At 35.4% G+C, this 52,444-nt stretch overlaps 6 protein-coding genes across 8 annotated transcripts; 2 read left to right on the top strand and 4 right to left on the bottom strand.

Annotated features, from left to right (window-relative positions):
- Window positions 1-3,708: 3,708 nt before the first annotated feature.
- LOC125211177 (dof zinc finger protein DOF2.4-like) lies at window positions 3,709-5,299 on the bottom strand. Of its 3 annotated transcripts, none has more exons than XM_048110883.2 (3): window positions 5,143-5,299; window positions 4,034-4,953; window positions 3,709-3,907 (listed from the first exon to the last, which is right to left on the bottom strand). In XM_048110883.2, the coding sequence occupies exons 1-2, from the start codon at window positions 5,191-5,193 to the stop codon at window positions 4,072-4,074; spliced, it is 933 nt and encodes a 310-aa protein (XP_047966840.1). In that variant the 5' UTR covers window positions 5,194-5,299; the 3' UTR covers window positions 3,709-3,907; window positions 4,034-4,071. The 3 variants fall into 3 exon arrangements, with proteins under 3 accessions (XP_047966840.1, XP_088923311.1, XP_047966838.1); XM_089067185.1 differs by having other exon boundaries at window positions 3,884-3,922; XM_048110881.2 differs by having other exon boundaries at window positions 3,884-4,953.
- Window positions 5,300-15,224: 9,925 nt separating this feature from the next.
- On the top strand, window positions 15,225-17,764 carry LOC125213681 (uncharacterized). The gene has a single exon (XM_048114351.2). It carries the CDS (start codon window positions 16,142-16,144, stop codon window positions 17,642-17,644), a length of 1,503 nt encoding a protein of 500 aa, XP_047970308.1. The 5' UTR covers window positions 15,225-16,141; the 3' UTR covers window positions 17,645-17,764.
- A 952-nt stretch (window positions 17,765-18,716) lies between these two features.
- LOC148930578 (heat shock cognate 70 kDa protein 2-like) lies at window positions 18,717-21,548 on the bottom strand. The gene is made up of 2 exons (XM_089067756.1): window positions 21,266-21,548; window positions 18,717-20,585 (listed from the first exon to the last, which is right to left on the bottom strand). The coding sequence occupies exons 1-2, from the start codon at window positions 21,477-21,479 to the stop codon at window positions 18,853-18,855; spliced, it is 1,947 nt and encodes a 648-aa protein (XP_088923882.1). The 5' UTR covers window positions 21,480-21,548; the 3' UTR covers window positions 18,717-18,852.
- Window positions 21,549-26,343: 4,795 nt separating this feature from the next.
- LOC125214275 (heat shock cognate 70 kDa protein 2-like) lies at window positions 26,344-29,300 on the bottom strand. Its single transcript, XM_048115218.2, has 2 exons — window positions 29,016-29,300; window positions 26,344-28,211 (listed from the first exon to the last, which is right to left on the bottom strand). The coding sequence occupies exons 1-2, from the start codon at window positions 29,227-29,229 to the stop codon at window positions 26,482-26,484; spliced, it is 1,944 nt and encodes a 647-aa protein (XP_047971175.2). The 5' UTR covers window positions 29,230-29,300; the 3' UTR covers window positions 26,344-26,481.
- An 8,352-nt stretch (window positions 29,301-37,652) lies between these two features.
- On the top strand, window positions 37,653-41,823 carry LOC125216685 (uncharacterized). The gene is made up of 3 exons (XM_048118445.2): window positions 37,653-38,302; window positions 39,933-40,100; window positions 40,188-41,823. Exons 1-3 carry the CDS (start codon window positions 37,748-37,750, stop codon window positions 41,709-41,711), a joined length of 2,247 nt encoding a protein of 748 aa, XP_047974402.1. The 5' UTR covers window positions 37,653-37,747; the 3' UTR covers window positions 41,712-41,823.
- A 244-nt stretch (window positions 41,824-42,067) lies between these two features.
- LOC125216686 (histone H4) lies at window positions 42,068-42,554 on the bottom strand. The gene has a single exon (XM_048118446.2). It carries the CDS (start codon window positions 42,506-42,508, stop codon window positions 42,197-42,199), a length of 312 nt encoding a protein of 103 aa, XP_047974403.1. The 5' UTR covers window positions 42,509-42,554; the 3' UTR covers window positions 42,068-42,196.
- Between the last annotated feature and the right edge of the window lie 9,890 nt (window positions 42,555-52,444).

Raw genomic sequence — 52,444 nt, 5'->3', positions numbered from 1 at the left:
ATTTATCCAATATTAAATCAATAATTATCACTTACTTATTTATTAAAATTAATAAAAAATAAAGTGTTTTATGGCCGGACATATAACAGCAGCCTAGCTTTAATCTAATCAATGTTAGTCATTCAATAATTATGACAGCTAACCGACAAATAATCAAATCTGCATGATTATCTCTGAATATATGCATGTGTGTCTGTATGTATATGCTGTGAGAGAGATAGAGAGCTTTATTTTGAGAATAGTGACTTTATTCGTTGTTGGTAGGCAGCTTTGATTCTTACAAAAAGTGAAATTCCAAAGATTCCTTGTCTCTATGGTAAAGAAATTTTATCTTAATTGTGTTAGATTGATGCATGATTTTGGATTTCATCATGAATTTGCTCTTTTAGATTTCATTATAGTATATATAATTTCTTAGTGTCTCGTGTCATGAATAGCATGTGTAATAATCTAGAAACAATAATATGATCATACAATAATTTCAAAAAGTAAAAACACTATTCAAAATAATTGTATGCTATCATTTTGCATTCAACAAATATTATCATTTGTGTGCAGTGGTGAACATAGAAACAAGAGATACAACTATATTCCGAAAACAAAACATAATAATATAAGAATAACAATATGATCAGTATGTATTCGAAACTCCAGGTTATCATGATTATTTATCGCGCCTAAATTTAAAATTCTGGATATGCCTATACACATCTCTTTCGCGGATGAAGTTGATGGTGAACGTTAGGATGTGTGTTGCCCTTTACGTCAATTTTTTTCTATTTTCTTTTGTTCGATTGATATTTTTTTTTGTGTAGTAATTTCGGATATAATTTTTTATATATATTTTACAGTGGTTTTGTCATCTTTTATTGTTGTTCGCAGATATTTTGTTCTTAGCAATTATTTTGTATCAAAAGATAAAGTTGATTTGAAAAGACTCAAACAAAAAATTTTCAAGTCACAAGTCAACCATGAATATATGCTTATAAAATGATAACTATATTTTCTAATAACAGAATATACATTGGAATAACGTAATTCTTCAGAAAAAGACTTTTCGAATGGAATTCACATTAAGCAAGTTCCTGTTTTCTCACTACTGTGGTTATAATTAAATAATATTGGGAGGAATAAATGCTTAGTCATATTTTCATACGACTTTTATTGTTAGAATATTGTATACTTACTACAATATTCCGATGAATTAGTTTGAATATTCAATAGTAGTAAGAAGAATTTTTTTCCCTTATTACTATGATGCTTAATTAAATTGCATAAAGTTTAATTAATTCAAAAGTTGCATCTTCCCACTATTCTGTCATTACAAAAATATACCCATCATATAGATAAGGGATAGTTTCAAGCAAGATATGCCACACACACTCAAGGAGTAAAAGCAAAAAAAACATTATCTACTAATGCTTCATCTCTTTTGGTAAATTTCACTTATCTAATTTGACATTTGGCGAACTTTTTCGTAAATAAAAAAGTTAAAATAAGATTAGGTAACAAAAGAAGCATATGATAGAACATATTTCTATTGTCAGAAGCATGACTCTATTATTCACAAAGGAAACTGACAGTGCCTTGCATTTTCAGTACCTAAGACCAAAACACACACTCACACATGATAGATACAGAGAGTGTTTCACGCGTACCAAAAAGTGTTTATGTGAAAATGAAAATAAATAAAGGGTAATCAAATTGTCGAAAAAACATAAGTTTGGTCAAATTCTAATCTATCCCACAACTTAGAAAATCAACCACCCAAATTTTCTATGTTAAAAATGAAAATAAACATAGGTTAAATTGCCGGAAAGGTCATGAATTTTGGTCAAATTCTGGTCTATCCCACAACTTTGAAAATCAACTAGAACTATATGTGAAGTTCGAATTTGTTATTAGTTATCCAATGGTAAAACTTTTTGGTGAAATCATATCGAAGAATTAAACAATGCCGTCTACAAAACAATGTTAACACTATATATATTACACATAGATGGTCATAATTTTTCAACATGTGATCATTGAAAACAAATCCGAACTTCCTAATTTTTCTGGCTGGTTTTCAAAGTAGCAGAGAATTTGACCAAACATTAAGGATTTCTTTTGTGAATTTTCCCATAAATAAGAAAAAATTTAACAAGAAATTCCTTCGACTTGTTGTCTTCATGATCTCTCACTCGACCATTCAACTCTTTATGTGACTCTCTCTCTCTTAAAGCTTTAGAAGCTTTTATGGGGTTTTGGGACATTGAATGCTTTTTTGGGGTTTTGGAAATGGAAGGAGAGAATGATATATGTGTGGAATTGAGTGCGCATGGTCTTTTAAGAATCTTGTCCGATTTTGTAGAAAAATACAAAACATCAAACACATTCTTGGCAAAATATTATTGGGAAATCATTGTAAAAATTTGATCACGTTATGCATAAATGTATGTATATGTAAGTATTGATTGTTAAAGCCAAAAGGGTCATAGTAATTATTTAAACAAAACATTATTTCGACATTATCTGAGTGAGAAGTTTCCTAGGGAGAGTGAGCACAACTAAATTCTAGGTAGATTTTCTGATGAGAAATTTCAGAAATTTGGTCAAAAGTGAATAGTTTGGATTTTTCTAGGTTTTTTAGGGTACGATGTAATCCTTAGGTAATAATTGGGTTTCAAGGCATTGAAGTTTGAGCTTTTGTTTTCAAGAAATATTATTAGATGTTGTTTAATGCTTTGTTGACTATGAAGTCTCAAAGGAAACTAAATATTAATCTTCGACTATGGTGAATTTATGGGCTGATGTTCAATTATATTTAATTTAATAAAAATATTATCTGAGCTAGAACTAGAGTTCATTATTTTTGCCTATATATATTTGTTTTACCTATCTTAGGTCCGAAAATTATATAGTGAAAATCTGTAGATTGTCATCGCCACCGGATTTATACACATTGTACCGAATTGAGTGAACAAGTCCTTATGTTTCGCCTTTTATATTCGTGATATATTTGCGTTTATTCTAATAATACACTAGTTCAAATTTGTTTAAAGATTAAATGAGGTAATTAAGTTACAATGTTTACTAACTAAATTATGGCAATAGTTAGATTCTACATAAATGTATACATACATTTTAATCTTCCTATACTAATCTTTAAAAAATCATTGGTTAATAGTGAGCACCAAAAAATCATAGTAATATATTTTTATTCTATTAAAACATGTTTGCTTCTCAAACAATGCCTTTTAGTTTTGTGACTTTCAAACCAATTAATCGTAGTATTCTTTTTTTAAGTTCTTTAGACTATAGTTTTGATAGAACAATGAACAATATTGCCACACAATATTGATGAATGAATTTGTTAACAATCCACATATGGAAGATATATTCAAAATACATATAAATAATACATTCTCCCCATAATCTCTACAAGCACTTAATCAATGAGCTCACTTAGAAAAAATAGCTTGATTGTCTTAATAAGTAATTAATTACATTATCATCCATCAAATATTTTTACATTTTTACACACATTTGTACTAATAGCTTGCCAATCTGGAAAGTGTGCACTCCATTAATGAAAAAAGGAACTCTATATCTGAAAATACTTCCTAAATTGTAATTTTACCCTACATTTCAATCAAATGTGATTTATAAAATCTAAATTAAAATAAAATCCTTTGTTGTACGCTATAAAGTTTGGAAACAAGAAGATAAGGGGGAAAAATTACTACCCCTAAAGTCACATCTTATAAAAATAGTAAAAACGTCTTTCAGTGACATCACTTATTCGATTATTCAGTAACCGAGTAAAGATGTTACAAAATTACATTTTGCTTGATCGATGAATGAGTGCGCGCGCGCGTGTTTTACTTCAGTCACCCATTAATTCAATGGAAAACCATCTCCATTTCTAAGAAAGAAAAAACTACAAGAAATCACACATTCATCTAAACATTAATCTCAGCAAGTACATATCAAGTAGAAATATTAAGCTAATTAATGCTCCAAAAAAACCCAAAAATAAAATAAAACCTACCAATTTCTAGGGCTTTTTTCCATGTTCGAGATCATTGATTACAATGGAGTGCTCGTTGAAGAAGAACTGAAATTGGAAAGCTCTGTCCAATTCGTGTTGGAATTCCATTGCTCATTTCCCCCAATTCCTCCCATCAATTGCCTCGACAGATTAGGGTTTTCCTCCATTTTCACCGACGCCAGCTGAGTCAGAAGCGAGCTCGAAAACTTCGGCCGGCTCGCTTCGTGACTCAGAAACCCGGCCTCGCTGCCGGGGAATTGGTAGTTCCCCGGCTGCGAGGCCTCCAAACCCCCGAAAAAGGGAAACTGCTGGACTTGCTGCATCCGCCACGGCTCGACGCTCGACAGCAGCGAAGCCATCACCCCGCCGCCGTGGAACCCCATCTCGTGGGTCCCGGGCGGCGGGTAAGTCAAGCCCATGTCGCCGCTGAAGTTGTCGGTGAGTTGACTCAGCGGCGACATGAACCGGAGAGGCTGGAACTGCGGCAGCATCCCGGCCGCGGCGCCGCCGGTCGAGACGGTGCTCGCGGAGGTCGACGTGGCGGCGGCCTGGCGGTCGCCGCTGGCGGCCGGGGAGGACTTGGACTTGGTCCGCTTGTTGCGGCGGCAGCCGCCCCCGACGGGGACGTTCCGCAGCGCGCCGCCGCGGGTCCAGTAGCGGCGGCACGTCTTGCAGAAGTGCCGCGGCTGCGAGAGGCTGTAGTTGTTGAAGTAGCAGAACTTGGTGTTGGTCGACTCGCAGCGCGGGCACTTCAGGGACGAATCCGGCATCGGCACATTCGCGATGCGCGCCCGCTCCGACATCGTGCCGGGCCGGATCGGCCCCTGCCCGGCAGCAGGAGGCTGCTGCGCACCAGCCTCCTGCCCTGGGAGCAGATGGTGGCTTCCACCGCTGCTCCCAATTATATGATGATTTTGTGGCTGCAAAAAAGAAAGGGAAAGATAATGAAAAACAAAATTAAAGATGTAACAAACAAGTTACGAAAAATTAAATTGAAAAAAATCAAGAAAAGGGGATGGGAATATTTATCTTTTGAAATTCCTGCTTTATTGCCTTATGATCTCATGGAAAATAATGAAATTAATAGTAACAAAGAAAGAAACCCTAACCTGATGCCAATTGTTAGGATCAAGATAAGGAGGAACTGAAGAAAAAACCATGGCTTCTTCTCTTTTGTAAGTGGAGAATCACATCAACTAGAAGCTTGCTTGAGAAAGAAAAGAGAGGAGAGAGAAATGAAGAATGAGAATATAGGAGCTAAAAATAAAGCAGGGAGCTTTATGCTTGTATATATATAGATAGATATAGAATAGATACAGTGATTTTCATGGAAATAAAGCTATGTTACTAAATTGTTTTCACTGTCGAGTTTGGTATTGTTGATTGCTTTTTAGGGTTTCGAGAGGTTGGTGTTTTATTTATTACTTAGTCTTTAAGCTTCTTTTTGTGGTTGCTGCATGGAGAAATCTGGTCTTATTTGCCACGTCATCCATGTTAGAAATTCCCACATTATTATATAGTAAAGAAAATTGGAGCATATGTAATGTTCCATTACTATGTTAATGTGTTTCAAATGGTTTGAGAACTTTTGGAACAGTGAATATGCACTTTTGATAGAAGAATTGTTTGAATAAGTAGCTAAAGTTGTAAATCAAGAGAGTGGATAATTTAGTCCTTAATTTACTCTTAGTTATTGCATTAAGTAATTTTTTTGCTTGAGGCAAGGACAAAACGGTAATTCGGGGTATTTTATTATGAAACAGTGAAATTGGATATTTATTTTGGGACAATATTCATTTTTTGACTATGGACACCTGAAACAAACAAATGTTATACATCAATGTAAAGTGATAATTGAAATTGCTACGTGACTCTCTTGGTTATCACCTTTAAGTGTTAACTGAAATTGCTAAATGAATCTCTTGGTTATTACCTTTGAGTTTTAAGATGAAAACCTACGAACTTCTATCATAGTATAAGAGTTGGTTTTCATTTTAAACTGAAACTTGACTAACACATCATCATATTCGAAAACAACAAAAATGACTAACACATTAGTATACTTAGGCTTCAAATTTGATCCAGTTTGATGAAAGACTAGTCCAACTGATCTAAAAAAAATAAAAAAATTACATTTTCGAGAATTGTAATGGAATTATGAACTAGATTTGTATGTGAATCTATTTGAATGTATATATTCTTTAGCTTATTCTTCTTTCTTAATATCATTCCTTGTTGTTCTCGATCCCTTGTCTGCTTTGTGTGCGGCTTTTATGATCCCATCGTTTATTTTCTTTATATACTTGTTATTAGACTCTGTTTGTTTTTTGTCGATGCTGATTCGCAACTGATGTAGCTGAGATTGGACTAATCACATATTGATAGTTTTTAGCATTTTTGTTCTCTTAGTAAAAAACTTCTTTGTTATGGATATTGGCAAGTCCATGTCATGTGGCTTAACACAAAAAGATACAAAACGTTTCATTTTGTCTTTAATATTACATATTTTATTTTTTAAAGAGGTGCTCTTATCTTTTACTTGAAATATGGTTCCATGCAATTATGTACAAAGGAACAAACACTGGTGTTGCTTTTCTCATGCAATAAATAAGTATATTTTCATAAACTAGTAGTAATAGTTTGTATAGAAAATTGAAATAGCACATAAAAAGGGGGGAAAAGGCCAATCTTGAGGAGAGTTGCTTTGGAGGAAATAAACAGTGTGTCCCAACCTTATGAAACTTTAATTTCTTCTGTCTACATTTTTATTGGCTACCCCACCTCCACTTTCATAAAATTGTCAATTATATTCTTTTTTTATAAGTATATTATTTCGTAATTTATTACATCATATAAAAGTATATGAGAAAGATCTAATTAATTTACTAGAACTATATAAGAAACTCATGAAAGTAATGTGTTTCATGATTTCAGTGTAACGTTAAAAGTAAAAGGGGTCCTATATATGAGAAAAATAGTTACTACAACTTTATGTTACTTTAATCAATTCAGTTATGAATAGAATCGAGATCATAGGATTATTTTTAATCATATAAAATTTTTGATTGTAGCATATAAATTGTGAAAATTTAACACTTCTTTTTATTTTCGGCATCCAATGGTTCTTCCTTTTTATGTAACTAAAAATCTAGAACTAAATTTCTTTGAAACTTTTCATTGGGCCCTAGCCCACCAAAATTTATTTGGCCCAATATAAGATCCATGTTAAATGTAGTAGTATTTGAGTTTTTATTATTTGGAATTTGCCTTTTCGTTTAAGGCTAAATTTTTATTTTGGTAAATTAAGATGTGCAGAAGGATGGAAAGAAAAAATATGATGCATCATGTTTTCAGAGAGAGATGTTAAAATTAGATCGAAACTCGAAACATGATAGTATTGTATTGAGTTCTTGCAATGAAGACTGAATTGTATCATCATCGACCTTGATTTTTCTCAATTTCTTACTCCATCTATTTCATAGTAATAGAGTCATTTTGTTATTTTTGTACGTTCCATAGTAATAAAGTCATTTCCCTTTTTAGTAAAAGTCAACACATTTTTTCACACCTACTTCACTTTCTCTTACTTTTTTTCTTTCTTCATCTCTCTACATTTTTCATTTTCCACTTTATTCTCCCTTTACTTAACTCACCAAACACAATTTTTCTTAATCTCCGTGCCGAAAAGAAACGCATCCATTACTATGGAACGGAGGGAGTACATTTGTTCCAATTCCCCAACTCATTTGGGTTAAGTTGATGCAATTGTTATCGATACTTGTCACAAAAAAATTAAAAACTTTCAGAGTTCACTGATTTGGTCGTTATTTGCTGATAGACCTTCAGATCAAACAAAGCATGTCAAAATCTATCTTCATTTGATAAGTTATATATTTGCCTCGACGTGTTTAGTACAATTATGTTAAAACGACTTAATTTGTTCCTCCTCGATCCACATATCTCTCTACTTCCAAAATTCAATGATGCCTCATATATAATTCCTTATTCAACTCGTCGTATAAGAAAGCGTTCATGATATCGAATTGGTGAATGGCTCATTCTTTATGTATTGGAACAGATATTAACTCCAGAACAATCACCTTTGCTACATGAGTAAAGTTTTCTAAAATAATCCTACCTCGCATATCCTTTTTACACCAATCGTAAATCTCTTATTTGATTCATCGAGCCTTCGTTTGACAGTAAATATCCGTCAACAGGAAATGACACTTTTACCCTTCATGGAAGTTTGACATTTTTCTCAACATTTTCATTTATGCTCTCATCGCATCCCTCCAATATTTCAACTTTAGAGCCTCTTCTATTGTCCGTGGAATTATTATTATTACAAAACATTATGATAAAATAGTACAAAAATCCACCAATCGCTTTCACAATGGTTCTTGCTCCACAAATAGGCTGTCGCCGCGTATGGGAGTCCCACCAAAATAAATAATTGGGCTTATCAACAATACATTATTTAAACAAGTGGACTCCAAAATTGCTTTTGTCACAATCACTATGGAACATGCACATTTTTATGTGGTCTCCAAATTTGTACGAATTATTCACCTATGTTGGCTAAAAGGGATAAAGAAAAAAGATAATTTTTTTTTCCAAATTGTCTTGTGTCTTGGTATATAAACGTATAAAAAATAAACATAATTTGGCTTTTTATAATTGTGTAATATGGCCCCGATGGCGACTTGTCACAAATTTGATACTTTTCACCCACAAAGATAAATTTTGTGTGGAAATATATTAAATATTTTATTTTTAGAAACAATTATCTGAAAATAATGGACTAAATTAATACAAATTGCAAAGATTAGCATATAGTTGAAAAATCTGTGATAGAATCAATACAACCACTAAATATTGAATATATAAATTGATAGTTTTTAAATTTTGAATTGAAATTGAAATTGATAAGCTAAATCATAAGATGACATGATAGATTCGAACAGCATTCCTGAAAATAATACTACAGTATTATTTTGAAATTTTGAGGGTAAAATATTGATTTTTGAGCCCATATAGTGATATCCCTTTATGGGCCGGCCGAAGGTGGGCCGAAACTAACACGCTCTTAACCGTTCTCATTTAGAATTTTTTTTTGTCCTCATACACAATTCTCATTTAATGTAATAAACATATCCTATTTCAAAATAAATAATGACTCGATTGACTTTTTAGCTTCATCAATTCATTGAAATTATTATATTCGGATAACACCAAAAACAAAATAATTGTAAAGACGACTATTATTAGTCCATCTATACCAAGGGTATATTTGTAAAGCGTCTGGCTGAATCCGAGCCACCGGGCCCCGAGAAGTTGATTCGGCTCAATGGATCAGGATGAAAATCCATACTTAGGCCGGCCCCGAGAAGTCGATTCGGCTCAATGGATCAGGATGAAAATCCATACTTAGGCCGGTAGCATGTGTACGTCGTCGACACCACGTTCAAGAGCTATACATTATTTATCGTGTGAAAAACTTATGTCAGATTATCTCATCATCTGACGGGTCAAATTTCAATCCAAACTCATACTCCCTCTGTCCCATTAGAAATGAAACATTTTCCTTTTTAGTTTGTCCCATTAAAAATGAAACGTTTTCTAAAATAAAAACATCTCTATCTCTACTTTTTCATCTCTTTTTCATTTCTCTCTCTTCATTAACTTACAAAATAACACTACATAAAAACCCATGCCGATTTCCAAATGTTGCATATTTAATGGGACGGAGGGAGTATTTCTCTTGTCCATATTGTTAACTTCATTAGTAAATAAAGTATATAGCACTTGGATTTGGATCTAGATCTTGATCAATCTCGTAACGAAACAATCTCAAACATGACTCCCCGTTCAATATAGTTATATCGACTAGTTGACCTAAATGAAAGTCATAGGAAAGTAGGAAACATGTTATGTGGAGAAAACACCTGAATCTGAAGAAGAGGTGATATCTGATTATCCTAAATTTTGGGAATCTAGTTGCAATTAGTTTAATCAACTTGATTAATAATTAATCATTAAAAATTAACAATAATTCCAGTGCGATCTTACAGCTTCAGATCATGTCTTTTCCACAAACTAAGCATGTGGAGAAATTAATTAATTAATGTATTATTAATGGGGCTGTCGCCAAATGACACGATTACAATCAAAGACTAACTATAGATAACTACTAAATGTAATTATCACCTCAAAATGACAAAAGGAATGAGTAATTAGCAACTAATTAAGTGTTAATCCTAATAAGACTGCACTTTTCAAACGTCCCATTGTGCTTTTCTGCTTTTTTTAATGAGAAATATAGTAATTTCACGTGAAATTAATGGCTATTTAATGGAAATTAATATGGTGCTTTTTGGTTTCATTGGTTAATGAATATTGGACTTTCGTAAGCAAGTACATCTTAATTACTATAATATAATACCAATAGATAATGGATATTTTATGTGTATTAAGTTGTCAGTGTGTGATTGTCAGCACATTTGTAAATTGTAATTATTGATCCATTTTATGTTACAAGTGTAACAATCTCAAATTAGTTGACGTCACATAAATCTTTTATCAGATATTTGTCACTATAGGGTAAATCTATTTATAGTGAAGAGTTGGGCACTTGGCTCCTTGGTGGAGTTAGATTAGTTTGCCCTTGCCCCTTCGTCTAAATTTTTTATTTTTGGCATATAAGATTTTATACTACATTATTTTATTATGTTAGGTGGATAATAAAGAGAATGGTATGTTTTTGTTTTTAAAAATGTATCATTTTGATTCGCGTGTTTATTCTAAAAATAAAAATATGTCACTTTGTATAAAAGAGTCTATATTACTTATTAATTAACACATTCAGTTTTAACCTTATAATGACTCTTTAATCGAGATATCCAAGGCAATAACGGATAAAAAAATGAAACCCTTGTGTTGGAACCTGAAACAGTAACAAAAGTCATTGTTAGGACCGGAATGTAGGGCAGTGTGGCAGTCATTGTTAACAATGGATGATGGACAAAGATTAAAAATGAACCTAACTCTTAATTAAAGATTGAGGCAGAATTGTCGCATTGTGGATCGGTGATATAGGTTCTCTAGATCAATCAATCCTTTCAGCCCCACCTAGATCGGCCAATGATCCACGTACATAGGTATTATATTATATTGCTCGACACACATATAAAAGTTCAGAAATTAAATAAATAGTATTATTACAATTTTTTTTAAGCTCAATGCTATGTCACACTTCTAAAACATTATATATGGATCGTGGTTTATTATTAAAGCCTAAGGTGTTACTGTACCAAGTTCTTTTAGCTGACAATTTAAATCTCTAACACTTGTAAAGCACTTGGACTATAGTATAGGAGGAATATCATTTTCTATGCTTGAAAGAAGAGAAATAAGCACAATATTGATAGATGAGATCAACTCCAAACATATATTCAATATACCTATAATCATAAAATTAATAATACTTCAATTTACCTTTTATTTTTAACTCTCTTCTATTTTATTAAATTTGCATTAAGACTTATGTTTTCTTTAAAATTTCTATTTTAATGGATGAATAGAATACGATAATATATATCTTGATAAAAGGGGATCCAAAAAAGGTAGACATTATTTTCCTTGTTATCTTACTTGTATATTATTAGTATCACCAATCAATAAGAGCCAAGCATTATAGAAAAGCCAATCCACTTTTCAAAAAGAGAGAAAAATCAAAAAGAGTCTTATCTACGGCAATGAGTATTAGAAACCATCAAATGTTGCCCATCAAGGTTCATTCATAGAGACGTGTACTGCTTGAATAACACTACTCACCTTAATTATTGCAACCTAATATATATTTATAATTTGTCTATTTAATAATGGGTTGGGTATCACGCACACGATTTTTTTGTCCAACTAATAATTTGATTTGTATATTTTATTCGTTTCATGTGACTTGTTTATAATTGGTTTGTATACTTTTTACTTTTTTATGTGTATTAGTGCAGTTTGCCGTCTGGTATATTTTATTATCTATTTCCCTACCTTTGGTTAAATAATTAAAGATTATGCTATTGAGAACGAGTGGCATAATCAAGTCCCTCAAATATTCTATTTATTATAGAGAGATGGCTTATATATGTAAAAGAAAATATTTAAACTATAAAAAAGTGGTGACCATGAATTTAGAAAGTACGTAGGCAAATATATGGTACAATAACATAAAAAAAAAAAAAATTTGTACTCCATTAATTGAGAACCAACAACAAAAGGGAAAAAAGAATGGCGTATAAGTCCTAAGCAAGTCGAAGATACTCCAATTCCGATTAAGAAAATACTTTTCGTCAGCAAACCAATTCAAAGGTAAGACCCTTACATTCATTCCTAAGCCAAAGGAAATAATAGTCAAGAAAAATTATGTTTTTTAAGGTGAACTCAAGTGAATCAATTTTATTTGAATTAGAATCATGGTCGAGTCACATTATGGTTGGATATCGTTACTCTTTTTCTACATTATATCAATATAATTGTATCGTATTCATGTGGTACGGTAAAAGTATCCACAATTCTTCAGCACATGTTGGTTTACCTTTTATTGTTTGGTCGGAATGTTGTGTTTTTTCATTTTTGATTTAGCGGGTTGGGTTTTTACCACTTGTCTTTAACCTTGCTCACCGCACGCCGGTTCGATCTTTTTTTTCTATTAATATAAAAACAACTCTGATGGATACTAGGTGCATTCATATCTCGACACGAAATATATATGTAATGATAAATTATGTGAAATGGCCAATTAGTATATGGACCATCATATGCGCCAAATAGGAAAAACAGTATGATGGGGATTGACATGTGAATTTTCAAACAATTAAACAGATGCATGAACGTTTACAATATTACATTTTCGGTTTTTTATTTTGGGAAAAACAAAATTAGTTGGTGTCGGTTTGACAACTAATTGTATTTATGGAGTATGGAATAAAATAAGATTACAATCCATAACATGTGATTAAGATGACTATTTATGGTTGTATTTGATTTATCAGATAAGAAAATAGAATGATGTTGTATTGAACAAATTAAGATGGGGTTTTAAAAAAAAATTAAATTACTATTGAATTTAATGTTATTGTTTGAAAAACTATTTGTCTAAGAATGAGAGACAAATAAAATATTTAATTAACATATATAAACATTAATTTTCATTCACTGAAGATATTTTCAGCCAAAATCAATCGACCTGAAAAGATAGCGGCCAAAATCAATCGACCTTAAGAGATAGATAAGAAATCATCAAGTTGAGGTGTAATGGATGATTAGCCAAAAACAAAGTAATCTTGGCACTGCAAATAAAGACAAACACATGCTGAATTTAAGTATCACATATCAATACTTCAGCAAGAAAAATAAACCAAACAATAAGCAAGTATAAACACGATCTCTAGTTAGACCATACATTAGAATCCATGAAAGCTACCAAACATGCTCGAAATATAATCTAAATACGAATGTAAACATCGTTTTAAGTTTCTTGATTCATATGACAATCTGATCTCATATAGTATTTCGTTCCATAAAAATACTAATTTCTTTTTTTCACTCTACAAATTTGGTCTACTTCGATTTTTAATTTTTTTTTTTAAAAACTTATAAAGTGTGACCATTATCTATTAGAGGGAACATCTTTTTTAGTCTATGAACTTTGCCAAAGTATCATTTTAAATCCGTGAACTTTGAAAATATCATTTCAGGTCCATCAACTATGGGTTATTATCATTTGAAGTACTTTTTTACTACTTCCAAGTTTTATAGGACGAAAATACCCTCGATAACTTAAAAGGTATATATTTTTAATAAACTTATCATATACTCATATTTTTTATAAATATCTTTACAATATATTTTTGATGAATTTTCTAAATATAATTTGACCTTCAATATTACTACTATCATTTAATTATGTGACATGCAAGTAAAATTGCTTTTCTTCAATTTTTTATAGGCAAAACACATTCTTAGGTCCTTATACTTTAGTCAAAATGTTAATTAGGTCCTTGTACAATTTTTTCGTTTTACTGGGTCCTTATACTTTTCACAATATTTTTATCAGGTCCTCGTACGATTTTTCGTTTTAGTAGGTCCTTATACTTTTATCATAAATTTCATTAGGTCCTTGTACAATCTTTTATTTTAGGGACTTTTTTACATTTATCTTGGATAATAATATATATTTAATTAAACTTAATGAACTTTTTAATATTCCATTATTTAACTTAGCATAGTCTATAAAGATAATATCATCTTGTTATCCAATAATCTCAATAAGTTGTAGAGAATAATAAAAAGATTAACCGTGATGATTGAAGATTAAAATCGAAGTGTTTTTTTAGTATAACTATCCGAATTTTCAATTGATTATTTATTTTATATTGAAAAATACGTTTCCCTGAATATTCATAATCATAAGATAAGTTAAATAATAAAATTAAAAGGTTCATTAAATTTAATTAATTAAATATAAATTATTATCTAAGATAAAAGTAAAAAATATCTTAAAATAAAAAATTGTATAAGGACCTAATAAAATTTATAATCAAAGTATAAGGACCTATTAAATCGAAAAAATTGTACGAGGACCTAATGAACAATTTGATTAAAGTATAAGGACCTAAGAATGTGTTTTGCCATTTTTTATATTAAAGAATTTTAAAATAGAATAAAGAACTTTTCTTCAATAATAAAAAAAATTGAATAAGGATCTTTTCTTGCATATCACAAAATTAAGTGATAATATTGAAGGTCAAATTATATTTAGAAAATTCATCAAAAATATATAGTAAAGATATTTATAAAAAAATATGAGTATAGGATAAGTTTATTAAAAATATATACTCTTTAAGGTATCAAGGGTATTTTTGTCTAAAAATACTTGGAAATAGTAAAAAAGTACTTCAAATGATATTAACTCGTAGTTGATGGACCTGAAATGGTATTTTCAAAGTTCACAGACCTAAAATAATACTTTGGCAAAGTTCGTGGACCAAAAAAGATGTTCCCTCTCTCTATTAATTCTTCAACCATTTTTTCTTTCAATTTCACTATCAAACATCTTAATTTATGAAAAATTAAATGGAAATAAAGGAATAATAAAGTATACAAATGAGAATAGAAAATAACAAAATAGATAAGGAAAAGGCAAAAGTCATCTACCTTAACAACGTCCAAACGGCGCCGTCGCGATTCAGCCCGGCGATATTCGGTGCCGGCTTTTACCTCACTCTTCCTTCTATAAATACCACTCTCATTTCACCTTTTACATTTTCTCCCTCTCCAAAATCACCTCTTTTTACGCCCCCCCTTTTCCCCATGTTCCACTATTTCACTGTTTCTGCACCAAACTTGCTCAAGCTACATCGCTAATTCTCGTGAAAATTGCTCCAATTAGCTCCTCGTTGAAGGGTGATAGGTTGAATTATTGGTAGGAGAGAAAAAAAGATGAGGATTTTGAGTACAATTGATTCCTCCTCGTGCCCTAATTGTTGTGGATTTTTGGTTGTGGAAGCTTATCCCAAGAGGTATTCTTCCAAGATCCCTTCCGATTTGGTCCTTTTCCTGGGCCTGGGCTTCATAGATTGGTAATATACATCTCAATTTTTATAGATATAGTTTCAATTTAGAGATTTCCCCCTTTCTCTCTCTCTCTCTCTTCGTATATTTGATATTTACAAGGTAGAATATGGATTTGATGGGCTTGATTCAGTGTCTCCGGCCTGTGTTTGGAGGGTTTGAGGAGATTGGTTGGATTTCATTTGATTTCTCTTGATATAAATTAGGGGTTTTTAGTAGTTTCTGATTTCTTGTTATTTTCTGGGAGCTTGTTCTTGATTTTTCTAGCTCTGTGCAATCCAAAATTGGGACGAGTCGCCTTTTTGCTTGAGTTTTAGATATGAACAAGTTTAGGGTTTTAATGGAGGTGGGAGTTTGCAGCTGGGATTGACATCATATAAGGATTGAATTTTGTTAAGATTCTTATTTGGGGGTGAAATTAGTCGATCCAGCGCCTTGAATCTCTCGAAAAAAGGCTTCTTTTTGTGTTTTTATGTGATGGGAGATGCACTTCTAACTGGTTTGTCAATGGAGAATCATCACCCTTCAACCATCCTGTCCATGGATTCGAGCGCCTCGTCTTCCCACGAGGAAATCGACCTTGAGATGAATCGGCAAGTCTTGTTGACCGGGGCCCCTGACATCAACTTGCCCCTTTCGGCCGAGCCTCCACAGCCTTGGAACCCTGAGGCGTGCGACATTCTTGATGTCGGCCTAGGTACTCAAATGTACGAGACAGAGAGCTTCCTTGTTGCCCCCAAGGTCGGGAGGAAATGTGCGAAGAGGGTCGATAGCATCTGGGGTGCTTGGTTCTTCTTCAGCTTCTACTTTAAGCCTGTTTTGAATGAGAAATCGAAGGCGAAGATAGTGAGGGACAGTAATGGGGTTTCGGGTTTTGATAAGTCTGATCTGCAGCTTGATACTTTCATGGTTCAGCATGATATGGAAAACATGTATATGTGGGTGTTCAAGGAGAGGCCCGAGAACGCGCTTGGCAAGATGCAGCTGCGCAGTTATATGAACGGACATTCTCGTCAAGGAGAGCGTCCCTTCCCGTTTAGCGTCGATAAGGGCTTTGTTCGGTCTCACAGGATGCAGCGTAAGCATTATAGGGGTCTTTCGAACCCTCAGTGCGTTCACGGCATTGAGGTTGTTCACTCCCCGAATCTCATGGCTCTGGACGAAGAGGATCGGAAGAGATGGAACGAGCTCACCGGGAGGGAACCCAACCTCACCATTCCACCCGAAGCTAGCGACTATGGCTCGTGGAGAAATCTGCCTAACACTGAGTTCGAGCTTGAGAGATCCGCTCCCGTAAAGGCGAATCCGCATTCCCACGCGAAGAAGCTCCTCAACGGATCCGTGCTGAATCTGTCGACTCAGCCAATCAACAACCATAGCAACGGGGATGTCCTCGACCTCTCGCCCGTCAACAACAAGAGGAAGAAAGACTTTTTCCCACAGGGGAACGACGAAGACTGCTTCCTTGCCGTGAATCCTCCCGACCGCGCCCCGGATCCCGAAGCTCACCCGAACGGGCCTCACTGGCTGCACGAGTTCAGCGGGGTGCTGAGGAGCGCCTGTGGCCCGGTCACAGCCGCCAAGACCGTCTACGAGGACGCGGAGGGCTATCTCATCGTCATCAGCCTGCCCTTCGTGGATCTCCCGAGCGTGAAGGTCTCCTGGAGGAACACCCTGACCCACGGGATCATCAAGGTCTCGTGCACGAGCACCTCCCGCGCGCCATTCGTCAAGAGGCACAACCGGACGTTCAAGCTGACGGATCCGTCGTCAGAGCACTGCCCGCCCGGGGAGTTTGTTCGAGAAATCCCGCTCTTGACTCGGATCCCCGAAGACGCCAACATAGAAGCGTACTACGATGGCCCGGGGACAGTGCTCGAGATATTGGTGCCTAAGCTGCGCGAGGGGCACGAGGAGCACGAGGTGCGCGTCTGTCTTCGTCCTCACCACAGAGGAGGTAGTGATCTCAAACTGACCTGAAATCGAATGGAATATGCTTTATATTATGATTTGTTATATATTCGGTTTTTGAAGCTCTTGAAATCTAGTTTGATTTAAGTTGTAATTTGTTTTTGTTATGGAAAATTATATTTGAATTTATCAGCTCTCATTTCTCTGTGATTTTTGTGTCTACACTTATGTATACATTCTTTAACTAGACTAGTTTGATGAGTATACTCCATATATTTTAGTAGAATATTTGTGATGAGAAAAGATAGAGAGATGGTGTTGACACTTGGGAGAATGCTAGTGGTGGAAGTTCCATCCTAGATATTGAGAGATAATATCAAAAAAAATTAAATTCAAATGTTGAGAAAAACATGTGTATGACATGATAAGGGAGTCTTGTTATTTGTGAGTTCCACCTGTCGTATTGGATGTGTGTGGGGCCCTGAAATTATAAATCATATTCCACTTTCTTCAATAATTCAAAGTTGGTTGGTTGGAGAAACTGCAAGGAAAAGAATAATTAAAGGGGAGAGCAAAAGATGCATTTCTCTTTCTCACTTTGTATGAGAAGGCCAATTATGGAGGCTGAGTCAATGCATTTATTGAAATATCTTCTTTCTGAATAATATACATGGTTCATACTTTGTGGTCTTTTTCATAGAACAAACAGTTTTTTTTAGTGTTTTCTCATTATACAAAATTATCATAATAAATATGAATCTTGATTTATTCAGCAATATTTAAAAATTATTAATAAAATTATAAATATTACTATTAACCTTACCGATGATATTTAATTACAGAAAAAAATGCAAAATTTAACAAAAATAGTACATAATTTTCAAATATTGACATTTTCCTTTATACGTGTATCAAAGTTGGAATTGTTTCATTAAGCTAAGTACAAAGCTAATATTCCAATAAACAGATTCATGGTAACGCTAATTTATATTTAGTTTCGAAGTGTACTCAACAGAGGCTTATAATTACTATAAGCAGAAAATAAGATAAACCAATTGGAAAAGCATATTTCAAGCAGCATATAAAAATCTAAACAATAAGTTACGAGGCAAGATATGGAAAACTAAAAGTCAACAGCATAGAATCCAAAATATGATACTCATTAAAAGAGCATTAACATGATTCTTACAAAAAAAGCAGCATAAAAATATAATATTGTCCAGCAAAAATTTTAAAAGGATAGGGGATATTCAAACACATGGCTCAGCCACCACCACTTAGTCGACCTCCTCGATCTTGGGTCCGGCACTGCTGCCGCCGCTGGGGGCCGGCACATCATCATCGTCCATCGGCGCCTCACCTCCGGCTCCCTGGTACATCTTGGCGATGATGGGGTTGCAGACGCTCTCGAGCTCCTTCATCTTGTCCTCAAACTCATCAGCCTCACCCAGCTGGTTCCCATCGAGCCACTGGATGCAAGACTCAATGGCATCCTCGATCTTCTTCTTGTCATCAGCAGGCAGCTTGGAGGCAATCTTCTCGTCCTTCACGGTGTTCCTCATGTTGTAGGCGTAGTTCTCCAACGCATTCTTAGCCTCGACCTTCTTCTTGTGCTCCTCGTCCTCAGACTTGTACTTCTCCGCCTCCTGGACCATCTTCTCGATGTCGTCCTTGGAGAGCCTGCCCTTGTCGTTGGTGATTGTGATCTTGTTCTTCTGGCCGGTGGTCTTGTCCTCAGCCGAGACATTGAGGATACCGTTGGCATCAATGTCAAAGCAGACAGTGATCTGGGGGACTCCACGGGGAGCAGGTGGGATGCCAGAGAGCTCAAACTTACCAAGGAGATTGTTGTCACGTGTCCTCGTTCTCTCACCTTCATAGACCTGGATCAACACACCAGGCTGGTTGTCGGAGTAGGTCGAGAAGACCTGTTCCTTCTTTGTGGGAATGGTGGTGTTTCTTGGGATCAAGACAGTCATGACACCTCCAGCGGTTTCCAATCCAAGGGAAAGGGGTGTGACGTCAAGAAGCAAGAGATCCTGGACCTTCTCGTTACCCTCACCGCTCAAGATAGCAGCCTGGACTGCAGCACCATAGGCAACAGCCTCATCGGGGTTAATGCTCTTGCAGAGCTCCTTGCCGTTGAAGAAATCCTGCAACAACTGCTGAACTTTGGGAATCCTAGTGGATCCTCCAACAAGGACAACATCATGCACAGTGCTCTTGTCCATCTTGGCATCCCTTAGGCACTTCTCGACTGGCTCCATACACTTCCTGAACAAGTCCATGTTGAGCTCCTCGAACCTAGCACGGGTGATGGGGGCGTAGAAATCAATACCCTCGTACAGAGAGTCGATCTCAATGGTGGTCTGAGCAGTGGACGAAAGAGTCCTCTTCGCCCTCTCACAAGCTGTCCTCAACCTCCTCAGAGCCCTTGGGTTACCGCTGATATCCTTCTTGTTCTTCCTCTTAAACTCCTGAACAAAGTGGTTCACCATTCTGTTGTCGAAGTCCTCACCACCCAAGTGAGTGTCACCAGCAGTAGCCTTCACCTCGAAGATACCCTCCTCGATGGTCAGAAGAGAGACATCAAAAGTGCCACCTCCAAGATCAAAGATCAACACGTTCTTCTCGCCAACGCTGGTCGCCTTCTTGTCAAGACCATAGGCAATGGCAGCGGCAGTGGGCTCGTTGATGATACGCATCACATTGAGGCCAGCAATAACTCCAGCATCCTTGGTGGCTTGACGCTGGGAGTCGTTGAAGTAAGCTGGGACAGTGACGACAGCGTTCTTCACTGCTGAACCTAGGTATGCCTCAGCAATCTCCCTCATTTTCATCAAAACCATGGAGGAGATCTCCTCAGCGGCAAAGTGTTTCTCTTCGCCCTTGTATTGAACACTGATCATGGGCTTCTCAGCAGGTCCGGCAAAAACCTTGAATGGCCACAATTTAATATCGCTCTGGACAGAGGCATCAGTAAAACGCCTTCCAATCAACCTCTTAGCATCTGGAAATAAACAATAGGATATGATCAATCATGTAATTGTAACAATAACCAATTCTCTATCAGCAAACAGTTCCAAAACTGAAATATAGTCACAACTATACAATGTAGAATGACATACATTCAAGTACTCAATAACAAGCATACATTACAACAGAATGTGTAGAAACTAACAGTGAGCTATTTCTGAACAACACCCTATCACACTAGCATTATCAATCTTAGCATTCCAATCAAATCCAAGCTTCTAATGTGAGTCACCAGCAAACTACAATCACACAAGTTAAAGACAAAGTTCAGCATCCGCCCTATATAAAAGATCTAGTTTACAAGTAGTAATTGCTTAGGTCACCGAGCATTAATTTGTCGCACGATCCATACGGTTTATGAATGGATTTACATTAATTTAGCCTACATAGTATAATACAATAGCCAAAAACCACTACAAACATAGCTCAGCAAATTCTAATATGAAAATCAGCTTCAAACTGATTCAGATCTAAGGCGATTTAAAAAAAATTAAAGACACAGATTCATGCTCAACATCATGCGTATTAATCCGCGAACATATAGATGTATAGAAACCATAACTACTAGAAATTCAAGGAAACACAATAAATCAACTTAATTCCAATCAGACGCAGATCTAGCAGACAAAATCAAAAAGTTCATAAAATTCATACCGAAAACTGTGTTGATCGGGTTCATGGCGACTTGATTCTTAGCAGCGTCACCGATGAGGCGCTCGGAGTCTGTGAAGCCGACATAGGACGGCGTGGTTCTGTTTCCCTGGTCATTGGCGATGATCTCAACACGGTCGTGCTGCCACACACCGACGCAGGAGTAGGTGGTGCCGAGATCAATTCCGATGGCCGGACCTTCTCCCTTTCCAGCCATGGTAGCAGTCTACAGATCTAATTGGGAGAAAAAGTGTGAAGGGAAACTAGATTTGAATTGAGAGGCTGAGCAACTGAATATGAGCTGCTATTTATATATTAGGGTTGGAGCTGTGTTTGAAGTTCTAGAATGTTCGGAAGAAACCCTAACCGCTGAGAGCCGTCGGATCGGAAATCGGACGGTGGGAGAGAACTAGGTTTGAACGGATACAACATAGCCGCGCTTGATTTTTATTTTCTTTCCTTTTGTTTTGGAGACTTTTTAATTTTTAATATTTTCCTTTTTTTATTTATAATGAATATGCTACGTACTTAGACCATTTCCAAGGGTACTCTAAAACTTAAAATGAGATAGATATTTAGTTCCAATAGTACTCAAAAATCAATCTCATTTTTAGTTTTTGAGAAAAAAATACCTATCTTTAGGTTTACACTAAACCTAAACCTAAAATTTTTTCAAATTTTGTGTGTAAAAAAAACATAATTTAGAGAATATTCTTTTAAGTTTGAGTTTAGTGTAAATGGTTGGAGTAAAATCAATATTTAGTGTGACATTTACACTAAAATGAGTTTGAGTTTAGTGAAATGGTTGGAGATGCTCTTATGCGGCCTACTCATATGAGCACCATTCTCGTTTGACACACATTTAGTGTTGTTCGTTTCGATTTATCTGTTTAGTTAGATTCTATTACATTAAAAAATATTATTGCATTTTTTGATTTCACAACATTAATAGAAATTAAAGCTTGATTTATTATTTTATTCATTTATTTGAAATTATAGAAAAAACGAGCAAATCGAGCTTTATATTTATGAATTTTGTGAAATTAAAAATTGTAATAACATTTTTTAATGTATTAGAGTCAAACTAAATAGATAAATCGAAACGAACAACATTAAACGTGTGTCAAAAAAGAGTGGTGCTCAAATAAGGAGCCCACATAAGATATGTAGCATATCATTCCTCTTTTGTTACATACTCAAAGTGACGTATTTTTATTTTTTGGATACTCAAATTCAGACATCATATTTGGATACTAAGGGGTGCGTTATATTGCTAACTATTTAAGTTGCTAACTCTGCTAACTCATCAATATAACGTATTAAAAATGTCAACACGGTAACATCAAAATGTCAACACATTATATTGAAGTTCAATAAAATTATGTGTTGACATTTTAATGTCACCGTGTTGACATTTTTAATACACTGCATTGATGAGTTAGCAAGTTAGCAACTTAAGAAAGTTAGCATTTGATCACACTCCTGGATACTTATATCACAAGTTCGGTAATAGAGGAAAAAATATCGTAGTATGGTGTGTTAGAGGTAAGGTTAGCAAACTATCAAAAATTAAAATTTGGTTTATAAAAAGTTGATAATGAGTGTTTAGTAAAGGTGCAAGTTTATATGCTTTTTCGGCGTTTAGAAATATCTCTATTATACGTTTTCGGTACGCAGTACTTTGATACGTAATAAATATCTATGATTAGGAATTGGAGAACGAAGTCGCAAAATAATATCCTCAATTTCATTAGATATCTATACTAATATAAAATGCGAGTTTTGGGCCATATTTGAATATTTAAAAGTTTTTGGTATGATATAAGGTGTGTCCAATATATAAAATTTGTGATTGATATCATAAGCTAAGCTGCCGTTACACTCAAGATTATGCATTTGTGTATAAATGTAGATCTTATATGTAAATATTGATGAGGCCGTTTTCTATCTAAAAATTGATGACATTTATTATTTGCTAGAAATTTATGTTATATTTCAATAGATATAATGAAGGATTATAAATTTTCTCACATCATGAGCATGTTATCCACCACAATAATATGATCCAGTCAAAAGCTATATTCATGCACATTATTGAATTTCAATCATTGTGTCATTACATTAAAACTAAAAGGTTTTAAAAATTTATTATACATAATTGGAGAAATGAAAGGTTTTTTTTCAACTATAAATATATGATATGTGTTGGCTCTAAATCCACAAACTCATTACGTTATTTCTTATTTCTATGGTATTTGTCACTGAATTTCTAATAAACTTTATTATATTTGGTTTCATTTTCCTATAAACTTTATTCTACGGTCTCCTATAAATGTGATTTGATTAGCTCTCATTGTTTATATAATTGCAGGAATTATATACACTACGTGAATTGTGCCGTTGGAGGCAATTGCTTATGCATAAAATTAAAACTTTTTTATTTAAGTATGAGATTCGTAGTTTACATCCTCTCACTCACTACGTTATTTCGTATTTCTATGGCATTTATCACTGAATGTCTAATAAACATTATTCTTTGGTTTCATCTTTCGATAATCTTTATTCTTTATTCTATGGTTTTCTATAAATGTGATTGCATAAATTTGATCCAACTCATTGTAGGAATTATAATACACTACGTGAGTTGTGGTGTTGAAAACAATAGTTTAAGCAAAAAATTAGGACTTTTTTTTATGAAAGTATGAGATTTGTAGTTTATTTCGAGAATTGATATTGAAATGTAACCTTTCCTTCATTCAATTACAAATGTAAATATTAATATAATATGCCTCTAATACAATAAAATTGGATGTCGTATTATCAGTTGACCGCAAATAAGGAGGAAATGGGTTGAGGCATGTAAATATTAATATAATATGCCTCTGATATAATAAAATTGGATGTCGAATTATCAGTTGACCGCAAATAAGGAGGAAATGGGTTGAGGCGCAAGTATATTTATTTAATGTGTAATTATTTTTAGACTTTGCCTTGGAAATAATTACATGCACAATGATTGTAACAAATATATCTTTTTTCCAAAACATAATTGTGTGACATTTTTTGAAAATTTTAATTTGTATCAACGAGGTTGATTGTACTTGTGATTCCACGGTTGATAATGTATACAATTTTTTTTTTCAAAACTTATAAACTAATATGTTATTTATAAAAATTTTATATGTACCACGTACTTAATTAGTCATCTTTACATTTTAAAGTCTCCTTAGTATTGATGATTATTGTTGTGTATTAATTTTTTTATGTGAATGGTATTCAAGTGTTTATGTTCCATTGATAAAATACAAAATTATGATTGTTGTTTTGTGATAGAGATAAAAAATTGGTCATTGGAACTTTGAATAATTTTATAAATAATGCAGATTCCATATCGTTATCTTAAATATGTGTATGCACTTGGTTGATTTCTAAATTTGTTGGAATGTTTTTGGGGTTGTACATTTTAAATTATTTTATGTGTTTGTGATTTTTAATCCTTAAATAAATAGTTGTATCGGATTTAAAAATAATTAATTTCAAATATAAATTTATTTTTTGAAATTAAATTGATTCGTGCATCGCACGGGTGTGATACTAGTATACATAAATTGCAACAATAAGTGGGATTTGCACAGTTTCTTGCCATAAACTCAGGTGGGTCATTTGTTAAATACGAACAACAAAGCAAACGGCAACAAACACAACAATTGGCAGGATTTGTACCGGTTTATGCCTAAAACATAGGTTTTGTGGTAAAATACGAACTACGAAGCAACGATGACAAAATTGGAATAATAAGTCAGATATGTGTCGATATATGCTTGAAACCCGGTTATATGGTAAATCCAAATTGCAAAGCAAAAGACTGCTAAATCACAAAAATAATAGGTCTATACCAGTTTGTGCCTTAAGCCCATCTCATATGGCAAGTACAAACTACAAACAAATAACAGCAAGATCATACTAATAAACGGAATTTGTACCGATGCGTGCTTTAAACGGGGTCATATGATAAAATACAAATGGCAAAGCAACTATAACAACATAATTCAAGAATGTTTAGCTAATCTACCTTTGACATATCTACCTAACAAAGGCTAGATAGAATAATGTCAGTTAACACGTGTTGATAATATTGGTGATATAAAATAATTTGAGAGGTTATGCGTGTGTGTTGGCCTAATAAGGAGTGTGTGAGTCTTATATTCGAGTTCATCGTGATACGATCTTTAAATTTCAATTCATTTATCAATTAAAAAATTAAATGATATGAGATGGTATTGATGTGCACGACACCCAGTGGTGGTGGAAGTTCAATCCTAGAAAATGATAGTAGTAGATAATATCATAATATTGGAATTAATCTTAATTAAAATGTTCAAAAAATAGTCATTGGTAGATTGTGAAGTTTTACGTGAAATTAGTAAATTATTAAAGAGAATAAGATGAAATGGATTAAATAAGAGAAAAACAAAATATGGAAAAAGAGAATTATAAAGAGTATGATATTAATTGGATGGATGGGTGAAAATGAGACTATTTCTGACTTTGTTTTGAGGAAAATATCATATTCTACTTCTTGCAATAATTCATAGTTGGTTGGCTGGAAAAACTGCAAGAAGGCATTTCTCTTTTTCAATTTAGAGGAGAGGCCCAATAGTTATGGATGCTGAGTCAAATCATTTACTAAATCTGATGTATTTCTTTATAGTGAAAGGTTTTTATTTGTTTTTTCTGTCAATGTTTATCAAAGTGCAAATTATGAATTAAATGTGTAATCTCCTCCATCCGTCGTTAATAATTTCATTTTAGTAATATTTAACCAATTAAGTATGAAAAATAATAATGTAAAAATTGTTGAGTTTGGTCAATAAAAAAAGTTTACAAATGATTATTACAAATGAATATCTTTAACACTTCTTGTATGACTGTAAAAAACATAATTTTCATAATTTCCATAAGCTGCAAATATGAAAAACCATGAGAAGAATTTCAATTATTTCAGGAAGTAGATTAAAACCAGAACCTTAGAATAATAGTAAGAAAAGTAAAAAAGCAGAAAATCAGAAGGCAAAACCATAGAATCCAAAATATGGTACTCATATTAAAAGAGCACTAAAATGATTCTGACAAAAAACAGCATCAAGATCAAATCTTGTCCAACAAAAAACTTAAACATAGGATACTCAAAGCCATGGAGGTAAAACACAGGGATAGATTTAGTCGACCTCCTCGATCTTGGGTCCAGCACTGCTGCCGCCGCTGGGGGCTGGGATATCATCATCCATCGGAGCTTCACCTCCGGCTCCCTGGTACATCTTGGCGATGATGGGGTTGCAGACGCTCTCGAGCTCCTTCATCTTGTCCTCAAACTCATCAGCCTCACCCAGCTGGTTCCCATCGAGCCACTGGATGCAAGACTCAATGGCATCCTCGATCTTCTTCTTGTCATCAGCAGGCAGCTTGGAGGCAATCTTCTCGTCCTTCACGGTGTTCCTCATGTTGTAGGCGTAGTTCTCCAACGCATTCTTAGCCTCGACCTTCTTCTTGTGCTCCTCGTCCTCAGACTTGTACTTCTCCGCCTCCTGGACCATCTTCTCGATGTCGTCCTTGGAGAGCCTGCCCTTGTCGTTGGTGATTGTGATCTTGTTCTTCTGGCCGGTGGTCTTGTCCTCAGCCGAGACATTGAGGATACCGTTGGCATCAATGTCAAAGCAGACAGTGATCTGGGGGACTCCACGGGGAGCAGGTGGGATGCCAGAGAGCTCAAACTTACCAAGGAGATTGTTGTCACGTGTCCTCGTTCTCTCACCTTCATAGACCTGGATCAACACACCAGGCTGGTTGTCGGAGTAGGTCGAGAAGACCTGTTCCTTCTTTGTGGGAATGGTGGTGTTTCTTGGGATCAAGACAGTCATGACACCTCCAGCGGTTTCCAATCCAAGGGAAAGGGGTGTGACGTCAAGAAGCAAGAGATCCTGGACCTTCTCGTTACCCTCACCGCTCAAGATAGCAGCCTGGACTGCAGCACCATAGGCAACAGCCTCATCGGGGTTAATGCTCTTGCAGAGCTCCTTGCCGTTGAAGAAATCCTGCAACAACTGCTGAACTTTGGGAATCCTAGTGGATCCTCCAACAAGGACAACATCATGCACAGTGCTCTTGTCCATCTTGGCATCCCTTAGGCACTTCTCGACTGGCTCCATACACTTCCTGAACAAGTCCATGTTGAGCTCCTCGAACCTAGCACGGGTGATGGGGGCGTAGAAATCAATACCCTCGTACAGAGAGTCGATCTCAATGGTGGTCTGAGCAGTGGACGAAAGAGTCCTCTTCGCCCTCTCACAAGCTGTCCTCAACCTCCTCAGAGCCCTTGGGTTACCGCTGATATCCTTCTTGTTCTTCCTCTTAAACTCCTGAACAAAGTGGTTCACCATTCTGTTGTCGAAGTCCTCACCACCCAAGTGAGTGTCACCAGCAGTAGCCTTCACCTCGAAGATACCCTCCTCGATGGTCAGAAGAGAGACATCAAAAGTGCCACCTCCAAGATCAAAGATCAACACGTTCTTCTCGCCAACGCTGGTCGCCTTCTTGTCAAGACCATAGGCAATGGCAGCGGCAGTGGGCTCGTTGATGATACGCATCACATTGAGGCCAGCAATAACTCCAGCATCCTTGGTGGCTTGACGCTGGGAGTCGTTGAAGTAAGCTGGGACAGTGACGACAGCGTTCTTCACTGCTGAACCTAGGTATGCCTCAGCAATCTCCCTCATTTTCATCAAAACCATGGAGGAGATCTCCTCGGCAGCAAAGTGTTTCTCCTCGCCCTTGTATTGTACACTGATCATGGGCTTCTCAGCAGGTCCGGCAAACACCTTGAATGGCCACAATTTAATGTCGCTCTGAACAGAGGCATCGGTAAAACGCCTTCCAATCAACCTCTTAGCATCTGAAAAACAACGAAAATGGAACAATCAACATCCTATACATAAGCAAGGAAACTTCTGCTACATAAAACACTGAAAAATTGAAACCCTTCTCATACAATACAATCCAACATAGATCGTACGTTCATTCAAGCATTCATTAACAATCGTGCATACTAACAGAATGAATACAAACTAACTATAACTGACAGTAGCAATAATCTTAGATATCCGATTAATCCAAGGTCACAAGCTATAAACAAAGCACTATATTAAGCCTATGTAAAATATCTAGTTTTGATGTTATGGTTGTGAACAGATGGTTTATGTTGGATTTACATTAATTTACACCCTCACAAAACATAGTTGCAGCTGAAAATCGCGGCATAGTCACTACTAAAAACTACAATAGCATATGCGTCAGATGAAAATCGACATCCTACTGAATCAGATCTAAGGCGATTTAATAAAAACAAAGATTCATGCTCAGCATTATACCCATTAAGATAAATTCTACTTGCAGCTATTAAATCCTTGGCATACTAAACAAACAAAGCAGATCGACGCAGATACGCATGTTACCGATCCAAAACCACTCCAAATCATAGTAAACAAGATAAATCAACTAAATCACAATCCAAAACAGATCTAACAGACAAAATCATGCTCAGCATCATGCTTACTAAGATAATTCTACTAATCGACGAACATATATATGTAGACAATAGAAAACTACTAGAAATTCAAGGAAACGCGATAAATCAACTAAATCACAATCCAAATAAGATCTAGCGGACAAATCAATAAAAAAAATAAAAAATCCGTACCAAAAACAGTGTTGATAGGGTTCATGGCGACTTGATTCTTAGCAGCGTCACCGATGAGGCGCTCGGAGTCTGTGAAGCCGACATAGGACGGCGTGGTTCTGTTTCCCTGGTCATTGGCGATGATCTCAACACGGTCGTGCTGCCACACACCGACGCAGGAGTAGGTGGTGCCGAGATCTATCCCGATGGCCGGACCCTCTCCCTTTCCAGACATAGTAGCAGTTTACAGATCTAATTGGGAGAGAGATGTGAAGGAAGACTAGATTTGAATTGAGAGGCTGGGCTACAGAAAAGAGCTGGTATTTGTATGTGAGGGAGGGAGCTGGGTTTGACATTCTAGAATGTTCTGAAACAAACCCTAATTGCTGAGAGCCGTCGGATTGGAAATCGAACGGTGGGAGATGGGCTGCGGTTTTGCGCGTAGAGAGTGCTAGGTTTGAACGGTTTGAACATAGCCGCGCTTCATTTTTTGTTTTCTTCTTTTTTCTTATTTTAGAAACTTTTTTATTTTATATTTTCCTTTAAATAATTACTCCCTCCGTCTCGGATAATTCGGGTCACTTTGATCGGGCAAGAGTTTTAAGAATTGTAATGAAAAATGGGTTGAAAAAGTTAGTGGAATGTGGGTCCTACCTTTATATATTAGTTTTATAATAAAATGTGAGTAGGAATGAGTTAGTGGAATATGAGATCCACTACCAAAAATGGTAAAAGTGAAGTGGGACAAATTATGTGGGACGGACCGAAATGGAAAACTGGGACGAATTATCTGGGACGGAGGGAGTAGTATTTACTCCATTCATAAAAAGTAGTACTACATAAACTACTCTTATACCTACATTAATCAATCTCCACTAACACTACTTATATTACATTATATTTCTCACTTATTTACCAAATATACATAAGAACTCGTGTCTAACCAAATATTTATACTTTCAGAAACAAAGGGAGTATTAACAGAGATCTTATTCGAAAAACAATACTTCTTCATCGCACTTATTTTTTTTTGGATGTTCATTTCAGAGTGATGTTTCTAAAATTAGAAACATTTCTTTGTTATACAACTTACTCGATGGCCAAAATTACAATGAATGATATCATAAGTCTGGCATTGAAGCTTAACCTCTGACAATACTACTTTGGTTTGATTTAAATCATAATAAAAAATTAGTTTGAATTTTCTATACTAATTGATTTTTTTTCAAAATTTCGAATGTTCAGATCACATATTGAGTGGTTTAAATTCCTGTAATCTGAAATATATTTATCTATATATTAGTATAAAATTTATTACTATATGCCCAATCGTGTTTGGTATATTAGATTTTCATATTTTGGTATAAGTTTTCAAAAAAGTTTAACTTTTTGTTTTGGATTTTCGTAATTTTACACTCTTGGTTTTTATGCAATTTCAGATTTTTCGGATCGGATTTGAATATTTATATAATTCAGATCAGATCATACTCATTTTTCATAAAATATTGAATTTCGGGATCGGATCGAATCTATCTGAAATCTAATTGTTCACCCCTAATTAGTGGAGAAACCATGTAGTAGCTAGTAGGCATGTCATGATCGGAGAAACTTGACATATTTGATGAGTGTTACTTGTATCATGGACTATAATCCATAATTGATAAAATAGAAGGGACATAAATAAAATATAATTAAAGTATAGTTATTGAAAAATTCATCTCATTAGAGATATAAGGTTACTAAATAAAAAAAATTATTTTTATGATACAAATTAAAATAATAGTAAAAGTATAAGGTTAATTTTCTTTAAAAAAATATATAAATTATAGTAATATTGTTAGTAATTCAGATAATGATAATGGGCTTATAATCTATTGGGCCTCTCTATCTCTATAATGTGCACCGTGTTTTATATTAATGGGCCGAACCAATGCCAGCAAATTTTAAGTTATTGTTTTTTAAGTCATGGTTCATTACTACGATTTTAAAGGCTGGAATATAGATAGCCCAATTTGAGTAATGTAAAATGGAAATAACGATTATTGTATAGTTGCTCATCAATTTACATATGCATATATTCATATTCCTAAATGCTTGCATAGGTTTTAAACGAATGTCAATGATGCTTTTTTAAACATGTTCAATTAGAACATATCTTTGCAAGTCATGATTCGAATGTATTACAAGAGGAACATTGGGTTGAGGTACTCGATTTTGTGTAACTTTAGCTAGATCCACTGTAGACGAGTTGCAGAAGGATCATTTCGCTAGAATGCTTGCTTCCAAGCCTTGCCTTATATAGTAGTTGTGGCCATGGCCTTTGGCAAAATGTTCAATTTCCTCATGCCTCATGTCTATTTGTTATTCATGTCATGCTTTAGCAGCAGTCTCGGGAACTCATGCCTTGAGTAGCTATGCCTTTGAAGCCTTTAGCTACAGGAACAAAACAAACTTTATCGGATTAAAAAGACAAGGAAAGCTACTGTTGTTCAAGAAAGGAAAGAAACCAAGTGCGGACATATTGGTTTTACGAAATACTGTAGTTCAGGGTCGGGTCGGCTTGTTCTCCTATGAAGAGGAGTTTTAGCTGCAACCACTACTTTTACTTCTTTTATGCAATTATGAACTCCACGGAACTTTATCAATTCCAAGGCAACAACTCCTTTTGGAGCTGACGTAACAAACTATGTCAGCCTCCCAACGAAGCCAACATAAATCCGATCCGAATACAAAAAAAAAAGGCATTTTCATTTTGATGGTATACCAGCAAAGGGCTTATTTGATCTTTGCCCTGATTCGTCATACCTTTATCACTTGTGTTTACTCTCAAAGTTTATTACTTGAAGATTTCAAGTTGAGTGATGGTTCCTTATTATGCCAGATTGGGAGTTTGAATCTTTTCAAGTTGGCGACAGCTTTTGTGATTTATATAGTTAAATAAGGCATTTATTTTTTCTTCTAGTTTTGTTTTAACACTTAATTGTTATGTCATTTCTATTATCATTGCTTGTATTGTTTTTGGATCAATTAAAAGGCCGTATTGTGACACATGACAAGTTCATTCCATATGCTCACTAATGTGTCTTGTCTTTTGCTTACTTTTTTTATTTCGTGTCGAGACATTTTATACCCTACTAATAAGTTCAATTTATTTCCCTCCAAAAAAATCACACACATACCCCCAATGAGCATACATTTATAGTTGGATACAAATTTTTTATTATGAGCATAAAAAGGACTTATTTTGTTATTCATATATTTCAAGCATTTCACTTAACATCTATCATCGGTACATACAATAAAAATATTTAAAATTATTTTACTCACACTATTCAATTTTTATGTATAAAATCAATTCTACACATTACCAAGTATTTATTCTCCTCCAATATGGACGCAAAGAATGCATATTGCATACACTCACACTTATTCTCCTGCAACTCATGAACACAAAATACGATTACGAAATGTAAGGAGAGGTGTTCGTTTTGCAAGATTGTATATCAGAATTAAATATGTAGTATGTAAGTGTGTTTGGTTCATGAGATTCAATCTCACAACTTAATTATGGATGGATAATCATGAGATAATTAGTCTAAGCTAATCCTCTCTAATTAAAATAATCTCACAATTCAACCTATATTATATATTTTGGTATTATTTTATCTAGAAAATCGAATAACACCGTAGAGTGTACAGAGTAGTGTATAGAGTGTACAGAGTAGTTGCATTGCTGATGTTCTGACAAGATATGCCGCACGATCAACGCGAAGCTGCCACATAGACTTATGTAATAAATGTAGGTGCACGAATTTTATTTTGAATGAGAGGATATGATCATTTTGATGTACTCATAGCCAAGTAACTCATCCCAACTTACATATACTGTCCAATCAAACTATTCATTTAAATTCTCTCTAGTTGAAGAATTTGTGGAAATCATTGTTTCCTTGTGACAGAGGCAATCCACATTTCCAAATCATGCATTAAATCAAGATCCTCTTCCCTTTAGAGAAATTAGTTCAATTAATATTTGAAATTATTATCCATGTAAGATACATGGATATCAATAGTAGCGGATTTAGGGGTGCGGGGGGGGGGGGGTGTTTGGTGGACTAACTTGTGGTGGTGTGATTTCTTTCGATCTTTGCTGACTGTGTAGTTGCTCGTTTCTTTTACTCCATGCTTTATGTGTTGATGGTAGGTATATATGTCATATCCTTTGCCTTTGTTCCTTTTTCACTCTTAGTTATTGTGTTTATTCGTGTAATTTGTTAAGCTGTTGTTGTTCTTGAACATTGCACTTGATGTTGCTAATCAATTTCAATTGATATGTTTTAAATCTTTTACATAAATGATATGAGATTGTATATTATTAGTAGATTATTATATTGAAGCACAACTATGCTTGGATCAAGTGAACGCACCCACAACCACATCTTTTTATATTCTGACAACTTAATTTCGACTTCACTTCAATAAATATTATTGTGAGAGTTGTTTATTTTTAGTGGACCTTAATTAATGATTTAATAGCAAGACCGAGACACTCATATGAATTATATCCGTACATAAGTTCATATATACTTTTTTATTTTGAATAAATCATAAGTATGGATTGCCTCTGTCGCACTGAATAAAATAATATACGTATTACGGTTCATAGAAAATACATTTAATTAGATGTTATACGAATTAAATATTTGTTTAGCTTGCTTCTATGTGTGTATTCCAATGCATACTAAATAATCACACTGAATATTCTTAGACGAAATTGTATTTCAGTATGGAGCCTGAAAACAAGTTTATAAATTTGCATATTTAGGCATTACTCAATTTCCAATGTACATCATCTTTCACTACAAATTGCATCCCAAAATTATATAGTGATATATATGGCTTAACATCGTCCTTTGGCGTAATTACACTATATTAAATTGCATAAACAATTCTTTGTTTATTTCGTTTATATTCGCTATTATTTGTGTTTATTTTGCCAGAAGAAAGTATCGATATATTTGAAAAATCAAGTGAAAGGTAGCATCGGCTTTGAGTTTCGTGGATCATATATTATGAAAATCGTTTAGGGGGAATCGTAACATTTTTCATGTGTTTTGAATCTTTTGATACCTTCAATTGTAAAATCCTAACTTGAAGTTGAATAAGAAAATACTTTAATTTCTTCACACATGATTTATGACGTGAATGTTAGCTAAATATCAGCATTCCAAACTTTTCATGCAAATAATAAATATTTTATCCATTTATCATAAAAGAAATATCTAGTACAATGATGATCATGGTAATTATCATTGGCATACTAATATCCAAACAGTTGTACGATTCAATACAATTTTAGAATAACGTACCGACAAGGCAATCTTCATACTATATAATACTAGTACTATTGATATTAACTATTACTACTATTATTTGATTGATCGAGAAATTTCGAGATCATCCCATTGTGCTCTAGATCCAAGTAACACTTTCTTTTAGCTAGCTACATCCTTAATTTTTGGTTTAATACAACAAAATTAAGTTCATATATGTATTTAAATCAAGCTTAATGTATCTACAAATTACAATTCAAGCATAATGTATCTACAACTCAAGCTTAATGCACTACAATGTGAGCATTTGTGTCGCACTTCGTTAGCTCGGTATGAGTCAAGAATGGCGAGTTCAAGAAACACTTGTGGGGTGAGATACATTGAAGAAGGTTGCCGTCGATATCTGATGGGAGAATACGTGCGGCGGTTTCGATAACAATGGTTGACTAACGAGAACAAAATAAATAATTATAATGGAACTAGAAGTAACTCCATCAAAGGTGGAGGGAGTATCATTGAGTTTTCCTGCTCTCATGGGCTGACGATACTCTTTCAAATATTCAAGGTCGAGATAGAAACTTTTAATTATACTTAATTTTACCAAACAACGGGATGTAGATATTTATAATATAATTTTTGAAATGTTACGTAACACTTAAAACATAAAAGACATCCGAATTGAACATATAATTAATGCATATGACAAACCGTGTTTTATTAGTTATATAAGCTCTTCCAATCACATAAACTAAGCTCAATCATTTAACTTATTTTGAAATACTATAAGTTCGTAGTAATATTTTATTAAAAGGTTAAAAAATATATTGTCAACTGCTTAGCATAAACTAAGCCCCAGACTTCTTTTGAGTTGTAATTTTATTGCCAAATGTGTGCACTGTGACCAACGGTCTTTATTATGCTACATATTTATATACAGTATTTATTTATTTATTTATTTTTGTGTTTGTGGGTGTGCGATGTAGAGTAAAAATAATTGAAAAATCAAATAAAACTTTGAGGAATGAATATTTAGGATTTTTTCAGAATAAAAAAAATGAACCAAATAGTTGAGGAATATTCCTTCTTAGTTGAAAATATATACTGATTTTCACCCAATTAAAATGATGGAATATAGAATAATAGCTATGAAGAATTGGGGTTGGTGGAGAATGATGATACGACCATTCCTAAAAGAATTATAAGTAAAAGTAAAGAAATCTTAAATATTAGAAAAAACAAAACTATATTGCAAAACAAGAGCATCTTGTCCCATTTCATTGGAATATTGCTGTTTAGATTCAATATATCCTCAAACCAACTCTTGTCGATCTAGTAAATTAATTACCAATCTGATTCTGAAGCATATTAAATATTGAATATGTCGAAATCACACGAGTAAAAATGATGCAACTTTTTTCCAATAATGTGACCGTTTTTTAATTGTTATACATGTAAAATCATCTCTCAAAAATATCTTGTACTAGGCCTGTCAAATCGGGTATCCATGGATACCCGATCTGAAAATTTCGGGTACCCGATCCCGAATTTCCCTAAAATTAATACCCGATACCCGATCCGAATTTTATTTCGGGTATCCAGTACCGAAAAATCGAGTATCCAGTCCCAATTTTGATTTTAATTTTAATTTTAATTTTTTTAAGAATTTTATCTACAAACTTATAGAAATACAAACATACAAACTTGAAGTAGTATTTAAGAGAAAATAACTTTAAACTTTTAAAAATAAAATTAAAATAAATTTAAATAAAACTATCTATTTACGCAAAATTGAACGGAATTTATATAACGCCACTATTTTTAAACTTAGTAGCTACATATATTAACTGAGCAATGCGCCATTGCCACTTTGATATAATGAGCCTTACCACCATTAACTAAAATAAAATCACAGATTCACATCTTATAATAATAAAAATTATGAACAATTTAATTTTCAACACTTTGATCATAAAAATTTATAATGAATTTATCACTTTGTTAAGTAAACATAGTGTTGTTGAATAATGTTCAACACTTTGATCATAAAAAGACAATAAAGAAAGTATATTTAATTGCTTATATTTTTAAAAATCCAAATAAATACATAATTTATTAAATTTTTAAAAAAATCGGATAATTCGGGTATACCCGATCGGGTATCGGGCCCTAAACCCTAAACCCTTACCCGATACCCGATAATCCAAAAATCTCACTACCCGATCCCGATCCGATACCCGAAAAATCGGGTTTCGGATATCCAATTACCCGACTTTTTCGGGTTTGGATATCGGGTATCCAATACCCAATATCCATTTTGACAGGCCTATCTTGTACTATCAATAATATCCACATAATACACATAATTTCATAGGATAGTGATAAAATGCAAACTTATATATTATACAAACTCAAAACTTCTCAACACAAGTTCAACACAGTTTCAATACAATATCAACACAGTGTAAAATTTCAAGATTTTAATGTCAACACAGTATCAACACAGCATCAATCATTGACTACGGTTGAAATTCTGTTGACATTTTCATATTGATGTTTTTTTGTGATCTGCTGATATTTTTTAATAATCCAAATCAGAGTTTTAAGTTTTGTACAATATTTAGAGTTTTCATTTTCACATGTGTATCATAATATAATTGGGTGGCAAAACTGTTAATTATTTTGGCTCGGTAGCAGCCAAATGGCACTCATGTACATACTTATATTCTTTTTGAAACTAAAATGAAGATGATTTTTTCATAAAAAAAAATATTCTGATTATTGAAATGGGGTTTAGGGCGATGATTTGAACTAATCAATTGTTATTACATCGTTGCGGGTTATTGAGGAGAGCATACCACGCGACTCTACCCCGTCACCCAATCAGCACCGCATGTGGGGTAAACCCGGATGGGTGGTGCGACTAGATATCAAAATATCTAATTATGACTGATTAGGTTAATTGCGAAAAATTCATGAATTTTGGTCAATAATTTTCCAGCAATTTACACTAAATAAAATTTCACCCAAATTAAACCACGTAGAAAAATCAAGAAAAACGTCAGTTTTTATAGTTAATTCTCAATGTTGCAAGACTCACTAACATTTGACCAAAATTCATAGTTTTCCGACAATTCACCTATGATTATTTGAATATTATTAATAGTTTAGGTGGCGAAAATGGTAGAAAGTATTTTTAATATTCTCCTTTAATTTATACATAAATATTTACACTATTACTGCCAGCAAACAATTTTGTCAGACTTGTCCAACCGCATCGCAGCAACCACGTTTATAAATAATAAGTCCATCCATGTTTTTCTTGGTAGAATCACTCCATCCTTTTCCCTTCCAAAAAACACTACGTTACTTCTTAACAAAACCCAAAAAGTAAAGAGGAAAAGAAAAAAGATCATAACCCAAATGGGAAGCACCACCTGCACAGTGTCGGAGCGCCGCCGTGCCGCGTGGCGCATGCGGCTGCGCTCCGCGTCACGCACCGCCGCAGCCTGCGCCGCGGTGGGCGTGACCACGCTCTACGGCCCGGAGTTCCTCCGGGCCCGCCACATAAAGTTCGCGGCATTCTCCTACCTGACGGCCGTGACGATCATCTCGGACGCCACGGCCGGGGAGGCGCTGCGCGGGTGCTGGCACGCGCTCTGCGCCACGGCGCAGGTCGTGCCGCTGGCCGTGCTGTGGCGCTGGCTGCTGGGACCTGCGGCCCAGATGCCGCCCCTGGCCGCGGGGGCGGTCGTGGCCGCGGCCGCCTTCGCGGTGGCGCTGCCGGAACGCACGCACCTGACCGCGAAGAAGATCGCGTTCGGGCAGATCGTGCTGGTCAGCTGCGCGGCCGTGCTCGGCGATGGGTCCACGGGGGGGTACATGCACCCGGTGTACCTCGGCGCGAGCACGGCGCTGGGAGCAGTGGCGGCGCTCTTCGCTTTGCTCCTGCCGTACCCGAGCCGAGCCTCTAGTAAGGTATGGTGGTTTTTGGTATGTTTGTGTGTTATGAATAAAAGATATCCAAGTCACAATTCGTCACTATAAAATATTGTAGGAGTATTTATTATTTTGATTGAATATAGTAGGAGTTGTTCTTACTTAAAATTGTTGTTGAATTTACTAACGGAAAGTGAACTAATTGAATAAAATGATCCATATTTTTTTCATTGGATATTGATAAAATACAAACTTATATATTGTACAAACTCAAAACTCTTCAACACAATTTCAATACAACATCAACACAGCATAAAATTTCAAGATTTTAATGTCAACCCAATATCAACACAATTTCAACACAACATCTCAATCATTGACTACCGTTGAAATTCTGTTGACATTTTCCTATTGATGCTTTTTTGTAATCTGTTGACATTTTTTAATGATTCATATCATAATTTTGAATTAGTACAATATTTAGAGTTTTCATTTGATCACATTCTTTTTTTCATTAATTCGTAGTTCTTCGATTTACCTTAATAATGGAATCTTAAATTTTGGATTTTACACTATGGTTAACAAGACGTGAAAACACAATATATGAGTATATCATTTATGTGGTATGTATGCAAGTAGGTACATACAATATATATACCTTTTCTCCTCTCATAAAAAATAGTACTCCCATAAATTAGTTTTTTAATATTCTCTTGTTCGAAGATAAATATTACATTTTCTTTATAATTTATCTCAAAAAAAATTCAAATTTCATTTTTTTTAAGTTCTCCTAATATATACTTAGAAAATATATTCTCTATATTTAATATATAAAAAGTTATTTTTTAAAGGAGTGAGTACAAATTATAGAAAATTACTCTCAATTTATTATTAACTTTTTATATATCCGTCTCATTATTTTTTTGCCACTTTCTCTTTCTCTCTTCTACTTTGTCCACTTTATCTATTTTTTTATCCAATTTTTTTTTATCTATTTCTGTCTTATATTTTTACCAATTTTTCAATAAAACTCGTGTTGTCCACTAATGAGACTAAAGTTGGTAGACGGGGGAAATATTATTTTTCTTCTAATCTTGACATCATTTTAAGATAAGATTAATATATTTAAGAATTGAAATATATAATAATTTAATATACAAAATCAAACCAAATTAAATAGTAATTCGTTTAATTTATTTGTCGTTCTTAAAAAGTCAGTTATTCTATTCGGCCATGTTGTCCACTTTGACGTGTTAGAGCATGATTCCAAAATACTACGTATGATTTTATTTAGAATCTAAATTTGCTTTCCTAAGGTCTTTATCTAATGATAAAATTTCAGTTACGCATGTGTCATTAGTAACTAAATTAATTTTCGAAATTATGAAGTACCTTATTTTAGTAATCAATGAATCTTACTATTATAATTCAATTTCTTCAACATATATATACATAAATAATTTATTTAATTTTTATATTTTCATTAATTAAAATAGAATAATTTTTTTACAATCCTAGTCAAATTGTACATATCCCAAGGTAGCTAAAGAAAAAAAATTTCTTGCTACTTACTAGTTACAAAACTTGTTTATTATTGAGTCAAAATAGCAAATTACATTTAACTCGTTAGACAATCTTAAGCGAACAATATTTTTTTCTTTGACTACAGGTGCAAGAGTTGTGCCGATTGTACGCCGAGAATGCTTCACAGAGAATGAACCTATACCTACGCGCTCTAACCGCAACGGACAAGCTAACCAAGATCGAACTCATCTCACAATCCAAGCCCTTGTCCGAAACCGGATCCAAGCTTTTCCAAAGTATCAAAATCTCCGAGGTAACTAACTAACTAACTAAATAACTACCTCTCCCAAAATTACTCCTTCATATTCAAGAATCATCAACTCAACCATTCTCTCTTTAGGATGGATTATGGTGGGAAAGGCCATGGAGGAAACCAACCAAGCTAGGAGAGAGACTCCAAAACATGGAGCTTGAGATGAGAGGAATAGAATACTCCTTGATTTCTTCAGCTACAGCCACTCCATTTCAAGGAGCAGAGCAGCAACAAATCTCCGAATTCACGCAAGCTATATCCACACGCATCGAGGAGAGAATCGAGCAGCTTCGTTGCTACTCTCCTTTCAATTCCAAAGTCGAAACAGAACTCGTGCCAAACTCATCATCCTTGCCCGATCCAAAGCTCCCATCCCCGAACCACGGATGGCTCTCGTTCCACCTCTCGTGCATACACATGTTCCTCAACGAGGCTGCGTGCTGCAATGCTGAGCCTCCAACGAAGACAGAAACAGGATTCAAGCGATGTATTCCCAGCCACGAGAGGCTGATGTTCGCGACAAAATGCTCGCTCAGCCTCAGCCTTGCAGTGCTGCTGGGGCTGCTATTCGACAAGGAGAACGGATGCTGGGCGGGCCTCACGATCGCCATCAGCTTCGTTGAAGGAAGGCAGGCGATATTCACGGTGGCTAACTCAAGACTGCAGGGGACGGCTCTGGGATCGGTGTATGGAGTGATATGCTGTTTTCTCTTCCATTACGAAGTGCTGAGGCTTCTGGCGCTTGTTCCGTGGATCATCGTCACAACCTCTCTGCGACACAGCAGGATGTTCGGGCAAACAGGCGGAGTGTCAGCAGCCATAGGAGCGTTGGTGATACTCGGGAGGAAGAACTACGGTGTTCCCACTGAATTTGCTATCGCTCGCCTCACAGAGGTTTTTATAGGCATAACGGCCTTCATTGTCGTGGACCTCTTCCTGCAGCCGACCACAGCAGCCACGCTAGCCAGGAACCACGCGTATTTAACAGCTTCCGCCCTGCAAGACTGCGTAAAAGGAACAAGAATGCAGAAAAACCAAACAAGTGATGAGTTTCTTGATATGAAAGAGAGGGAAAAGCATCTGAATCAACTAGTCTCTCAGCTGAAAGGGTTAGTAGCAGATGCAGAGACGGAGCCCAGTTTCTGGTTCCTCCCCTTCCGGGCTTCTTGCTACAAGAAGCTCGTTCGAACCTTCACCAACGCCGTGGATATGCTGTGCTTCATTACCCACAATCTTGAGCTGCTTTCCAAGCTAGCTGAGACTGAATCAGGAAGCAAATTTCAGGAGCAGATAAATAACGAGGTGCAACTATTCGAGGAGACTTTAAGCTCTGCGTATACACATCTCGAGCAAGGGATCGTCACTAAGCCGGAAGCAGTCTTAGAAGACATGGAGGCCGGGAAGCTATGCAGTCGAGAAAAACCAGGTGTTCCGTTGACAGAACATACAGAGGCCTCCCTTGCTCGAGAGGACGAAGGAGAAGACGATAAAAATCAAAGGGAAATGGTGATTCGGTATCTGAATGCAACAAGATTTTGCATCTCTTCATTGATGAAAGAGATGGAGGATATCACGTTTTGCTTGAGAGATATAGGATCATTGGTAGATTAACTCAACATATTTATCTAGATAAAATTCAATAATTTAGTATATATGTGTGCAACACTTGGTGCAGTTATGATGCCAAGATTCAAATATTTTATATGAAACAAACATTCATACATTTTCCATTTGCATATAAATATCAAACAATTTCACATCTCCACAGCTTAAAATGATACTGATGCAAATCATTAGCACATTCAAATCCTTTATCAAAACAACAAAATTGAACGTCTCAACATTCTACACAGCTCCAGATCTGAGCCGAATAAATCGAATTGAATCAACGAAAATCAAACATTGACTGGAAATGTGATTCGATAACAAAAAAATGCATAGAATTATAGCAATGAGGAGGCACAAGGTCATTGAAAACGTTGAAATTTCATTAGCTTTTGCGGAATCAAAGCGGCACAAACATAAACCCCTAATTCGGAAAACACAAACCCTAACCTTCCGATTGGATTCATCTATACATCAATTAAGCCTAAAACCTAACCGCCGAATCCGTAGAGAGTGCGTCCCTGCCTCTTGAGAGCGTAGACGACATCCATCGCCGTGACAGTTTTCCGGCGAGCGTGCTCGGTGTAGGTGACGGCGTCGCGGATGACGTTCTCGAGGAAGATCTTGAGCACGCCGCGAGTCTCCTCGTAGATGAGGCCGCTGATGCGCTTGACGCCGCCCCTGCGAGCCAGGCGGCGGATCGCCGGCTTCGTGATCCCCTGGATGTTGTCGCGGAGCACCTTGCGGTGCCGTTTCGCGCCTCCCTTGCCCAATCCCTTGCCTCCTTTGCCGCGGCCCGACATTTTTTTCGATTTGTGTTTGAGAAAAAGAGGGAATGAATTAGTTTTGAAATTTTGATGGAATATTGATTTTATAGGGAGATGGAGTGTGGGGGTAAGGGATTGGGACCGTGGATCTTGAGGTTTTAATCGTCGATCTGTGTGATGATTAGTTATCTATTGTTGACCGTGGATAAGACTAGATCTGACGTTCCCACTAGATGACTCGGATTCGGTTTTTTAAACTATAATTTTTAACTGATTTTGTCACTATTGCCATGGTTAAACAATAAATTATTACTACTCCATAATTTCTAAATTGGTTTTTTTTTAATTTAAGTTTTGTCAAATTCAATTGCGACTTTATTGGGTACTTGAATCCACAACAATTGTTCCATTTATTATTTCTACATGCTGGTGATTTTCGCCTGTTTCGTCTACCAAGTTAATTAGTTTGAGATTGTATGAATTGATTTTCTTTTTTTTTTCAAAAATTCATAAATAATTTAAAATAATACCAAAAAATAAAATTAAAATATTTTGGATTCCAAAAAAATAGAGTCATTTACGGACCTTTTTTTTTGGATTTTTATGATTTATTTTAATCCCAAAATCATCTATAAATACACACATTCATCATCCACTTACTTTTTCATACTAAATCATCTACATCTTCCTCTCACCCAAGCTCTCTCTAAAAAATTCAAAAATGGATTTCGCCAATCTCATTGCGGAAGCGGAGCGCGAAGAACAAGAATATTATGAACAATATCGTGCCGCCTATGAAGCCTATGTCGCCGCCAATACCCCCGCCCCTCCTCCTCGACTAACTAGAGCAAAACGTCGCTACATCCCTCGTGATCGAGAGGGAGCCCATGAAAGGCTCGTTGCCGACTATTTTTCCGACCAGCCGGGGTATCCAGAAGATTACTTTCGGCACCGTTTTCGCATGTCAAAACGGTTGTTTATGCGTATTGTCAACACATTGTCCACCCGCGTTGAATACTTTCAAGAAGGTGCAGATGCAACCGGTCGGCAAAGTCTCACGGCGTTGCAAAAGTGTACTAGTGCCATCCGACAACCAACTGGAATCCTATGCCTCAAGAATTTTTGTGACGGCGTTCGTTCTTCTTTCGGCGAGGAATTCCTTTGGGCACCCACCACCGACGATTGTCAACGGTTGCTTCGTCTTCACGAAACAGTCCACGGTTTTCTCGGTATGCTAGGCAGCATTGACTGCATGCATTGGAAGTGGAAGAATTGCCCGACTGCTTGGAGGGGGAAACACTTAAGCGACCACAAAGGTGGCGGCCCAACGCTTATCCTTGAAGCGGTCGCCGACCACCGCCTATGGATTTGGCATGCATATTTCGGTGTTGCCGGATCCAACAACGACTTGAACGTGTTATATTCTTCAGCACTCTTCGATGATGTTTTGAATGGTGTAGCACCGACGATCGACTTCACCGTCAACGGAAATGCATACCACATGGGTTACTATCTCGCCGATGGTATCTACCCAAGGTGGTCGACTTTTGTGAAGTCGTTCAGCAATCCACAAGAGCAAAGACGGATTCTTTTAGCGCAGCGTCAAGAGTCTGCTCGGAAAGACGTCGAAAGAGCTTGTGGTGTCCTTCAAGGCCGATTCAACATTGTGAAGTCCCCTTCTCGGCTTTGGTATGTTAAGAATATCGCTGACATCATGTACACGTATATTATCTTGCACAACATGATTATAGCTGACGAAAGACCGATGGCGACAAACTTTTACGATGAGGATGAAGCCGGAAGCTCAACCGCGAGGTCTCCCCCACGTCGAGGTGTGCATACGACGGTGAACGAGAGGATCGAAAGAAGACACACAATGCGCGATACAAGAGCCCACACTGAGCTACAAAAAGATCTAATCAATCACATTTGGGCGAAATTCGGCAACGAGTAGTGCGTCTTTTTAATTTTATTGATTTTTATTGTGTAATTTTTAATTTTTAGGATTTTAATTATGTAATTTTTAATTATTTTGTAATTTGTAATAGTATTTCGGGTATTTTTAATGCATTTTAATATTGTGGAAATATTTTTATTTAAATTGAATAATATAATGGTGGGACCCTTGAGCTTGTCCTTACCTAAGAGCACGGATGTGGGTGTTGTGCTCTTAGCTAAGGACAAAGAGTAAAAGTGGGTTTGGGCCCACCTCCGTGCTCTTAGCTAAGAGCACGGATGGGGATGCTCTAATGGCTCAACAGTAATATCAAGTTGTTTGGTGGATGGGTTAAATATTCACGCATGCTCATTACTCAAGTAAGAGCATCTCCAATGGTACTTCGGCCAGAAATCGGCCAGCAGTTTCTCCCCCTGCCACGTCAGCATCACTAACAATCCACCTGCCACATCAGATTTAGGCCAGCCATAGGCCAGCCGCAATAAAAATAATTCAAAAAATACTACATTTACGGAATTAAAATTACGATTAAATTACGGAATTAAATTTACGAGACATATACGGGAAAATTCATTAATTGCATTTAAAAAAGGTACATAGATAAAAAAAAAATTACATTTAAAAAGGTACATAATAAAGAAAAAAAACTATCGCCGTGCAATCCTCCGTGCCCACAACCCTTCAATTATATCCTTTTGGAGTTGAATATGAGCATCCACTTGGCGCATGTTGGCAAATTCCTTGAGGCGGCCGGCTTCATCGAGAGGTACCCCACGTCGTACACTAGGGGTGGCCGTTCCGTGGCTTGGACCGGCTTCATCATCATTGGCCCAACTAGTCAGTTGTACGCCTTCGTCTTCGACGATCATGTTGTGCAGGATAATGCAGGCGTACATTATCTGGGAAACACATCCGACATCCCACAAACGCGTTGGACTCTTAATTGCCGCCCATCGAGACTGGAGCACACCAAATGCGCGCTCCACGTCCTTGCGCGCCGACTCCTGTCGTTCCGCAAAGTAGGCCTTCTTTTCATCACTTGTTTGCCTGATCATCTTCACAAAGACCGGCCACTGAGGGTATATCCCATCCGCCAAGTAGTATCCCATATCATGCCGGTTGCCGTTGGCCACAAATGAGATGGCTGGACCGACGCCCTGGCACTTCTCGTTGAAGAGGGGAGACAAGTTCAGGACGTTGAGGTCGTTGTTCGACTCGGCTACCCCAAAATACGCATGCCAGATCCACAGCCGGTAATCAGCTACGACCTCGAGGATTATCGTGGGATTCTTTGAATAGCCGGTCGTGTAGGCCCCCTTCCAGCCAGTCGGACAGTTCTTCCACTCCCAATGCATACAGTCTATGCTATCTAACATCCCGGGGAACCCATGCTTCTCCCCGTGCATCTGCATCAAATTCTGACAATCTTCGGGAGTAGGGCTTCGAAGGTACTGCTCACCGAAAACGCTTATCACGCCCCCACATAAATCCTTCAGACATTCCAGGGCCGTCGACTTACCGATGTGGAGGTACTCATCCCACATGTCTGCCGCGCCTCCGTAGGCCAACTGCCTGATTGCCGCCGTGCACTTTTGAATAGGGGTGTGGCCGGGTCTGCCTGCCGCATCGTGCCTAAAGCGGAAACACAGATATCGACGCTCTAATGCGCCAACGATGCGCATAAACAACTCCATGCGCATTCTAAAACGCCGCCGGAACAAGTTGGCGGGAAACCGCGGGTTCTCTGAAAAGTAGTCGTCGTACAGCCGCTGATGTGCAGCGGTGTGATCCCGGTCAATCACTGCTCGGCGGTGGATAACCCGTGGAGGGCGAGGTATCGCCTGCTGTTCCACCATACGCATGTACCGCTCCATCTCGCGGTTCATGTAGGCATTCATAGCCTCGTTCATCCTCCGTTCGTACTCCTCAGCATCCCCACCACTACCACCCGCGTTACTCATCGCTCGATGATGCTCTTGTACAGAAAGTTAGAGAGAGAGAAAACTCTTTAAAACAAGTGGTGCAAATGAAAATGAAATGAAAATCGCGTTTATATAGGTTTTAAAAAAAAAAAACAAAAAACAAAAATCGGCCAGCGCCGAGCGATCGGCCAGCCCACGCCGGTTCGCTCGCCGATTTCGCGCTGGCCGCCTCCAATGGTTCGGCTAGCCGATCGGCCAGCGCGAAAAATCGGCTAGTCGGTCGCTAGCCGACCATTGGAGATGCTCTAAGACTCGCACTTCATTCCATCTTCGGGCATTGTTCTCTGCAGGCTTATTGATCTACACCTCCATGTGCGATTCATTGTATCTCATTTCTATAATAGAGGTAGGTGGCAATAAAGTGGAGTGGGTGGTAGGAGGTGGACAGAAGGACAGAGGAAAGGGAGTTGTGGTAGTGGTAGGGGGTTTCTATTTGTTCGCTTTTCCTCGTGTGCACTCCATTGTTGTCATTTTCGTAATGACAAATTATTACTCTCGATGGTCATCACTTTCTTACGTGTCGACATTGCTGCCACGACCCATGTCGAAGGCGGACTATGCATCGCCGACAACAATGGTCCTCTACTAGATGTCCCCAACAATAGTATTCACCCATGTTATGCCTATGCACTCCATGGCCTTTTATTGGACGTCATCAGGTTGGATTGTTGATGATTGATGTTGATTTTTGACTCTTCTTTGACGTAGTCTGACTGGTGTTGATGATTGTTGTCGTTTGTTGACCCTTTAATTATTCATCATTTTTGGAATGATAAAACGATCCATTATTGTTCACCGTCTAACCCAGATTATTAATAATTGTTGTTGGTTTTTGGACAGTAATTTTTTTTTTCTTATGATTATCTGCCATTGTTGCATTGATAAAGTGGATCACTATAGGACGTTGCCCATTCAGATTGCTCATGATGGTCTTATACTCTTCCATTGATATTTGTGTTGATTTCGATTTTTTATATGCAAAGTTTAAGAAAAAACAAATACAGTACTTCATTACTTTTATATATTAAACAATATACACATGAATACATCACATTCTATTTTCTCTATTAATATAAGTAATTAAACACAAAAGAATCTATTATACTATTATCTTAGCTGTTTATCTCAATTTTTTAATCTTAGGATTCTCAAAAATGTACAAATGAGCCCAACTTGTGAATACTCCAGTTGGAGACATATGCTTTCTTGTTGGGCCTTCGTATGTAGCTGAAGATATATGGGCCAATCTATTTCGACTTTACCCATTTATATCCAAATTCAAATTGAGAGTTTTATTTCTGGGTTGTTTATTAAACAATTTCATCATCTATTTTAATAACAAAAAAATCATGATATGTTCACTCAATAAGAAAATATGAGGAGGCTGATGTATCTTTTCAACATTAAATGTCATTAAAGAATTTTGTCATTTTTTTTTCTATCTAAGGAATTTGCCTCTTAAATGTGATTATTTAATTGAATATATGCCTAATTTGAATTTATTATAAAACCGACAAAAAATGAGTTTCTTTAGTGTGACATATATCTCTAGCACTACCAATAGTAAATTTTCTAGTTTATACTATTAAGTTATTTTTATTTTACTTTTGTAATATTTTGTTCATTTGTTAAACATATTGTTATAGTATACCACTAGAGTTAGAATTATTATTTGTCTCTCTAGAGCAAAACTTGTAAAATAGTCATATGATATTTGTTCAAACTAAAAATTCTCATTTAATTTTGTAAAAAGTGTAAAACGACTTGATTGTTCTACCCAATGAAATGGCTTCTTTAGCAATTCAACGACATAAAAAAAAAGGCTAGACCAAGTGGATGGAATAGTGAAATTAATTATTAGTAGTATTAATAATTAATATACTAATAATAAGCAATCAGCGGATGAATTGGCACTTTTTCCGGTGCTTTAATCGTGGTGAATATATTAAATAATTAGTAAGCAAATTATTTAATATTTTAATTATCTCTCCCACCCACACACATATATGGATATAATATATTTATATAAATGGGTTTAAATTGCTTTCCAAGCGTGGATGTTTTTGTTGGAGAATCCACAAACAAAATGGCTCCATGGATTAATGCCCCACCCCCCAACTTTAGTATTTTTCTTCTCTTGCCAAACAACTAATTTTCCCATTTACTTCCAATGAATCCAATCCACTACTCAAACACACCCAACCCCACTCCACGCGTGCATGTTTATATACATTTATTATTTATATTATATGTAAAAGATATTTCATGAGTATATAGTGGTGTTAGTGGAATTTATATTTGCATAACCATTGTTTCAATATGAAGTTAATTTTTTTTATATAGACCAAGAGAACATATATGTATATGTATGAGTCCTACCCTTTGATTGGATTTTTGATCGATTATGCGTTTGTTATTTTTCCTAAGTTTATGTTGTATATTTTGTTTTGTTTCGTTTCATACTTAGTGTATTTGGCACTATCAGGGGTGCTCCTCGATCTGCGTAGAACTTTGTAGGGATTTATTTTGATGTAGCATATCCTTGTTGATTGTCTTGTTGAACTCTTGCTTACTCTCTTTGATAGTTTGAGTTGTTTATTTACATATAATTAAAGAAGGAGATTTATTGATATTAGTTGAATATATTGAACATTATAACGGAATATAGTTGAATAGGTAGAAACACTATGGTAATTGAATCCCTGAACAACTTTGTGTGAAATTTGTTTTTGTCTTCCAAACATAACTCATACCATTTGGATTATTTTGTAGAGAAAATATAACATATGTTGGAAAAAATCAAACATATACATAATCCTCACATATATGTTTTTTTTAAAAAATTGCAAATTGAAAAGGGATATTTTCAATAGTGTTGTTATTATGATAACTTTTTTTGGTTGTACATGCCAACTAATTTAGATTTTTACATTATGTTTTGGGTTCATCACCTAAGTCTTGATTGAATAACAACTGCATATAGCAAAAAGTAATAGTACTAGAATAATTAGTTCGTGCAGTAATTAACAAAATTTGAGATGATTAGAATGATAATTTGATATAATTGTGCTCATTTTGATTTGAAATATGACCAATTGTGCTAATTTTGATTTGAAATATGACTTTTTTTCTTAAAAAGGGAAAAAAGAAATAAATTCAAGTCAATAATAATGGCTTGAGAGGGGCCATGTTCCTGTGTTCTTGGTGGCTAAGCTAAGCATATGTTGTGACTCTTTACCATATTCCAACTAACTTTTTTTTATCATTTTATTTTAAAAAAATATGATCAAATCTATATATTGAATTAATTAATTGAACAAGGAATATATGGTGGTTTAGACTGATGTATTGACGTTAATCTCAACACAAAACCAATAAGAAAAAAAGTATTATATGCAAAAAATGAACAACAAAGAACACGAGCTCATCGTCTAGTCTAAGTGTCTAACATTAATAGAAGTGAGTCCAGTCATCTTAAACTTAGTCCATTTCCAAAGGTCACTCAAATTATTGATCATTGATCCCAATGAAAAGGGAAATATATGTCGGAAGTATTCGATTCTGTTTGGCAAAATACATAGGAGTATTTATCATTCCTAATTTCATCGTCGACAAGTCCATAGAAACTTTGTGTTGAGCCTTTCTTGAAAGATAAATCAGACTTGAAGTTGTGCATGATAAACCTCGTGGTCCTGTAACTCTTGTTGAGTTTTTCCTCAAGTCAAGTCTTCCATCTATACTAAATGGGTTCTCAATGTATATAAATTACTTAACTTGCAAAATAAGTTAGACACTAAGAAATATTTAACTCATCAATGAAAACAATCTCACAAAGGTGTTACACAAAACTGAAAATTGGTATATTTTGTTAATAGCACTTTGTCATGTAAACTACGAGTGTTTTACGCTACTTTCATTATTAGATGATTAAATAATGTTGCAAAAAAGTTAAAGATGATAAAGTGCAAAAATTGGTGGAGTTAATATGACAAATTCTTTTTGGCCCTTTTATATTGCATGAAAACTGTATAGATGTTCAGATAGAATATACTTATATATTGTGCTTTTTTAATTTACGTACATCAAACACTAAAAATGCTAGTGAATTTGAAAGTGACTTCAACGGTTGTGGGAAACGAGAAATAAAATCCAACTATTGCACAAATTAATAAAAATATGCAATTTGTGGGGAAAAAAAAACTCTTTGGAGACTAATTGAAGAGCTTCTATCAACAAATATACCAATCAACGCAAATAATTTCGATATCAAAATTGAAGAATCAATTCTCTTCTTGTTGGTTGATGCAAAGGTGTTATTTTGATACAATCTTTCTTGTTCTAGCAAGTTGTTGACCTCTGGCAAATTGTGGTGAGGCATCTGATGATGCGACGTTTTGTTTTAAGTTCAATATTTTGTGTATATGGTGTCCGTCTTGAACTTGTTAGATTAGTTGCATCACATTTAGTTTTGTATGATTTTGCTCGCTTTTATTGTATCATTGTTCATGTGTGTCTGATTTGCTTGTATTGGACTTTATTTTTCTTTGCTCGTCGTTCTTGAAGTGATTCGAGCTTTTCTTTTTATCTAAAAAAAGTACTTAATGTTTATCGATGCGATTGGCTAGTTGGTATTAATATAAATAATAAATAATTATCTCTTAATAAGACTCAAATATATAAGACATGGTCCTAGACTCTAGAGGAATCCCTTTTGCCCTTTTCCTTTTATATATTAGTACCATAGTTTATATGTATGTATATAACAATTAACAAAAAAACATCTCGCGAATCTATAAATGTGGAGCACTTTATCAACACTATGAACTTGATTGTATTGTTCCCTCCACTCCAAACAACAAGGCCTGAATTTCTCGATATTAAATACACATTTTTATATTTTTATATTTATTTTCCAATATTATATTTTCCACCCAACACTTTACCCCAATAGGCCTCCACAAATATAATAATTATTATTTCTGCCCCAAGATCTTCTACTCTGTACAAAAGATTTTCCTTTCAGGTGATGAATCATGGTCGTCTTAATTATTTAATTTCTTGGACAATTGTCCTTTGCATTAATTTAAACCTTGATCTATATTTATATTAATGATCTTTTTTTTCCAAACTTTAGTTAATGGATGGCCCATTTGGTTCACTAACCCTATTAAATATTTTATTTGTTATTGTTTGGGAATTATTTAAAACCCTATTTCCACTAGTGTGTCGCACCATACCATCACCTAATTGCTGGATTTATTTTTATTTTCCTAAAAAATGTTTGTGTATGTGTCACTTGGTATTTGGTGACCTTATTTGGGTATTATTTAGGGAGTAGTCAAAAATCACATTTGACTATCATTGTCGATTAAACCTACCACATTATGATAATTATGTCATTATTGTAAAATTCATGGAATCTTGTATTTCAATTGGATTTGATTTCTATATTTTATTTATTTTTCGTACGTATACTATGAGATCATTAGTATGTACTTAACATATATGAATAAACAAATATTAATTGAGAGTAAAATAGTAATTTTTTAATGGTCAAAGCCAATTGAAAGAGAATCTGCTCTTTTCCCAAATTGTTATTAAAAAAAATTGGGATTAGTCAAGTGAACACATCAAATTAGGTTCTAGAATTTAGCTAACCGCAGCCTACTATAAACCAATTATTATTACATTTTCTTGTTTTATATGACCGTGATAATTAATATTTGATGTCACTTTATCCAATGTCGACATTTTAATTGACATACTTAAACAAAAATTAACGAGCAATAATATGATCCCTATTGTTTGAAGTTGGTTTTGATCAAATTGGAAACCTCCATCGAGTTTTTTATAAAGAAAAAGTAGGAGAAAAAAAAATCCATATTTACTTTCAAAGAAATAAAAAAAAAATCTACATTTGATCTTCACTTCACAATTTGAAACAATTTGAAACATGCAATCAACATTATCCAATGTCAAGATTCTTTTTTTGTCACTACTCACTAGGCGTAGCAAAAAACGAATAAGAATAAG

This window comes from Salvia hispanica, chromosome 3 (assembly GCF_029641045.1).
Source record: "Salvia hispanica isolate PSC_SH4W2 chromosome 3, Shi_PSC_v1, whole genome shotgun sequence".
NCBI lineage: Eukaryota > Viridiplantae > Streptophyta > Magnoliopsida > Lamiales > Lamiaceae > Salvia > Salvia hispanica.
The sequence above is the reverse complement of the archived record's forward strand: the minus strand, read 5'-3'. Positions and strand labels throughout refer to the sequence as shown.

What these genes read in the sequence shown, in the direction of transcription:
- LOC125211177 (XM_048110883.2), bottom strand. Translation starts at nt 5,193, where the DNA reads ATGGTTTTTTCTTCAGTTCCTCCTTATCTTGATCCTAACAATTGGCAT. An exon ending in ATCCTAACAATTGGCATCAG is followed by an intron (nt 4,954 to 5,142) that starts GTTAGGGTTTCT and finishes TCTTTTTTGCAG; the next exon opens with CCACAAAATCATCATATAAT.
- LOC125213681 (XM_048114351.2), top strand. Translation starts at nt 16,142, where the DNA reads ATGGGAGATGCACTTCTAACTGGTTTGTCAATGGAGAATCATCACCCT.
- LOC148930578 (XM_089067756.1), bottom strand. Translation starts at nt 21,479, where the DNA reads ATGGCTGGAAAGGGAGAAGGTCCGGCCATCGGAATTGATCTCGGCACC. An exon ending in CCCGATCAACACAGTTTTCG is followed by an intron (nt 20,586 to 21,265) that starts GTATGAATTTTA and finishes GTTTATTTCCAG; the next exon opens with ATGCTAAGAGGTTGATTGGA.
- LOC125214275 (XM_048115218.2), bottom strand. Translation starts at nt 29,229, where the DNA reads ATGTCTGGAAAGGGAGAGGGTCCGGCCATCGGGATAGATCTCGGCACC. An exon ending in CCCTATCAACACTGTTTTTG is followed by an intron (nt 28,212 to 29,015) that starts GTACGGATTTTT and finishes GTTGTTTTTCAG; the next exon opens with ATGCTAAGAGGTTGATTGGA.
- LOC125216685 (XM_048118445.2), top strand. Translation starts at nt 37,748, where the DNA reads ATGGGAAGCACCACCTGCACAGTGTCGGAGCGCCGCCGTGCCGCGTGG. An exon ending in CGAGCCGAGCCTCTAGTAAG is followed by an intron (nt 38,303 to 39,932) that starts GTATGGTGGTTT and finishes CTTTGACTACAG; the next exon opens with GTGCAAGAGTTGTGCCGATT. An exon ending in AAAGTATCAAAATCTCCGAG is followed by an intron (nt 40,101 to 40,187) that starts GTAACTAACTAA and finishes TTCTCTCTTTAG; the next exon opens with GATGGATTATGGTGGGAAAG.
- LOC125216686 (XM_048118446.2), bottom strand. Translation starts at nt 42,508, where the DNA reads ATGTCGGGCCGCGGCAAAGGAGGCAAGGGATTGGGCAAGGGAGGCGCG.